This window comes from Amblyomma americanum, chromosome 1 (genome assembly GCF_052857255.1).
Source record: "Amblyomma americanum isolate KBUSLIRL-KWMA chromosome 1, ASM5285725v1, whole genome shotgun sequence".
NCBI lineage: Eukaryota > Metazoa > Arthropoda > Arachnida > Ixodida > Ixodidae > Amblyomma > Amblyomma americanum.
The window spans coordinates 3020577-3092665 of NC_135497.1; the positions used below are offsets into that span (position 1 = coordinate 3020577).

A 72089-nucleotide genomic window follows, 5' to 3' on the forward strand; every position below is an offset into this window, starting at 1 on the left:
GTTCATTTCATAACGCGCCCCACAGGTCATTATTCTGAAGGTGCTTCTGTTCCACTGCATCCGTTGTGGTGTCTCGTTCATGCCCGGTACCCTGTGGCCCAATACAGCCCCCTACGATTCAGAGCTCAAGGCTGCACGCACGAGTCCACCACAGCGAGTCCACATGAGTGGCATGAGAAAGGGCTGCATCGCAAAAGGATAAAGCTCCATCGCTAGTGTAGCTCAGTGTCCAGTCATAATTGCACCGGTCCGCTGCACTGGCTGGACTGTGCAAGACCAAAGCACGCAAAGCCCATTACTTTGAATGTTGGCCCTGGAAATAATATCTGCAACATGACCCGCATTCCTTAGAGACACTAGCCATGGAGACAGCACCAGGCGACACGAAGGGGTAAAAAAATCACGTTTTTTAATTGTCCTCTTAATACAGACTCGCTCGTGTACACACGGGGATAAACAGGTGGAATGTTCGCCACTGCAGAGCGAATCGTTTGGCCTTTCGCATCTCCTTTTTGTACAGTGGTGTTCGCCAAAGAGACCGAGAAAACTGCCACAAGTCCCTCACTTCGGGATCTCAAAAATACACTGGTATACTTATGTAGATATCCTCGAGAGCAAAAAAATGGAAAATCTCTGACAAATCAACAAAACAGTAAACATAAAACATGATAAAAAAGCGACAACAAACGCGACCCAGCCACCGCCGTGTAGGTTCGGCGGGGCCAACTCAACAGGCTTTGCACTAAGTCTGGGCGCGCGGTATGGCAGTGCGGTTAAGTCCACTGGCCGCCCAGCCCAAATTATGCGAAAAATACTCTGCGTGGAAAAATAGTCTCTCTCTCTCTCTTTCTAAGTACACACCGGGCAGGCACTTGGCAGGGCCGGGCCCTGAGGCACGAGATCCGGAAAGCGCCGTCATCACAGTCGGCCCGAAGAAGAAAATACTCTCTCGTCGTCATCACAGAGTAGACTAGCTTAGCATGAGGGACGCTTTCCGGCGGCCGGGCGCCGGTCACTTGTCCAGCGTGGATTTGATGAGCGCCTCGAGCAGGCCATCCGGCTGGCGCGGCCTTTTCTTGGGCCGCAGCAGGTGGCGCTCCTTGACCTTGTACTCAAGCGTTGAATGCGGCACGCCGAAGTAGGTGCCTGCGCGGTGCACGCTCATCTCGCCGCGCTGCACGGCGCGCACTGCTTGGATCAGGTGGTCGCGGTCATAGTTGCGGTACCGGCCGCGCTTGGGCCGCGTGCGCTTCTCTTCGGGTGCCGCCGTGCCGCCCCCCGCAGAGCCCGCCGCCGCCTCCGATGATGAGGAGGAGGAAGAGGACGACGACGACGATGAGGAAGAGGCCGCCGCAGGCCCTGCCCTCTGGGCCGCCGGCCGGTACGAGGGCACCTTGAGGATGACATCGGCGGCCGGGCGTCGCAAGGCGGCGGCGTCCAGCCGCTCCTGTGCCAGCATCCGGATCAGGTCGGACACAACGGGCAGCGTGGTGGGCGCCTTGGGCTCCTCCGCCCCGGAAGCTGGCTGCAGTGCCAGCTGCTGGATGCTCGACAGGAACTGCACCACACAACGTCAGTGGCTGCTTATAGGCGTTACACACATTTGGCACAGGCCATCTGAAAATTACCATCACGTCTCCTAGAACACGCAGTCGCAATCCTTGTATTACTCAGGACACATTAGGTTCACAGCGTAAGCTTGAAAGGTTGAAAAACAGGTAAAAAAATTCCCATTCCCTCAATTTGAAGCCCCTCATAGAAAACTGCACATGACAGAGACAAATATTAAAACACAGTACTTCCTTCCCTCATTCGAATGTCTTCTGACAATGTATTTTTTCAGTTCATGGTGGTTCAGCATTCAATGGTCATTTCAAAACTGCTTTTACAAAAGGCAATGGCTGTCTTCCACAGTTTCACATATCTTTGCCTTCCTGATTTAGTGATTCCTGAGGCTGGTGTTTGCAGCTAGTTACTAGACCTGGATGTAAAAAAATCGTTTGGACTGGATGGCATTCCAAATGCTTTTGTGAAATGTTACGTGGAATGGTGCATGAAATATCTGTTCTAATAATAAGTCTCCGATTGAATCTTCACTACAGGATGATTGGAAAACCGCAAAAATCAAACTGTTACATAAAGCAGATGATAAAACACGTGTTCACAAACTATCGACCCATTTCGCTAACTTAAACTTCGTTCAAAATTCTCCAACACATAATTCATAGACTTCTGATTAACTCTCTCGCTACCGCGCCATAAGCAACCGGGCATACATAACCGACGTTTTAAAAAAGCCGCCGAAAATTCATTTCGATGCTTGCGGACACGTTGCGCCATCTAGGTTGTTTCTATGGAACCAAGTTCATAATTGCACGGCAGGGCTCGAGTAGCAGCGCCAGTGTGCGCTTTGTACAGCCTGCGCACTGTGGGTGTTTCCTGTCTGCCTCCGCTGCGCGATCGTGGCGCTGCGACCCTACTGCTCCTCAGCCGGCAGACTGGCCACTCACATGTGAAATGCTGTGGAGCACTGCCGCTTTCGCTCGCTGATCGCGTTTTTGATGCGCTGCAAACTATTTGGAATCTGTTCAGGCTAGTATATACTCAACCTGCAGACCTGCACATGCCTTGCGCATTGATGTATTCGAGTTGCATATTGTTTACGACCAAAGGTGATGTAAATTTGTACCATATAGTAATATTCTGCCACATATCTCAACTATACTCCTTTTTATGGTCACAACAGATCGCGGTCACTATTCACAAGGGGTGTGCACTGTCCGGTTGACTACTAATTGAAGCTAGCTAGCAGAGTGAGATGCAACTTGAACACGACTCAAACAAGGAAAAAATTAGCTCTGTTATCATACAGGTATACTGGCTAAGAGATATTGAGTTGAAACAAAGATGCGTTCCCAAGTGTTGTAACCTCGCCTGCATTTGAGCAACCTTTGTTTAAAACCAACCGTTTATATTTCTCTCCACTTAAACTTAGCTCCTAGGAATGCACTCATATTTAATTCCAATTTAAATTACTATTTAAACTACTGCTATCTGTTTTGGGAACATCAAAAACAAACCTAAATAAATTATTTGTGTTGCAGAAAAGGGAATAACGCACGTAGCTGGAATCAGTTTCACAGCCTATGCATGAATATCCATGTCCAACATTCTCGAACAAAAATTTTGAGCATTGGAAAACGGTAAGGTACTAATTTATGGAAGTATTGAAGGTAAGAAAATATTGAAGGCGACGTTTAAAAAATTTCGAGAAAGTACCGAAGTATAGACTGGTGTCGTACAGTCTCACCAGGATTTAGAAAAAAAACTATAAACAATCAGTATCGCGTTTAGGTAATCGCGGATTTAAAACGAATAGGCTTAAAATGGACTGTGAACTGAATATACACAATCAGTATCGCGTTTAGGTAATCGCGGATTTAAGCGAATAGGCTTAAAATGGACTAAAAACTGAATATACGAGGAGGAGAAAGAAAATCCAAGTTCGGTTAAATCCTTGGTGGTTTATAGCATACACCTACATACATTTTACGTGCCAGTCTCACCTACGCCACATATGCAACTTGAATTCATTGCTTTCTACCGCATTCATTGTTGATAGCTTCCGATGCTGCATACATTTTGAGAAAGGTCGTACATGTGATTCAGCTGGAGAGGAACCTAAAATTTCGCCATGAGTGTTCATCCACAAATTATCGCGTGCTTACATCCACTCCGCCATGAACCACCATCTAAAGTACGCTTTCATTGAGAATGCGCGACAAGTGATAACCGTGCAAAATAAATTTACCATAGTGCGAATCATGAGTTTAACCAACTTATGCCTGCAATAACTACACTGTACTCTTTTCTTTTTTGAAACTTGAATGTGATATCAATGACCTGACATCATCAGCCTATGGAACTCGCCCACTTAAAGAAATTATTTACGTCCCGATCTGCTGCGCCAAATACGTTAAGTAGCGAAATTAGTGTTTTGCTTAGGCATCCGTCGGTAATATTTGAAGACATCGACGCTATATACCGTTTTGGAAAGATGATATACGTATATGATTCACTAAAAACCCAAGATTTATACTGATTTCAGTGAACAACCGGCTATATTCTTGTGTGTACTTCCAGAGCTTGTTTACTTTGGCTGGAAGCATCACCTGTGGCTAGCCACTACTGAGTATGCGCGACAATTGATTACCACGAGGGCAAAATTGATCACAGTATAAATCGTGCATTGATCCCCGCAATACCTGCCCTATAGTCGTTTTGATTCCTGAAATGGGAGGGCGATTTGTCGGCACTTTTTAACAGCCTGCGCTATATGAACAATTATGCTCTGTAGTTCTATCTACATACCATACATGCCTGTGTTGTTCCTCTCCTTGTTTTTTTTTTTTTTTTTCTGAGGCGCCAATTGTTGTTAATCAGCGCTCGGATGCGCGAAACCGGACGCGCACCACCAGCCGCCAAAGATGCGAGTGGCCCGCGAACAGTAGGGTCACGGCGCCCCTAGCGGCGGCGGAGAGCGTGACTCGCATAGACGAGCCCCCATTGTCCGCGCGCTCAGTGCGGAGGCCGTACGAAAGAGCGCACTCCCTTAGAGAGCGGCCGTGATAATTGCAGCTTTTGTTTTCAGTTTAGATTGTGAGGGGGCGCCGTGAGAAATGAAACTTTGAACGGCTGCAGCAGCGTCAGCCAGCGAACATGGCGTCCGCGTCGCCTACCGCTCCTCGAAATCGAAATCGGACGCCGAGCGCTTCGGCTGGTGTCGGTTTCGGTTTTGCGACGAAAGCAGCGGTGATAAGTCAGACAACGACCTACACACGTCAGATTTGAGTTCTGACAGCGAGACTTCGTCTCAGGGGCATGGAACGTCAGCATGTATTCGCACATAAGCTTTGTTTTCGTTCGCTCTGTGCTTTCTGCACTGCATGCGGTTTGTAAGTGATGAGAGTGGTTTATTTTTGTACTTCAGGGCCTTCACAACATATGGCCAAGACAGTTTGCCAAATGTTCAAGGGCGCGTCGCGTTTTTTCAACAGAGACGATGGCCAGGTGTCAATGTCGGCGCATCGCTGCGGAGCGGCGTTCGGAGATTCGCTCGACCTCTCGGCTTATTCTTAATGTTCTTCACGGCGGAGGTGATGAAGACTGTACGAAAACAGTAATAAGTATGCTTGGATGAAGTTTTTGGACAGGCAAATGTACGCTCGGCGTGACAGCTCATGGGAAGAGATGAATCTGTTGGACAAGTTCATTGGAATCGTCATACACATGGGAACTGTTGACCTGCTACGACTGTATCTCTATTGGAATATAGGAATCATCTATTCTGGCCTTCATCCATCAAATAACATTTGCCGAAATCAGTTTTTCGCTTTGCTTAATTTTCTGCATGTAGCTGACATGGAGGATTCAGTGACGGCTGAATCTATAGGCAAGACTTGGAAAGTGTCCTGACTTTTGAACCACATCAATGAAAGTTCATCGATCCTGATGTTCCAGAGCTTGCTCAATACGCCAAATTTGGTCAGCTGGTTTTCAGGAAGCAGCTCATTCAACAAATCTTAGAGCATGGATGAAGTAAAGTAGTCCACGCCCCCAATCCTCCCATAGAATCCATTCAGCACCAACTGCAAAGGAAGGAACTGCAAGCACTGCTACCAGAGAACAAAACATGAACAAAGGTCAAACGTCATGTGCAGCACCCGTCAAGCCTACCTCTGATTCACATCTTCACGTGATTGCTTTTCACAGTGGCAACACAGTGATGACCACTGACTTGACCGGCTATGGAAAGTGCGATAATTTTTCCTCAGAGCTGAACTTGGAGGAATAACAGCTATAAACATGTGAACCAGTTTGTATATTCCAGTTTTCCTTTAATCAAGTTCGTGCTTAGTGCAACCGGTAATTTTTGTTTTTTCTTTATACTTTTTCCGTGTTTTTGCTACATTTGACTAATAAACGTTCAAGTACTTTTGCACACAAGACTCTGCTGTTTGTTTCATTCAAAAGTGTAAGTAATAAGCTACAATTTCATTGCAATATGCGCTGGGTTTGTTACTTCTTGTGAAAAAAATTTTTCTTTCAGTACACTCCAAATCGTCCACATTTCCACGGTAGTGAAAGAGTTAACTTTCTTGAAGAACACGATGTCCTCTCTAAACTAGAGCATGAGTTCAGGCGTGGCTCCTCCACAACCACTCAGTTAGTTGAAACTGTACATGGTTTTGTAACGGCATAAATCAAGGACAACGGAGAGGTGCAATATTTACGAATTTTTCGAAGGCCTTTAATAATGTCTCGCACCATAAGCTACTTCACAAATTGCGATATATAATAAATAATCATAAACTACTGGCTTGGATTGCACCTTCTTTTAGAGACTGACATCAGTTCGTTGCATTAAGCAATATGCCTTCTGACTCTGGCTTTCCGCAGGGGTCCGTGATGGGTCCCCTTCTCTTCTGCTCTTTATAAATGACATTGTTGATAATCTTTCTGCCACATTAAATTGTATGCCAGTGACTGTTACACTACAACACAATACTGTTCAGGACCAAATTAAATTAGTGAGTTGTCAAAAGTAACAGCTAACAAAAGTAACGGTGGCGAATGGCCGTTAACTTTGAAAACACTGTTCTTTTACGAGAATCACCCACAAGAAAAGTCCCCTTTTGTTCCCGTACAGTACTAACACTATCACTCGTGTAAAAGCAATTCAGTAAAAGTACCTTGGCTGCTGGATCACTAATAATTTATCGTGGACAAAACACATTGATACTGTGTTCGATTCTGTGACAAAACACATCGATCACAGCAAACTGAAGCATATTCAACAAAAAGGAGTAAGATTTATCTTCAACAAATATGGCAGTACTTTCGCTAGTGAGTTACTTCAACAACATGACTACCTGTCGGCAAGCGAAAGAAATCGCATATGTAGATTAAAGTTCTTTTTTCAGCTAATAACAGGGAATTGCAGTATTTAACACATCTGGTATTTCCACTTTCTCTTCTGCTAAAAAACAAGACGACACGGCAAAGCAATAATGCTCCTAACTTCAAGAAATACTTGCTTTAAGTACCCATATTTCGCACGAACTATAGTTGACTGGAATAACATAACTAACGACGCAATTACACAAAACTCATTAGCACCGTTTGAAGAGTGCCTAAAATAATTCTCATTTGCTTTTTCATACATGTACCCAAACCTGCAACGGTCTTTAGCAAGACTGCTGTATGTAAAAATAAAGTAAATCTCAAGTGCCCTAGCTTGACAAGTGATGAAGAGGGAGACGAAACAACGGAATTCACCCATAGCAGGATGGAAGGACTGAAAGGCTGGAGGGCCCGGTCAATACAGCAGGGACACCCTAAAGATCGCCAGCGTGCAAAAGACCAAACTCGCAGAAATGAGGATGCCAGAGTCCATAATGACCACATACGAGGGACAGTCAAAGTCAGACAAAATTCAACAACAAAGGCTTGGATGGCTTGGTTTTATGCGTTTTAAAGGGGCTTGAGACACCAAATTTTGAGGCTGTAAAAAACTTGTTATGGGATTCACCAAACACTTCAGCTCCAAAGATGCTCATTCTCATGATCGAGATTATTAGTGATAGCACAGTAATGTGACATGCTATGAATGACGGCGCGCGACATCGGCCAAGTGCTGAGTCAGCCATAGAGTTTCTAAATATTGCAGAGGGAAAGCTGGCGCCATCGTCTATGCGAATTTCTTAAAGGGCACTTCATCCACTGCAGGAATGCCTGGAAGACGAGGTTTCGTGTTTGGCTTTGCTAGTGCTAAACCGAAAACGTGGACTGCATCTCAAAACTGGTAGTTGCTCTCCTCTGTGGAGAGATTAAGTTATTTCAATACTGCATTTTTCGCTTCAATAGCTTTAACGCAAGTGAAAAGTTGATGTTAGGCCCGTATGGAAACTTTCACAAAATTTCTTCCAGGCTTGCCTCGCGAAGTCTTTAAAACCACTTTAGAAACAGCCTTTAAAACACCAGATCCATCAAGAGTGTCTTGCAGTAGTGTCTCTCGCAGACACTCGAGGGATTTAGTATTTGCAAGTTTTTAGATTTGAACACAACTTTTTACTGGTTTCAGACGTCAGCTCTGGGTTTTACGAGCATAATATTTTTAATACACTAACCATTTTTCATGAGTGCCTTAATCCATTAACCTAAAGCTTCTGGAAGATCGACCAATTCGTCTTTTAGACTTAAACCACGTGTGCTGGGAGTAATATGAAGCCCGCTGCAATAAGCCACTACGGCGCATTCCAAACTGGTTAAGAGAGCTACAGTCAAATCATGTGTTAAGAATGCCCTCAAGAAATCCTGCAAGCACCTGCTTGACCCATCCACCCGCAGCTCCCTCGTCAAGTCAGTCAGCTCAACCTCCTCACTCGCAGACTGTGCTGGCCTTTGTTTCACAGCTGGGTCAACCCAAAGGTTGACTTTCGCAGTCTTTGCGAGTTGCCCCATGACAGCGGCTGCATCCTTATTGTCATTCTCTTCTGCATGTAGAATAACTTTATGCTTAAAGCTACTCTCATGGCGGACACGATGCATCTATTCCAGCCAGCCTACGGACCGAACAATGACAGCACAATTGCCAATGGCTCCTGCGACACAGAAAGCGACCAGCAAACCAGCTACTATGGTTGCCAGCAACAAGTGAGCTGCCACATCACATAATGGTGATGATGATGAGCACCTACGGGGAACAAGGGAGTAGTTCCTCACTGGCATCCACCCAAGTGCAGCCATATGGCTACAAACGAACGCTATACAGCTTCCACAGAAACTTCTGGAGACACTGGAGGGCATTTGGGAGGCATCTGTCTGATGTGATGCCTTCCTGAAAACACTCTGCAGTGTCGTAGACAAGGAGAACTACATATGCGTTGGCAGGAAGTAGCGTAGTTGTTAGCACGCTCGGCGGCAGAACGGAAGGTTGGTGGTTCGAATCCTATCGTGCACAAAGATTTTTTTTCTCATCGAGTTGAAGAGCATAACGAATGGACAGACAGACAGACAGACGTGAGCTTGAGCCATTAAAGGCTTTCGCCTTAATATAAGCAGTATCACAATAAACTGACTTCTCACTTGAGAGGTGAGAAGAGAAGATATCTACACAATAAGTTCATGACCAACCGCTGTGAAGGAGGCGCTCAAGTTTGGGTAAAAATTAACAAACTACTTCATCGTACATCAAATAACACAGATATTACTAAGCTTACTCTTGAAGGCTGCAGTACTGAGGGTACATAACTTGCAGAAAAATTCAGCAAATTTTTTCAAGATGCTATAGTGCAAAATGATCCAATGAAAGGCATAAAACATAATATTCAAAGCAAATGATCATACAACATTCAAATTAGACCTATAAAATACATCACTGACTGCAGAGTTCCCATCCTCACCCATATTAATAACCTGGCTTTAGCCCCTGGTCTTATTCTGAAACTGATGCAAGTATCAAAAGTTATTGTTATTCATAAAAAAAGGAGACAAGAACAAAGTCGAACTATCGTCCAATCTCAGTCTTACCGGACTTCTCTAAAGGAATACAAAAAATAATCGACAAAAGAATGATGAACTTCTGCTTGAAATTCAGACTTATTTCTCCCTCAAAGCATGGTTTTCTTTATGGCAAATCCACCGAAACTGCATTACTAACGCAAAAAGAAGTAATATTAGATACAACTGAGAATCAAGATGTCTGTATTGAAGTCTTTCTGGTCTATTCAAAGGCTTTTGATAGCCTCAGTCACTCTGTTTTATTACGGAAGCTGGAACTATATGGTATATGTGGCATGCCAATGAGCTTAATAAAGTTTTATCTTCAGTACCGGTTCCAAACAGTCAAAATAGGGTCCCACCTGTTGTCACTTGATCTGCTATTGTTGGCGTACCACAAGGCTGCATATTAGGGCCTCTCCTCTTCATACTCTCCAGGCTGGCTACTGACGTACTGGTCAAGCCGAGGCGCAAGAGCACTCTGCGTCATCTCTACACGCGTCTACCGTTTCTGTGAGACTGCTCTAGAGAGTGTGGCACCTCAGAGTGGTCCATGCAGCTGCGTGCCTCATGCATGCAGGTAGGCAAGCAGCAAAATTTTATTCTTACTCGCTCCTCATTTGTCGCGGCTGCTGGATTGCTCTGAGTTCCCACTTGCATGCTTTTGCTCTCACGGATTTTCAAGTGCTGCATATTCTGTGACCTTATTGTACTTGTGATCAACTCGCTGAAATGGATGTTGATGGCCCAGGCCCTCCGGGGGAGTCATTTGAGCTAGTTGGTTGTAGCAGTGAAACATATTGACTAGTGCAAACACAGACAGGGACCAAAGTAAGAGTAAGAGACAGGACACATGCTAGCGCTTGATGCCATTTGGGTAGAAGTCCCCAAATAGCATCAAGGAAGTAGTCAAGACCTTGAATGAACTCACAGCAAGGTTTGTGGAATCAACTGCCGAAATTAAGGCTCAAGTACGAAACCTTTCCTCTTCCAGCAATGCTGTGAATGCTCAACTTATATCTATCAGATCTTCTATGGGATTCTTCAGCGACAGCTTTGATGAGATAAAGAATGAAATCAAGTCTCCGTGTCAATAGCTCACAGTGGCCCAAAGTCACGAGTTCTGGAATGCCAGAAAGAAAACCAAAGATTGAACAAAGAACTCAAAGATATCAGGAAAAAGATTGTTAACGTGAAACAGTACGGCAGGCGTAACAATATTGAAATGAAAGGGGTTCTCTTGACTGATGATGAAGATCTGCATCAGATCCTACAACATACTGCTGAGCAGTTGAATGTAACCATTTCGAGCAACGACATAGACGTCGTACATCGCGTGCCGACAAAGGCTGACGGCCCTCCCAATATAATTATCAGGTTTGCTTCACAAAGCACACGTGACAGGGTCTTGCATGCCGTCAAGAAAACCAGACTGAATGCTTCTATGCTCGGCTTTAAGGATAAAAATCCTGTCTTCATAAACGAGCACTTGTGCCCTGAGAATAAAATCTTACTTGGAAAAGCGATCCAAGCTAAGCAATATAGGCAATGGAAGTTTGCTTGGGTGGCTGAAGGCAAGATCTTGATGCACAAATCTAAGAAATCAACAGTAGTATACTTGACTTGTCAGGAAGACCTTGAGATGATAATGCAGAAACAACAGTTTTTGGGTTCGCCTTTTCTTGCCTTGAACTAACTTTGAAATGGCTAAGCTCAATCCGCCTTGTAATGGTGGAAACATATCAAGCTTTTACACTAATACACATAGTTTAATGAAGAACTTAAATCAACTCTGTTCTTTTATTTCGCAACAGGATCAGCAGTTTGATGACCTGGCTATTACATAAATGTGGCTAAAGAAACATGAAAACGTATCAATTGCTGATTACACAACGATATCCCATCCGCGTGACTCCCATTCCCGTGGTGGTGGCGCACCACTATTACTCAAAAACACCCTTACCTTTTCAATATTGCCAAAAATGACTTATTCAGTACCTGAAATCGAGGTGCTTTTTATCATGGTAGATTGTGTCATCATAATAGGCGTAGTTATCAGCCTCGGAAATCAAATCTTTAGGCATTCCTTGATAAACTCGAAATGATTCTTCTCTCGGCCACCAGCACTTATAGCAAACCTGTTATCATCGATGGTGACAAAAACATTGAATCTTTGAACTCTTGCAACAATGATTATGCTTATCTGCTTGAATCTTATAATTTCAGGAATTTGATTACAACGCCTACGCGCATTACCTGTTTACCGGAAACCTTAATAGACCGCATCCTAACAAACATAGGTGCAGAGGCAAGCGCTAGTGTCTACAAAGATCTAATTTCAGATCATTTTCCAATTTCTGGGAATCGCAAAGCACAACAAGAGGGAACTAGTTTCGAAAATAGATTATGAATTAGTGAGCAAACATCCTGAGAAACTTAATTCAGAACTGATTTTCCATGACAGCGTATATGAAGAGTTCAAAAACCTTATACAGGCTCTTATCAGCATACAGTGAAAGCTCGTTAATTCACAACTCGTTAATTCGAAATTTTAGATAATTCGAAATAGTCATTGTGGTCCGCTCCGCAGTGCATAGAAGTCTATGTGCGTAACAGCTCGTTAATTCACTCAAAAATTGGCGCCGCCACCCATAATTCGAACTGCGCGCCGCCAAGCGCCGCTGTTGAAAACCATCGTTGGAAGCTTTCACGGCAGAACGATAGATGGCACAACCATCGGGGCGCCGCTAGGGTGCTGGAACAAGTACTAACCAGTCTTTCCTGCCGCGACTGCTTCGAGGAACGACGTTTTAGTGTTTTAGCCCTCGTTTTGCACGCCGCTTGCTGTGAGCTTGTGCCCGCGAGATGTGTTCGCGTGGGAAATACTGCGCCAAGACGGTGAAGGAGAAAGTGGCGATTTTATGCGAGGTGGACGAACGGAAGGCCAGCAAAGTGAAAATCGAGAAAAAGCACGGGATTCCACCAAGCACGTTGTCGACCTACGTCCGAAATAGGAAGGCCATCGAGGATGCCTACGAAGCCGAAGATTTCACCAGCAACAGAAAAAGGCTCCGATTAGCCAAGTATCCAGAAATTGAGACCGCTGTGATCACGTGGGTGAAGGAAATGAGAAGCGCAGACATTCCACTGAGCGGCCCAATTATCATGGCGAAGGCGGCCGATTTCGCCCTGCGCATGAATGTGGAAGATTTTGTCGCCTCCGAAGGATGGTTTCACCGCTTTCAAGACAGACATAATCTTGTCTTCGGGGTGTTGTCCGGAGAAGCCAAAGAAGTGGACGCAGAAACTTGTGCCACGTGGCGAAGCGGTGCTCTGCAGCAGTACTTAGAAAGCTACTCGGCACAAGATATATTCAATGCTGATGAGACGGCTTTGTTTTATAAGCTCCAGCCCAACAGAACAGTAACATTTAAAGGGGACAGCTGCGTGGCGGCAAGCGAAGCAAAGAGCGGATTACTGTTCTGGTCGCCGCTAATATGACCGGGACGGAAAAGGACCCTCTTTTTGTTGTCGGAAAGGCACAGAAGACTCGGTGTTTCAAGAACATTAGGACACTGCCGACAGATTACGCCGCCAACAGCAAGGCGTGGATGACGGGCGAATTGTTTAAAAAATGGCTCCTGAAATTCGATCGGAGGATGGAGCTAGGAAAGCGTCAAGTTCTCCTCATTGTGGATAACTACTCGGCACACAAAGTCGACGCTGAGCTGAAAGCCACAAGGCTAGTATTTTTGCCTGCCAACACGACTGCGGCCTTGCAGCCAATGGATCGGGGGGTGATCAGAAACATTAAATGTTTCTATAGGCGCCACATGATCGAGTGCAAGATTTTGTGCACTGGAAACCAGAAGACCAGCACCATCACATTGCTCACAGCAATGCACATGCTGGTCACGCCGTCCACAATTGCAAACTGCTTCCACCACTGTGGCTTTGCTGCCGGAAGCATGGAAGTGGCGACGATGGGAGTCCAGAGCCTCTGCCTGCGGCTGTGCGTGCTGTTCTGCAGGACGTTAGTTTTGATGATTACGTTGAAGTAGACAGCGATGCAGCAGTGTGCGGTGCCCGAAGTGATGAGGACATTGTCGCTGAAATTGTTGGGGAGTAATCTGTCCCAGAAGAGGCAGAAGACGAGGACGACGACGAGGAGCAAGAGCCCGTGCGTTCGTCCGCGGCAGAAGTTATGTGAGCGCTGAATGTCGCGCGCCTTTTCTTCAGCTTTGAAGAGGGGGAAGACTCCCTGCGTCGCATTCGCGCGCTAGAAGACCGAGTGACTACGGTAGCCCTCAGAGAGAAGCAGAAGATGATAACAGATTGTTTTGCTAAATAAATAAAGAAAGCAGTTCGTTTCATAGCCAATGTTGATTCAGGGACCTAAAACAAACTATTCCTGCTTATGCTCTCCAACATACAGAAAAATCGTTTAGCCCTTTTTGCCACACTAATTATGGAAAACAGATGCTCCATTTCAGAATACCAAAAACTGTTAAATCACCTGTTATCAATAAACATCGATACAGAAAAAGTGGGCTGCGAGAAATTTGTGGCGCTTTAACACTGAAATTGTTCCTGCATTGTGAGTGTATTTTATGTGCATGTATGCAAGCTTTAGTATGAATATGCTTTATATTGTGTAAGAAGTGTTACCCATTGAAAATTCTTCTGAATGCTCCATAATGCATGCTGTATGCCTTGTAAAAGGAGTGTCCAGGAGTGATCAAAGATCGCTTTTTACCCAGAAATCTAAGATGTAAAGAAATGTGAATCTGAACCACCTCTTCACCGAAGCAGTCGTTCCATTAACTGAACTAACCAGGACGGCTAGCACTGGTAGGGCGAGAGCGAATGGATCAGTAACTCCAAGTGCCAACAGTGCTGGTCAGATGTTTAGGAGAAACCCCCAACGATTTGTAATAAAGGAGTAATTACTCATTGGCATCCACCCAAGCACAGCCATACATCTACAAAGGAAAGATATACGCCATTTTACAGGGGCGCTGCCATCTTGCATACGCAGCGCCGTCTATGATCTGGGCAATATCGTCGCCATGTTGGAATGTGCGATCGCACATTTGTGCGTTGGCATGTGGGTCAATGGCTGCTGTTTTCTTTCTAATGTGCTTTACTTTCGGTGCTGCAATGCTGCACTTTCTGGCAGCATTTGCGGTTTCTGCAAGTTTCGCTAAATCTTTGGCTTCGCAGGTTTGCTGGTATCAAATGACTTGCTTCGCTGTTGGCCCTGAAGATTCAACATCCATTATCAAGCTGTTTTCTGAAATTGCTTGTCCAGCATCTACGCCTGCACAACCATATCATCAAGTGCTGCATCGCATCGATGATTACACCCCCTGCTCCAATGGAAAGCCCAGCTATACAAGGACCCGTCTCCGGCTGTTCATCACTTTCTGGCAGCATTTGCAGTTTCTGCAAGCTTCACTAAATCTTTGTACTTGCTTCGCAAGTTAGTTGAATTTAATTTTGTTTTTCGCCTCTTTATTACTGCCGCAAGTGCTGTCAGTTGCCGTTGTACTTTTTGTCGCTCGTCAAACCCGTTTGCAATGCTGACGAATGTCGAACTCGCAAAAGAGTTGAAGAATTAGAATTGATACTTAAAGGAAAACTTGAGGAAGTGGTGACCAAGATCACTGCAAAAGTTCTTTCAAAACTGAAAGGTCCTGATGGAGGCGACAATGCTTCTTTGCTCACTAGTGTTGAATTTATTTATAATCAGGAATTTGACACAAGGAAAGCAAAGCAGTCTGAGCTTATTGCTGCCAACAAGCTGTGGGCATATTAAAATGAAAAGCTCCACAAAAGGGTTGCAGAACTCGAACAGTACTCAAGGATCAACAATGTGGAAATATAGGGAGTTCCTGTGACTAAAGGCAAGGATTTGAAAAAAGTGTTGAAGCATTGGTAACGCCATTGAGTGTCCTATCGACTCTGCCGACTTTGACACGATCCATCGTGTAGCCACCAAAAACAAAAGTGAAAAAAAACAATCATTGCTCACTTTGTGTGTCAGGAAAAGAAAAACGAATTCGTGCGCAAGGCACGTAAAGCTCACCCCACAACAGACCAAATTGGCTTCCCTGCAACTTCATCTGCCTGAATATTTGCGAATGAGCACCTCACATTTGACAAGAAACTGCTTGCCAGGGCTAAGCTGCACAAGAAAGAAATGAAATGGAAGCATCTCTGGACTGTCGCATTCTTGCATATAAGACTGACGAAAGCACGGTCTTCCGCATAAGCTCGGAAACAGACCAAGTTTTCTGCAGCAGCTCGGAAACAAGCAATTAGGTCTCTGCTCTCTACCTAGTTTTGCCACTGACTCAGCTGAATCCCCTTTGCGCATTCCACTATCTCCTGATAAGCTTCAATATACTTTGCAAGCAGTACTCATTCTCAGGAAAAACCATGAATCTATCAATAATTTCATCACTTCACTTCAGCGCTCGTTTTCTTTAATTTGCATTTCTGAAACTTGGCTCTCCAATTCTGACGGCAACCAATTTGGTTTTACATCTTATATACCAGAATACTGCAACGCCCATCCAGCAACTATGAGGGTGCTGCAATTTTTATTTCCCCAGAAATTTCATACCAGTGTAGTTCACATCTCGCTCTGAATGCAATGCAATGTGAGTCACTTTGGATTGAAGCCAATCATTTACTCTTTTCTGCTGACTGTCGTAAGTTGGTACAAGGCTGCATCTATCGTTCCCCTTCATCATCAATCCCAGAGTTTCTGTTAGCGCTAGATGCCACATTAAATAAACTATCTTTCGAAAACAAGAATGTTATAACTCTTGGAGACATTAATATTAACCTTTTAGATACGGGAAAACTCTTATGTTGTTTCCTATATTGACTGTTTAAGTGGTTTCAGGTATGAATGTATCAAAAATGCTGCAACTAGATGTTCCCCCAGTGGATCTTCCTTGTTAATCGACCAAGTTCTTACCAATATTTCGCCCTCATCCTACTCAGGTGTCATCGAACTTGACATACAGTCAAACCCGAATATAAAAAACTCAGATAGAGCGAATTATTCCTTATATCGAACACTCGAAGTTGTGATACCATTATCCATCTAAAATATATTTTTTACAACGAACTACACAATGAGAAAGACAGCAGTGCACAGCAATGCGTCATCCCGCCAGTAACGAAAGATGAAGTAAAGAAAGCCTTAGAAGCAATGAAAAGGGGAAAAGCAGCTGGGGAGGATCAGGTAACAGCAGATCTGTTGAAGGATGGAGGGGACATCGTGCTAGAAAAACTAGCCACCCTGTATACGCAATGCCTTATGACCTCGACTGTACCAGAAGCTTGAAACAATGCAAACATTATCTTAATTCATAAGAAGAGAGACGCCATGGACTTGAAAAATTACAGGCCGATCAGCTTACTATCCGTTGCCTACAAAGTATTTACTAAGGTAATCGCTAATAGAGTCAGGGCAACGTTAGACTTTAATCAACCAAATGATCAGGCAGGCTTTCGTAAAGGATATTCCACAATAGATCATATCCACACTATCAATCAGGTGACAGAGAAATGCGCAGAATATAACCAACCTCTTATATAGCTTTCATTGATTACGAGAAAGCATTCGACTCAGTGAAAACCTCAGCAGTCATACAGGCATTGCGTAATCAGGGGGTAGAAGAGCCTTATGTCAAAATACTGGAAGATATATATAGCAACTGCACAGCTACTACAGTCCTCCATAAAGTCAGCAATAAAATTCCAATGAGGAAGGGCGTCAGGCAAGGAGACACGATCTCGCCAATGCTGTTCACCGCATGTTTACAGGAGATATTTCGAGGCCTGAATTGGGAACAGTTGGGAATAAGAATAAATGGAGAATACCTAAATAATCTGCGATTTGCTGATGACATTGCCTTGCTGAGTCACTCAGGAGGTGAACTGCAAATCATGATCAATGAGTTAGACAGGCAGAGCAGATCGATGGGTCTAAAAATTAACATGCAGAAAACCAAGGTAATGTTCAACAGCCTAGCAAGGGAACAACAGTTCACAATTGGCAGCGAGAGCCTAGAAATTGTGACGGAATACGTCTACTTAGGGCAGGTAGTGACAGCTGATCCGGATCATGAGAGGGAGATAACTAGAAGGATAAGAATGGGGTGGAGCGCATATGGCAAACTCTCGCAGATCATGAGTGGCAGTTTACCAATTTCCCTCAAGAGGAAAGTGTACAACAGCATAATCTTACCGGTACTCACCTACGGGGCAGAAACGTGGAGGCTAACGAAAAGAGTTCAGCTTAAGTTAAGGACAACGCAGCGAGCCATGGAAAGAAAAATGATAGATGTAACGTTAAGAGATCGGAAGTGGGCAGAGTGGGTGAGGGAACAAATACGGGTTAATGACATCCTGGTAGAAATCAAGAGAAAGAAATGGGCTTGGGCAGGGCATGTAATGCGAAGGCAAGATAACCGCTGGTCCTTAAGGGTAACGGAGTGGATTCCAAGAGAAAGTAAGCGGAGCAGGGGGCGGCAGAAGGTTAGGTGGGCGGATGAGATTAAGAAGTTTGCAGGCAAAGGGTGGATGCAGCTGGCAAAGGATAGGGTTAATTGGAGAGACATGGGAGAGGCTTTGCCCTGCAGTGGGTGTAGCAAGGCTGATGATGATGATGATGACACATTGGATATAGCGAACCCTCAGCGCGCGCGATCGCTCGCCAAACGGCTGCCAACGCGACTTTGTGCCCGCACACAGTATCTCTGGGCAGCCATTACCAGGCCGCAATACTCATAGCGCGCGCAATCGGTCGTCAAACGACCGCGAACACCCTACTGCGCCGTTTCCAGGTTGTCTTCAGGCGCTACGCTGTCTGTCCTCGCGCCGCGCTTCCGTGAGATGCAGGGGCAACGGGAAGGCTCATTCTGCAGTAGCTTGCAGGGGGGGCTCCCTCCACTGCGCATGCACGGCCCCGCGACGCATCCCCACGTCTTCTCTGCTTTCTTTGTTCGCATTTGCAAGTCGTGCTGCTCGATTCCGGACGTCCCTATGTTGCTGCTGGCTTACATTCCGGCGCTACATCCTGCAAGATGACGACGAAGCAGTGGCGTGCCTTGCCGCTTTCCAACAAACTTGAGATAATTCACCGCGTTGTGAGCAGTGAAAAAAAGGCTGACGTTGCCGCGCATTTCAAGATTCTGAGGAGCACATTAAGCATCACCTTGAAAAACAAGTCGGCCATCAGAGGCAACGCGCAGGAGCACCCAAACGCTGACGGCTGTCGCCTCCGCAAGCCGGCTTACTACCAAGTAAAGGCACTGTACCAGTGGTTCTTGGATGTTCGCGCGCGAAATCTGCCTGTCGCTGGCCCCATGTTGCAAATGAAGGCAAAAGATTTCGCCTGCATCCTGGATGTCGAGGGGCTTATGGCGGACAGTGGTTGGCTTCAGCGCTTTAAGGACCGCTACTCCACCACCATAAAGGTGGTTGCAGGTGAGAGCCAAGCAGTGGACGCAAAAAGTGCCGAGAAGTGGGTGCAAGACGTGTGGCATGCTGTGACAGAGAAATACGAGCTGCGCAACATTTTTAACACTGACAAGACTGCTTTGTTTTGGCAGCTGCTGCCAAGCAGAACCTTGGTGCGCTAAAAAATCAGATGTGTCATGGCGGTACACTGAACAAGGCCTGTGTCACTGTTGTTCTCACGACAAACATGGACGGATCATCGAAGCTCGGACCGCTTGTCATTGGCAAGTTCAAATCTCCTATGTGCCTGCGAGGGTGTGCCTTGCTCCCGGTCACGTACAACTCCAACTCCAAGGCCTGGATGACTAGGACGTTGTTCGAGGCCTGGCTACAGACTGCATGACTGGGACAAGGAACTTGCAACAAGCGGGCACAAAATTTGCCTCCTCCTTGATAACTGTTCCGCACACCACTGTGGTGTCTCGCTCAAGAACATCGAGCTTTGTTTCCTGCCACCCAACGCAACAGCGGTTTTGCAGCCGCTCGATCAAGGGATCATCCGCGCTGAAAGCTGGGCTATAGGAAACGCGTCGTTGAGCGGCTGTTGGTGAAACTGCAGGCTAACGAAGAGCTCAAGATTAATTTGCTGGCCGCAATAGAAATGATCAGTCATGCCTGGCAAGACGTGGCACAATCCACAATTGCTTCCACCATGCTGGCCTGTGTCGAGAGGATGCAGAAGTTGCCAGTGCAGTGCACACTGTGCAAGATGACAGTGACAATGCCACGCTGTGGGGAGAACCTGCTGATGTTCCGGACGTGGTGCCTGAAAATGTTGACCTCGAGGATTTTTTGGCTGTTGACAACGTAGCAGTGACAGTGAGGCCGTTGGTCTCCGAAACTGTTGCCGACTTGCTGGCGCCTGGCCCCAACGAGGAGCCACCACCGGAAGACGATCACCCCCGCCCGACGTTGCACAACGCCCTCGCTGCTACCAATGTACTGCGCCGATACTGCTCCGGAATACAGGGAAGCAGACTGGAGTTCATGGAAATGATGTCGCGTGTCGAAAGTTGGATTCTCACTGATGGCGCTAAACGCAGTATTCAGGCAAAAATCACTGCCTACTGCAAATAAGTGTGCATTCCTTTGCAATAAATTTCTTTGAGTACCTCAATCACGGGTAATGGCGCATTTTTCCTTTCGTTAGTGCATTTACGCTCTGCCGTTCAGGACATCGTGTATAACGAATTTGGTACTAAGGTTCGTTAAAAGCAGGTTTGGTTATAGAGATATACTTCACATAACGAACAAATCTCGTTGAATTACGCTGTTCGTTATAACCAGGTTTGACTGTAACAGATTATTTTCCTATTTTCATTACGCACGATGAAGTTTCCCATCCCTCGCATTCAGTTTTCTACACTTCCAGGTTTAATAGCGAAGAATTTGTTAGTGCTATCAGTAATACAGACTGGTCTCCGTGCTTTGCACTGAGCGATTTGGAGCGAGCAATGGAATGTTTTTGCTGCCTTTTTTTCTATCTGTATATCTGAGAGTACAACATGAGTAAAGTGCAGAAAAAATTGTAAATTTCCCCACAATTCATGGCTTACAGACAGTTTGTTAAGCTGCATGCGATGCAAAGAAAATCTTTACAAAAAAAAACAAACAAGCAGCAGCCTTTAATGTTTCTTTAGCTGCACGCTACAATAACTACGTTACTGTCCTAAATAACCTACTGAAACATGTGAGAAAATCTTACTATGAGCAAGAAATACATAAAAATGATAATAACACTAAAAAGCAGTGGAAACTTTTGTGTGACTTTACCCAGTGCAATTTACCCAGTGCAAACAGCCCCCTTACTGAAATTAATTTCAATGGTACAGTCTACACTGCGCGATACGACACTGCGAACGCCTTTAGTGGCTTCCTTCCTGCGCCTCATAATAGTCGTCCACTTAGTTCAGAAATAAACATAAAGCGCTCTAAACAATTTTTTTTTTCCTGTTTCCCCTCGTGAAATCGAACTGCTGATTATTGGCCTCAAGGTCACTGGCCCTGGATTAGATAAGATATCCTCCAGCCACCTTAAACTTGTAGCCAATCTGGTTTCTGAACCATTTTGTCGTGTTAATCTCATCCTAAAGACAGGTGTTTTCCCTGCTTGCCTCAAAACAGCTAAGGTAATCCCAGTGTCCAAGAAAGGTGACAGATGATTAATTTCTAACTATGGGCCCATATCTATGAAAAATGAAATGAACGGCTGCACAAATCAGGACACAGACAGACAAGAAAGAGACACCACCTGCGCACTGGTGTCTTTCTTGTCTGTGTCCTGATTTGCGCAGCCGTTCATTTCATCAAGCACCAACTCGCCCCTCAGGCCGTTATTCTGACCCATATCTATTTTATCTTCCCTCAGTAAGATTATCAAGAAATTGATAGTTCAACAGTTAAACAATTAACTAGATAAATTTAAGATAATTTCCCACCACCAGTTTCGTTTTCGGTCTGGCAGCTTGACTAACTTAACTCTGATCTCTTTGACTGATTTTATCAAGCAAGGTGTTGTTAACGGCAAATTTGCTGGCTCTGTCTTTTTAGATTTCACAAAAGCTTTTGATATGATTAATCACTCTATATTGCTTAAAAAAATCGAATTTTATGGAATTACAGGTCCCGTGTCGCGACTGCTAAAAAGCTATTTGCAAGATCGTCAACATATAATCAATATTGGTGGAAGAGTCTCACAGGCTAAAACTGTTAACCAGTGTTCCTCAGGGCTTTATTTTAGGACCCTTACTATTCATGCTATATATATTAACGACCTTCCTAATTCTATTAGTCAAACTCACTGTGTGTTATATGCTGATGACACTACCGTGTCATTATCCAATATGTCCATAGATGATCTGACTCTTGAATTGAATGCCATTCCAAGTAATGCGAAATGGTGTACTGATGATCAGTTAGTGATTAATCCCGCTGAAACGAAATTCATAGTCTTCAAAAGTAGCCAGAAAATTCTTTCCTGTCCTCCTACTTAACGTTAACGCTTTGTTATTGTAATGTTCTGGCTTCTGATAACACCAACTTTCTCGGCGTTATTCTTGATTCAGGTCATAAATATTCCATCCATATCGCTCATCAAAAAAAAAAATCTATGTTTGGCATCAGAGCGCTAATTAAGGCGCGTCCAATTTTCCACGCAACCTACTCCTATCTTTGTATTATGCCTTCATACACAGTCACATTACTTATGGCATTATTGCATCGGGAAATAAATATAATTGACATTTATAGTCTCTGCAACACTTACAAAACCAGGCCATCCACATTATTACTCGTAGCCCTTTCTCTACTAATGCTCGTTCTTTATTGCATGAGCCCAATGTTTTACCAGTTCACCAGCTTTTCCAGTACCACTTTGGAATCATGTTCTTTAGGTTACTACATGGCATCCTACATTTTCAGTTTGTAGACTGCATCCTGCTGATCAATCACAACCCTACCAGATTTGCAACAAGAAACAATTTTCTGCTCCCCAAAGTTCATACCAATTATACTATGGTAAAAATTATGGTAAATCTGCCGGGAAGCCCGACATGCGCAGTCGCTCTGTTTGCAGTTTAATGCTTTCTTGCTTTGATGAGGACAAGTTTTATCCAAAGCGGCACTGAGACAATTCATTGTAATCCCTCTCTTGATTAACTTCCGAGTGCACACTGCTATATGGGACAAGTGCCTTTTTCGATCTGGGATGTACAAAAAAGAAATTTTCAGGTCGAGAAACTGTATGCTGTTATTGCATGGGAGTTCGAAAGTAAAATTCAGGCCTATTGAAGCATCTTTGAAAGATGCAAGAATATCAGCAACTGCTTCGTCAATGGATAAAACTTTCCGCTTGTCCATTATCACCAAATTGTCATCTACATACCGTATAAACGCGTGTAAGGGCCGCACTTTTTTTCCCAGATTCGGGGGGCAAATTTCGGGGTGCGGCCCATACATACGATTTTCGAAAAAAAAAATTTTTTTTTAAGTGAAAGCAAACCAATCTGGAATGTGCGGCATTTATTTACCGTTCAGGCATCACTCACGGAGTCTTCAGACTCCGAGCTGGTGCTGTGTTCAGGTAAATGTTCAGCCCACAGAAAGTCATCTTCGGTCCCGTCTAAACTGTTTGAAATTCCGGTCACTTTGAAACTCCGGGTTACAATGTCGGTCGACACAGAATTCCACGTGGACAAAATCCATCCAAGCACAGTCGCGAGCGGTGCCCTCTTAAGCCGCCCTGTCGGCGTCTCGTTGTGATTGCCATTGGCCATCCATTCCGAATACTGCCTTCGAAATTCAACCTTAAAAGGCCGACTGACGCTTACATTCAGGGGTTGCAGCATGCAGGTGAGGCCGCCCGGTATCACGGCCATGTCTGTGCGGATACCGTGCAGGCGTTCCTTAACCCTACCCATCAAGTGACCGCGGAAACTGTCCAAGACGAGGAGCGATTGTCGGGCCAGCATGGCGCCTGGGCGCTTCTCCCAAACGCTTTTTACCCAGTCGAGCACAAGCTCATCGTCCATCCAGCCCTTTTCTTGGGCGCGAACTACAATTCCCTTGGGGAAAACGCCTTTAGGAATCGTTTTTCTTTTCAGGATGACATAGGGGGGCAGCTTCCGCCCGTCCGCAGTGACGCACAGCATAACGGTACACCGTTGGCACTCCGCGCCGGTCGTCCGCACGAAAACACTCTTCTTTCCTTTCAGTTCAACTGTGCAGCTCTCGGGACAGTCGAACCACACGGGGGTCTGGTCGGTGTTCGCTATCTGGGAAAATATATAGTTGTGCTCACGACACAGACCGATGACATACTTCTGAACGCTGAGCACCTTGTCGGTGTAGTCGGGGGGCAGCCGCTGGCACAGCGTGGTCCTTCGCCGAAATGATAGGCCCTTCCTCTTCAAAAATCTTCGTACCCAGCCGGCACTAGCCTTGAAGTCCTCGTGCGGTATGCTTTTAGCATGCGCCAAGGCTTGTGCCCTCACGCGCAGCATGTCCGTTGTCAACGCGTAGCCGTTGTTCCGCACTTCCATTGAATAGCATAGCAGCTCTTCTTCTAGCTCAGGAAATTTGCATGGCTTGCCTCAGAAAGCGCGCTTTTTTGAGCTGGTATTCTTCAACGCATCCCTTTGTCCGCACCACCGTCGGACACACTTCTCGTCCACATCAAATTTTCTGCCCGCGGCACGCTTGTCGTGTTCGAGAGCGAACTCCCGCCGTGTAGCTGTTGAGGTGCTTGCCCATCGTGCAACAGTGACAATGCTTGGAGGCAGTTCATGAAAAAGTGAAGAACGACAGCGCACGAGAGCAACAACTATGCCGAGCGACCACGCTAACACAACCACCAAAAAGCGCATGCTTTGACAGCCAGAACAGAACAAAGTTAGAGCTGGCGATACCAATGCCGATACGGATAGCGGAAGTACAGTAGCAGAAGCTCGCGGCAGAAGAAAAGATGATGATGATGACCCGCGGCCTCGGGCGCCATCCATGGGCGGCACCTCGAAGCTCCTGTGCGCATGTATTTCGAAGGCTATTCTTGTGTGTTTCCTGGAAAGTTTGGGTGCGGCCCTTACACGGATTTTTTTTTCTTTTTCAAATATTTCCTTTGGGAATACGGGGTGTGGCCCTTACACACGTTTATACGGTATCTAAAAATGTGGAGGTGAAGGAGTGAGCTTAGCGAACCTTTGTCAACATTAGAAAGAAAAATGTCACTAAGAACAGGCGCGACACAAGAACCGATGCATATTCCAGCCTTTTGTGAGTAGAGATGGTAGTTGAAATGAAAGGCAGTTGAATGAAAATAAAATTCTAAAAGTGCTAAAAAATTGTCACTGCTTACACCTGACCTGTTTTGAAAAGGCACTTCTCCAGTCTCTTCAATTACATTTCTAACAGCTCTAAACAATTCCTTGTGCGCAATAGAGTAATAAAGGTCTTCTATGTCGATTGAGAACCTGATGGAAGCTGTAGTGGTCAACCCGATACCTTTCTTGAGTTCGACAACCTGAAGCAAGCTCCATACAAGGAAAGGGTCTTGGGTCTTCAAGGTCTTCAGATGTATTTGGAGAGTTTCCTATTGCAGACTGCCAGCTACCCTTTTCTGAATATATGACTCTGAATAGAAAATTCGGCTTGTGCGTGTTACACGAGAAGAATGCTTCAAGTGTGCAATTCTCAGACTTCTTGACTCTGCTTGCTTCATCCTGCTTCGTTCCACTGCTTCGTCCATTGACGAAGCAGTTGCTGATATTCTTGCATCTTTCAAAGATGCTTCAAAAGGCCTGAATTTTACTTTCAAACTCCCATGCAATAACAGCATACAGTTTCTCGACCTGAAAAATTCTTTTTTCGACGGGCGTATCTGCTGAATGTTCAATCCCAGATCGAAAAAGGTACTTCTCCCATATAGCAGTGCGTACTCAAAGTTAATCACGAGAGGGACTACAATAAATTGTTTCAATGCAGCTTTAGATAAAACTTGTCCACATCAAATGCAAGAAAGCATTAAACTGCAAACAGAGTGACTACACATGTCGGGCTTCCCGGCAGATGCTATATCAGCAGAAAACTTGCTGCAAAAGAAGAGCAGTAAAAAACAAGTACAGCAAGAACAAAGGAAGCCCACTCAAGTGATACCGGATGTTCATAAGGTATCCCACAAAGAAGATAGCAAGAAAATACAATGTAGATGTGCTTTACTCAGCTTCCAGCAAGCTTTTAAAATTTTGTCCAATAATGGTAAAATAGAAAAAGCCGGTATGATCTATCAAGCACCTACTCTGTTTCACAAAGTGTACAGCTAATGTAGTTTACAGCACTCCTCTTACCTGTAATAGAGTACAGTAAAAGCTTGTTAATTCGAACTGACGCCCGGGTCACGGCACTGCCCTGGGTATTTCAATAGGGGAAAAAACCCGGCATATTCGAACGAGTCGGCATCCGCTATGGTTAATTTGAACTAGAAGCCGCTGGCTGACACCGCTCCTCGTAGATAGAAGTTGACCCATAGCGAGTAAAACACTCTCCAAATTTACCAGAGATGTAAAACAACGGAAAAGAAAAAAAAGGCGACTGCATGAGGCTCACAGAGCCCGCGTTCCAGCGCGTGCCATAGCAGGTTTTCATTACCGGAGTGCTTTCCATGCACTCGCTCCAGGTTGTCGTTGTGCTGTGTTTGCTGGGTCATGATACGTGGCGTAAACAACGTAGTATGGTGGTTCGGGCGATGACAACTTTTGTTGGTGCCGCGAGCGCGAGCTACGTGGACAGCAGCGTGGAGACGTTAAAAGCCCTTGAGTGACGCCAATATAATTGAGGCTGCATGCTCCCAGCAGACGTCACAGGTCTCACGTGTGGTGAGAACAGACGACAGTGATAAGCCTGATGGCGGCAACGAGACTACGCCACCGCCAAGTGCACATGAAATAGCGTCAGCGCTCGATGTTGCAGCACGCCACTTCTCTGTCAATGAGAACCCTGACGTTGCACAGGAGCTTTGGGCAAGCTGCAGATGATGCTAATGGAGTCTCGGCAGAACAAACGCAAAGCAAATGCACTTCGTTGATAATTTTGACAACCCTTCCCCATAAATAAACATGTTTTGGAGCATAAACAGCGTCATATATTCCAGCACTAAAGCTTGCTGCTCACGCAAATGCATTCCAGTACTTGTTTCTGGCACATAACTGGCCGTTCAATTTATTTCATTTGCCACTAGGACCGGACTAATTTAATTCTCAGAATATGCCCGCCACAAACGTGTAGTAGTGCCTAGCTCGCGATAATGAGTCTAGATGGGACTGCTTCGGGTTCTGCCCATGCGGCGGGGCACTATAACCGTTCATTCCAGCGCCATTCAGTAATTCAAACTTCGCTTAATGCAAACAATTTTCCGGTCCCCTTCGAGTTAATGTGCTTTTACTGTATATTGGGCAAACAGGACGTTGCTTTAATGAAAGAGCACTACAATCTGGTCAAAGAAGGGAAGAGAGGGCATCTTGCAGTGCATTGTCGGGACTGCAAATGCAAACCCATATTTCGAAAAACCAGATTTCTTGGGCGTGGAGGCATATCATATCAGATTAGCTGGTAGCCAATGTGTCAGCGCACCATCATTAGTTCTGCATGGTAATGAAATAGCATTTCTGGGAAACTGAGTGGTTTGCACAAGATGACCTGTAGGATGTACTTAAGCCTCAGTTTTTTTCAATAAACTAACAGTTGGAAGTGTAGCGCCCGTCCCGTCGTGTTCGTTCTCTCTCATTGTGCCCGTCTTGTTCGCGCTGCGACAAATTATCATATTATGTATCAACACGAACTGGCCCAGACTTCCACAGAAACTTCGTAGTTAAAGAAAAATTCGTCCTGAGCCGCCTCCATTGAATCGCGTGTATTTGAGACCTCCATGTAACTAAGGTGTTGTGGTGGTTGACACTGATATAACCAAATGGCTACGCCATCTATATGTTAGCTAGTGCTAAGTTACTCGAAGTCTGGCAGAACCACGCGAAAGTTTCGAGATGATAAAGCGTAAACTGACATGAGAGGAACGCCGATCGCAACAAGCAACAGAGTTGACACAATACGCCGTATTCCAGCACTGTCGGCGCATCTCCAGCGCTTTCTCTTTAGGAACGCCATACCACATGGCATAACAACAGTTCATGCCGTGAAGCTACTGGCAATTTGCAATTTGAAGCAATTTTTGGAGCACAAAAACATCGATTTAGAAGCACTCTGGAGCACTAAAATTATCAATATTGAGCAGCAAAGTATTGATTTAGAAACACTGTGGAGTATTTAGCTTTTAGTTTCCATATCTCTTGGTTTGGAACGAAATGCTTGAAAAGTGTGATATAAAGGTAGGCTACTCCATTAAGCTTGTCGTTAAAGAGAAACTAAGGAAAACGCTATCAAATTTTTTTTTTGTAAAATCCTATAGTTCGCGATTGTGTGGCTTTGTTGCTGCTTATCCAGCAGCGAAAGGTGTATTTATTGCTAACAGTTTTTGGATTTGAAGTTGAAATACTTTTTCCCACCGCTCCGATTCAAACTCGGGACTTTGGTGATGAAATAGGACAACAGTGATGTAAAGCAGCGGAAAAAGAAACGAGGACTCTATGATTGCTGACGGCGAGCGTTGCACTCCCGCCTAGCAGCAACTGAAATGAAAACTACTGCCGGCCAGACACTGAAGGCTTCTATCAGCTGTCATCGCTTCGTTTACTTTGTACCAACGTTACGATGGATCCAGATTCCGACAACAAAGTTCTTGCAAAGAACTGCGGCCTGCATTCAGCGACCTCAACCCCACACAGCGTGCGATGCTTTTAAGGAGTCGGCAGCGTCACTTCATCACCAAGCCACCGTCACGACTGGTACATGTGGACGTATTTAAATTCTGTAATAATAGTTCTCGTAGGGCTGGTCATGCAGCCCAGCGTCTTGGTACGTTGAAAAAGCGAACACGCCGAGCGGTGCATTTGCTTAAGTGGAGGTGCATCGAACACTGGCTATACAGTAAAACCTTGTTGATATGTTTTTTTTTAATTGCGGGGAAAAAACACATTATCCTGGAAAACATGATCCAAAATGCCTGATTTTGAGAAATTAACTGTTGATTGAGGTAAGAAGACATTTATTGACAATTTCACTTTATAAAAATGTCCATTGACATTTCTTCGCACAAGAGCTGAAGAGATCCTATTCCAGTGCTCGCTGAACTCAGTTCACGTTCACACTGTCTTTAGAGCAGAAGGAAATTTGTAACGCATCTGATCCGTCGACGGCAGTTACGAAAGTCACTAAAATGTCATTTTCGGATGTTTCACCCCTTTGCTCCCAAGTACTGTGGGAAAGCCACCACGGCGGCTGATTGTCGCAGTGTTTCTGCTTTTATGCTGTTTCCCAGACCCGGCCTGTTCGTATATAAGCGCATCGCTGTAGTTTGTCGAGCTTCGCCTCTTTTTCCCTTATAAACCGCGAAAGAAACCTCAGCGTTTCTCCTCTTCATATCGCGTCCCCGAAGAAACGGCCGTCGCGAATGCTTGCGCGCCGTTTTTATGCTTTTATTTTTGGTGATGGTGGTGGTGGCGATAGTAGTGCTTCGCCTCGTCGCATCGAGGCACTGCAGAGAAGCCACCACGGCAAATGACTGCCGCAAAAAACGTCCCGTGCCCTCTCGTTCGGCCCACTTGTATGTTTGCACATGTGCAGTTGATCAATAAAACATATTATACGACCACAATTTGTCGAAATTTTAAACATAGTAGCCAGGAAATCGTGCTTTCCGGGAACGCATTAACCGGGAAAAATATAGCGTAACTCTATGGGACATTTTTAATGTCTGCGATTTTGAGCGTACGAACCGGGAAATTGTATGAACTGGGACCATATCAACGAGGTTTTTGCTGTACACAGCATTTTTTCCTTGCCACAAATCGCCTCTGGGCTGGCCATCTCCCGAAGCATCAGGCTCGGCATCAGACACTGTGTCGACGAAGCCGGCCTTGCGGAAGCAGTTCCGCTCGCCAGAGGCCGTCACCTCCGCCCACCCAGGCCGCTTTCATCATCTCTACCGCTGAACACAATGGAAACGGGCACGGTGTTCCCGTCCGCCATCCCGAATTACAACCAGGGCCAGAGATTTGAACGAAGCCAACGAAACGTCCGCACCGCAACAAGAGTGCCAAAGCGCGCGATGGTGTAGACATGCAACGTGCACAGGCGGCAATCACCAATCAAATTAAAGATACAGACACACAGCGCCAGTGGAGAGACCAATGAGGGGCATCTGTGAGCATCAGTGCAGCCACCTCCTGGCTCGTGCCCACGGAAGGCCTGCTTCACGGAGCGTGGCCTCCGCGATCGGCACCAGCGGCAGCGCGGATTTGCAAGAGAGTGAGGAGAGGGGAGCGGAGTTGCAAGAAGGGGCGGGAAGGCGATCTTGGAGGGCACGTCGGCGGGGAAGTGTAGCTCGCTTGAGAGCAGCGCGAAACGGGGCGGGCGGTTGGCCTGCGATGAGTCTCGGGAAAACGGGCGCACAAAGGGGTCGGAGGCAGGTTATCTCGTACCGCGGCACCAGGTTTACGCCGTCCGTTCGCTGTAACCGATCAGCAGGGCTTAATGATGTTCGTTATATGTGTGATTTTGTGCCATTGAAACAATGTATATTTTGACAGTGGGGCCGTTATAAATGGGCTCGACTGTACCTGTATTTTAGTTCTTGCTCTTTTCTACCTTACAACAGCTTTCAGAAAGAGAGAGAGAAAGAGAACAACAAAAAACAGAGAGATTAACCAGGCGATGCTCAGTAGACTACCCTACACGTGGAGTGGGGAACACAGGAAAAAATAGGAAAGAAAGAGTGGCAACGAAACGAATTTTTCTCTGTCCACTGAGTACTATTGTGAAAAGCCGACACCACTGTGAAAACCTTCAAGCAGACTGGAATATTGAAACAAATGGATGGCACCGAAGACGACTACCCCTGTGAAGGCGCCTATGAGACGAGCTCTTCAAGTAGCTGCCAGAGCGAAAGCGATGAGGAATTTCCTTGTATAAAGTATGTGTGGTCATTTCGCATTGTTTACGTTATTATTTAGAACAGTCACAGCAACAGTGCAACGTTTCTGCGGATAGATATAGGCTTGACTCGTGTAAGAGCTGCACCCCGTAAAAACTGCGGAAAAAAAATGCGGCCCTTACATGAGTATATAGCAATTTGCGATTCGCTGATGACAATGGTCTGTTAAGTCACTGAGGGTATGGTTTGGTTTTTCTTTTGGTTTTATGGGGGTTTAACGTCCCAAAGTGACTCAGGCTATGAGAGATGTCGTAGTAAAGGGCTGCGGAAATTTCGAACACCTGGGGTTCTTTAACGTGCACTGTCATCGCTCATTCAGGGTATGATCTGCAAAGCATGATAGACGAGTTAGATAGGCAGAGCAGAACGGCAGGTCTTAAAATTAACATGCAGAAAACCAAAGTAATGTTCAACAGTCTTGCAAGGGAACAGCAGTTCACAATTGGTAGCGAGGTGCTGGAATTGGTAAGGGATTACGTCTAATTAGGGCAGGTAGTGGCCGCTGGTACGGATTATGAGAAGGAAATAACTAGAAGGATAAGAATGGGGTGAAGCGCATATGGCAGGCTCTCTCAGATCATGAGTGGCAGTTTACCAATACTTCCTCAAGAGAAAAGTACATAACAGCTGCATTTTACCAGTACCCACCTATGCGGCAGAAACGTGGAGGATAGCGAAAAGGGTTCAGCTTAAGTTAAAGGGGGACACTGGTCTTTGGGACCAAAAAATGACCCAAAAATCAATTTTTTAAAAATGACACTTTTGGAGCCTATAGCCATTATTCTTAAACTCTACCAGTTTTCTCCTCCAGGAAATCGGTATTTTGACCATAATATTAAATTTAGATCACTGTGTGGGCTCAATTTGTGCAGGAGCAGGCGATTTAACACCATGAAAATTTTGGACACCTGGCTGTCCTAGTACGTCAATATCTCAATGTCTAGGACAGATAGACATGTCATATTGTTTGCTAAGGGAAGCTGAAGGCAAAATGTATGCAATAATCGAAGCACAATTCTTCAATCGCGCTTCAAGAATTTATAATTTTGCAAAGTTTATCGATGCATGATATCACACTTTGACTGTTGTTATTCTACGTGGTGTAAAATTATTAATGAGGGTAAAATGGAAAAACTGCTTTGATTATTGCACTCTTTACTCACAATACTATGTAGCCAACGGTTAAAAATTACTTTTTATTGAGTCATTTTTTTTGTACCGAGGTACTAATAAATGACGAATTAAAATTAATTATCTTAGGAAGTAATGAATTAATTAAGAAAGAAATTTCATAACTGAAATCAGTATAAAAAACTGAGCAAGGCGATACCGTTTCATTACGATTGGACTAAATATAAGGAAAATATGTCTAAGACCAGTGTCCCCCCTTAAGGTCAATGCAGCGGGCGATGGAAAAAAAAATTACCGGTGTAATGTTACGATACCGGAAGCGGGCAGAGTGGGTGAGGGAACAAATGCGTGTTAATGACACCCTACTCGAAATCAAGAGGAAGAAATTGGCTTGGGCAAGGCATGTAATGCGAAGGAAAGATAACCGCTGGTCCTTAAGGGTAACAGAGTGGATTCCAAGAGAAGGCAAGCGCAACAGGGGGCGGCAGAAAGTTAGGTGGCCAGATGAGATAAAGAAATTTGAAGGGATACATTGGCCGCAGCTGGCAAAGGATAGGGTTAATTGGAGAGGCCTTTGCCCAGCAGTGGGCGTAGTCGGCTGATGATGGTGATGGGCAGCGGCGGTGGAAGGAAGCTCCCGTTATCTTTCTTTTTTTTTCCGCCTATCCAGACCTGGCCTGAAATCGCTGCCGGGACTGTACCTTCGGGCCTGTGCATCCTACCTGATGTCATGGACTTCACGAAACTGTTGTCACACTCCTGGTGGCAGCAGCGAAATTAGTCACACGGGCGACTGTGGAAGGACGCTCCCTTGATTTTTTTTTTCACCTATCCAGACCTGGCCCGAGATCGCTGATGGGCTGCCCCAGCTCAAGTGCTTCAGTATTGATGGCAGATGCCGGGGCTAGCAAAAAAAATTTTTTTCCTTCCTTTTTTATTATTATTTAATAAAACCACTACTACTACTACTACCTTCGGGCCTGTGCATCCTGCCTGCCGTCACGGACTTCGCGAAATTGTTGTCACGCTCCTGGTGGCAGCAGCGAAATTACCGTAAAAACCGGAATATAGGTCGAATTTTTTTCAAAAAACTATGGCAAAAAGTCGACCCCTGTCTTATATACCGGTCATTGGCGGAAAAACTACGGAAGTCTTGCAACAATGGGCAGCTGTAGTCAACAGCCTCCATCAACACTGCCATCAGCAGCAGCGCGGCGTTGTCGCACTGCCATTTTGTGTTTCTGTCGTTGCAAAGCTCTTTTGTTAAAAGGCTGCTTTTTCACATTTTGTTTCAAAATGAGCAGAAGCCGATGGCAATTCACCGTCGCCTTCAAGAAAAACGCGATTGAGTACGCGGAAGCTCACAGCGACCTGGCGGCAAGGCGTGAATTTGGAGTATCCGAAAAGGGCATTCAGTACTGGCGGAGGCAGAAGCTGCGTATTACAACTTGCAGCAACCAGAAGAAAACATTGCGTGGGCGGACAACAGTGTATCCAGAATTAGAAGGAAAGGTTGCGCTGCGTGCAAGATCGCTCCCTGTGACTGCCAAATGCATCCGCATGAATGCAGTAGAGATCGTACGTGCCTCTAGACTCACGAGGGCGCAATTCAAGGGCTCGCCATCCTGGGTGTGGCAATTCAAGGGCTTCGCTCTACGGTGCAGTACTCATGTGTGCCAGAAACAAACACGGGGGTCGATGGCCGCGCGATACTGTTAAAATATTGGCCAGGTGTAGATACGAGCATCATTTAAATGAAAATAAATACTGTCACCATTGTGCAACCTGTTGAGTCGCATTTGTTTCAAGGTAAGGGTGTCTTTCGGTACTTTTTAAATTGAAAAAGATTTTTTTCGTTTTGAGAATTGGTTATTTAGGGGGTCGACCTATATTCCGTTTTGACCTATATTCCGGTTTTTATGGTAGTCACACAGGCGGCAGTGGAAGGACACTCCCTTTATCTATTTTTTTTTTTGCCTATCCAGACCTGGCCTGAAATCGTGGCCGGGACTGTACCTTCTGGCCTGTGCAACCTGCCTAACGTCACGGGCTTTGCGAAACTGTTGTCTCGCTCCTGGTGGCAGCAGTGAAATTTGTCACAGATTTTTTCAATTTTGTAATATCCATGTTTAAGTGTATCATGCAAACGGAAGTGAGGGAAGCATGCAATGGCACCGGAGCGCATGATGCCTCCGGAAAACAAAGAGAGAGAAAAAAAAGTCAACGACAAGGCAATTATCATTATAAATGATATGCATGGTTGATGCCGTTAAATCTCCGAAAACGAAACTACGCAGCCGGACGCTTATCAGTCAGGGGGGTTTGTCGATCATCACACACGTCAAGCATCATAATATGCAGTTCAAGCCTGAGGACGAATATCTAGACCATCGCTTGACGAGCAGGTAATACCTCTAGATGGTGCCAGTTTGGGATTGGGAGCCTGTCCAAGCCAACAGATGCCAGGACGAGCTTCTGACGCATAGACTTACATGGGTGTTTGACAAGAGTATGCAGACTAATCCGAATTAACGGGGATTGAATTAACGAAGTTTTACTGTAGTATTTTACAGAGATGTGGTCACATGGGGGGGGGGGAACGATAATGGCAAGGTCTGTCTTCATGACATCGCTTGCATGTTTTATATGATTTCCAATGCCAAATTAAAATTATAAATTCTCGTTCTTTGATAATGCAGCGCTCGACTTTTACACCATGATGAAAGATGTTCTAATTTCCACCATAATCTTGTGGCACATTTTCGTCAGTAGTTTTATGCTATTTTCAATGCCAAATTAAAATTATAAATCATTTCATTGATATTGCAGTCCCCAACTTTTACACCATCATGAAAAATGTTTTCATTTCCACCATAATCTCGTGGCACGTTTTGGTCGGTCGTTTTATGCGATTTTCAATGCCAAATACCGTATGAATATGTGTAAGGTCCGCACCGGTTTCCCGAACAAAATATTAAAAAAAAAAGATGTGTAAGGGCCGCACCCAAACTTTTCACAACCCAGGCGGGAAAAGTCATCGAAATGCACATGCCGTGGCCTCCGCAATAAGGTCTAGCTGCGAGCAACTGTGTGCTTGATTGCAGAGGCCATGCACGCACACTGCCGAGAAGTATGTCCGACGATGGTGCAACCAAAAGGATGCATTAGGTACACAAGCTGTGAAAAGCACACATTCCGACGCAAGCCGTGCAAGTTTCTCAAACTGGAAGAGCTGCTCTGCTATGTGATGGAAGTGCGGAACAATGGCTACGCGTTGACAGCAGACATGCTGTGCGACTTCTTGTGTGACGAGCTCCAGAGCAGAGCACCAGCTCGTAGTCGGAAGACTCCGCGAGTGACAATTGAACGTATCATAAATGCCACTAACATCGATTGGCGAGTTTTTACTTAAAAAAAAAAAATTTGTGCACATCTTGTGCATCGACCGCACCCCGAAAATTAGCCCTTGAATCTGGAAAAAAAAGGGTGGCACGGCCCTTACATACATTTATACAGCAAACGCTCTTTTCCTTGATATTGCAGTGCCTGATTTTTACACCATGATGAAAGATGTTCTAATTTCCACCATAATCTCATGGCCCGTTTTGGTCAGTTGTTTATACGATTTTCAATGGCAAATAAACTTATAAATCTTCATTTCTTTGATATTGGAGCGCCTGACTTTTACACCATGATCAAAGAGGTTTTAATTTCCACCATAATCTCGTGGCACATTTTGGTCAGTCGTTTTATGCGATTTTCAATGCAAAATCAAAAATTATAAATCCTTGTTTCTGTGATATTTCAGCGCCTGACTTTTACACCATAATGAAAGATGTTTCAATTTCCACCATAACCACGCGGCACGCTTTGGTCAGCATTGGCCCCTTCAATGAGCTTAACTTAATTTCTGGGAGATGGAACAAAAAGCTTCGACTTGTACCCCTGTCAAGCGCACAAGTTAAGTGCACTTACGGGCAGTGTGCTTCAGAATCCCGAGAGACACTTTAGGCTATGCGGTGCTAAACGGGAAGGCAAAGTGCACTCGTAGTAAAAAAAGAAAGTGATACGAAATGAGCGGAATTTTTGAAGAGGTCGACGAAAAAGTAAAAAAGAACTTAAAAGTTGACTGTTTAACGTGACAGTGCAAATGAAACGATCTTAAACAGTTTCTAACAATTAAAAAAAAAATGCAAATAGAAGAAAAGCCAAGACTAACCAGAATTTTGACAACAAACAAGATGGTGGCGTGCAGCGGAGTTGCATTTGATTGCATTCCTTTGTTGTGTTACTTAGCTTTTAGCTATAATGAAGAAATATTTTTTTAAAAACAGTGTTACAGCAAGGAAAATAAACTTGAGTACTTTTTATACGCCGTACATATTGTGCCTTCAAAGTTGCTGCTGTCGAGGTTACGTACTCAGCCCTCAAAGTGTGTTCCGTGAACACACTCCAACCGGAGTGCACTCTTCTGGTTTGGTTTTATGGGGATTTAATGGCCCAAAGCGACTCGGGCTATGAGGGACGCCGTAGTGAAGGGCTCCAGAAATTTCGACCAGCAGGGGTTCTTTAACGTGCACTGACATCGCCCAGCACATGGGCCTCTAGCATTTCGCCTCCATCGAAATTTGGCCACCGTGGCTGGGATCAAACCCGTGTCCTTCGGGCCAGCAGCCACTCAGCCACCGCGGCGGATATGGAGTACACTCTTGTGCGAGTGACACTCCACCTACAAGGTATAGATTTGACAAAGTGCACTTATAGCGAGTGACACTCTCCGTAAGTGCACTTAACTTGCCCGATTAACAGGGATATTGCTTGGCAAGATTTTGCTTTTACTGAACATGGGCCAATCCAGCTGTACAGTCAAGAAGCTTAAATACACCATAATGTGGTCTCTAAATTTCCAGCTTTAGTGTAGCATGTCAAGTACAAACCCTTGCATGCTACACATTTTTGCAACATCTAGATTCACCATAACCTGGAATCGGTTGGTGATGATAATGATGGTGGATTTTTTATTTATGCGAGAGCATCTGCAGCCAAATACTGCCAGAAACAAGGTAACTGGTCCCTTCAGGCCATCAGTTGATCCCTGTTTATGAAAGCAAAAACTGCCACAAATGTACCCAAGCATAGTGGAACCTTACTGGCATAGAAATTGGCTCATAATTCATACAACATTCAAAATAAGCAGAAATAAAAATGTCCCACAGTTTTTCTTCTGGTAGATACATCTGCCAAATCCGAACGTGCGTGAATCCATCCACAGCGGCAGCTTCAATGCGGCAAAGCAACCAAACAAGGCGGCAGCGCTGTGCTAACTTGTTTTTCTTTCATAGAATTGGCTGCCACTCCAGCATAAGCAGCCTGGCATAAAAGAGATGCTTGAGAGAACGATTGAAATAGGATGTCTAGCAGAGTGTTCCATTGCATCAAGCCATGGCTGGCTATGAATGTGAGCAAAGCAAATTTACAGCAGTGCTGATACTGTTTTTGACCACTGCAGTAAGATTTGATTTCATTTATGGCATTTAACGTCCCAAAGTGACTCAGGCCATGAGGGACGCCATAGTGGAGGGCTCCAGATAATTTCGCTGCAGACATTGCACCAATGACAGTGCCCGGCACATGGGCCTCTAGTTTGCCTCCATCAAAATGCGACCGCTGTGGCTGGGATCAAACCCGTGTCCTTCGGGTCAGTAGCCAAGCACCATAACCACTAAGCCGCCGCAGCAGCTATCTGGCACACATGGAAACGGAGCTTGCAAAGAATGGCTACTTGAGGCAAGCAATACGAGCATACTATTCAAGAAGCATGTTTTCTATCCAAGAGGAAATGCTGAGGGAACTCTGGTGCCATGTGGTTTGAAGACCAACCTGGGCGAAGAGGGGTCTCAGGTCCGGGCTGTGCTCGAGTGGCTTGGCCGGGGCTGCGCGCAGGAGCTGCCGCAGCGAGTCGCTGGCAGGGGCTGCCGCAGAGGAGGCAGAGTTTCGGCGCTCCAGGGCCAGTTTGTAGACCTTGTTGCGCAGTGTAGAGCGAGGAATGCCGTAAATGACGGCTGCCCGCCGTGTGCCCAGCTTGCCACTCTGGATGTCCCGCAGGGCCGCCTGCAGCTCCGCCTCAGTGTACGACCGCTTGCCGCCGACACCCTCCCCACCACTGCGCACCGCAGGACGCCTGCAACCGCACAACACACCAGGTCTCTTCTGGTGAAACCCTACATAGTGCAGTCTGTTCTTGCACACTCCCACAGCACCACTCACACGGTGTGAAGCCACACCTGGCCCATCTTTCAGAGAACGGAAAGAGGTGCTCGTCATGACACACATGACGGTATCCAACAGCCATCGAAACGAAGTAGCAGAGGGGTTGTCTCTTTTTAAGTTGCGGACGCGACATTCGAAAGTTGTGGGTTCTTATCCCACCAGCGGCACGTGGTTGCTTTTTCTTCTGCTTTTATTAATCTCCCACTGATGAGGGCCACAAATTTAAAAAAAATCCCCCACGTTCCCTGGTTTCGGTGGCAGTAGGCTACAGTCTTGCTTGAGCTGAATGGTAATTATTGCAAGACAACTGATACAGGCGCAAGGTTTCAGGAAACAAGGTGACAAAGCCTACCAGATACAGAAAAAAGGGTTCACAACTGCTTCATTCTCTGCTGCCCTGCACGCCTTTCAAAACATGGAAAAAACGTGAAAAAAGGATGCATTCACATGAAGGCTTTGTTCTTGTTTGTTTTTCCATGCATGAGTGTCTGCATCAGCCTTTCATGCCAGAAAAGACAAGTGGTGCAAACCCAGGACAGCGGCTATGATATGCGCAATCCCAGCAAATTTCCACTGGTGAAGGACAACACTACACAGGTGAAAACAGACAAGCACAAGCATTAGCCCTGGTACATCTCAGATCAGTGTTTGCTTGGCGGATAAGTAAATACCTGGTGCACAACTGCAGTACACAAGACTGCTGACCACAGCAAGCTCCACAACCCGAACACATTCTTGTGGGTAAAAGACCATCTGTTTCACACTTGTTCTGGTGAGCTCGTTGACAGTGCTGCCATCTGACACAAAGACAACCTTCGCATAAGAGTGGTGTCATGCAGTCACAGGCTCCACACGTGTTCCACAATAACCCCCCGGGCAACTGAGCCTACCAAGCTGGTAGTGCACTTGTCCCACATCTGCTGTGAACAATGCAACACTACTACATGGAAGGATGCACCAGTCTACCTCAAAATCCTTTTTTAAAGTAAAGTGGTGGTATGCCTGGGATATTAAAGGATGCCACTTCTCAAATATCCTCCAACAAGAATTTTTTTTTAATGCACTTTGTAAGAGCAGAGTTAACTGCAGTCAAAATTTGAAATTCTCATCGCCTCTTGTGCACGCTGAAAGGTATGCAAACCTCCGTCGCCAACACACACGGAAATTCTCTAGGGCCTGAAAGAACCTAACCACTAGCCATCTACAGTCGTGCCCCGTTAATACGACCCCCATTAATCTGGACGGCTTGAATTATGGACCAAACGTTTTCAGTGTATTTACACCTCGTTAATATGGAAACTCGTCCGGATAAAGGACCAAGTGAAAATGTTTGGAGCCCATTGAGGCCCATGTATTTTGGTCCCGTTAAAATGGACAGCAATGAGAATAAAATCCCGAGTGCCTCGTGCCAGATTTTCTGCCCCTAGTATTTCGGGTGTACAACGTTAGCGAAAGGAAGTGCGAAAGTGCAAATGCCGTAGTAAGAGGCCCTTCTGCGTGTGTATGGTTTCATGATTTACAGTAGCAACGTGCCCGGTTGACATGCCTTACCATTTGCCGCATTTCATCAATTCCTGCAAAAAAATACCTTCCGTGTGCTAGGCTGAAAACCACATTCAACAGCTGCTAGCCAAGTGAGTAGAGAGCTCTTCGGATGTAAACAGTCACAGTAGGAGACACTCCATCAGACTCCATCACACATCTCATGGACCACTAGGCAACGTGCTAAAATTTGCACCGCATGATTCTAAAGATCATGGCGACACGCATAATGCACCTGGACCTTCCAAGATTGTTCAATGTCCACTTCACTGTCGGCTGCTACACACAGAAGCAGTCTGTAATTATAAAGCACTTTTTTTCATACTTTTTTTGTTTTTCTTCATGATTCGTTATTACGGACGACTCGCTATATGGACACTTTTGCCCAGGAACCAAAGTGTCCATACTAACGAGGCACGACTGTATACGCAGGAGCATGCGATGGAGAGGGTTGCAAGCATGAAAAATTTTCCGGAAAGCACTCGCCAACTTTTGAGCAGAACTGTGGGTTCTCTGCTGCCTGTATTATTTGACTCAGGTGGTCATAACAACACAATGTAGTGACTGAGCGTGTTGATGTGCTCTCAGGTGTTACAGTGCCCCTTTAATTCAATAATTATTTAGCGTCAGCTGCTACAGCGAGCCAATGACATGTGCATCCAAGAAAGGGTGAATCCAATGGGGATCACCCTGTAACCGAAGCCATGGGAACCCCATTCATGATTAAATAAATGGGGGCAGCGGTGGCCCAGTGGTTTGAGCATCCGCCTCAGATCTGGGAAGTGTGAAGTTCGATCCCCTTGGTTTCCAATAGGTACAGCCGAGCCCATTTATACAGGCTGCATAGGTAAAGAATGCTCACTTATTACGAACGAGTGCAGTGTTGCAATGGCAACTCATCCCAGACACAACGGACAACTGTGGGCCCACCACTCGGCTGGAGCGAATGAAGGTGCCTCGTGCCCTGGTAACTCTAGCTTAGCGCTAAGATTGAAAAGCGCTTCTCTCAGCCACCATGACACTGTCCGGAAAAAACAGGTCACCCCAGGAAAGTAAGAGAAGACTGCACTGAAACTGCAGGCAACTGACAGCCAAGCGCCTGCCAAGGGCCTGTAAGGTCCTGCATGTGCGCCTGCTGGGAGAAGCATCCCAAATGGAAACGCGCTTAGCACAAGACAGTAGCAGCATCAAAAGTCAGAGGTAATAATAAATAAATATACAAAAATAAACATGGTCATGGATCAACTAATGGCAGCAATTTGAAAAGTTTGAATGCCTCGCTGGCCACGTGGCATGCGTCGCCTGACCAAGTTGCTTCATCTTTTATGCTGTTACCACATGCAGGCAGAGCCAGATATCAGACAGTGCAGCTGATGCATTCTTTGCGCACATATGCTACGTTACTTTCGTTGCTGCATGAGCACAGGAACACTAAATGACGACATGTAGATTTGTGGCAATACGTTCATGATGCCTAGTTGGCTGGACATTGCCTTGGATGACGTGCGGACGACATCGCTGCTCTGACGAAGACATAGTGCACAGGACGAGCACTACCCTCACGTTACCAGCCGCCTTCAACCACGATTACTCTCATCCCGTCCCTGTTTTCTGGCAGCAAGGATCTTGGCGAGGAGCCTTTTGTGCCATGGCACTCCCTTGCGACAAATGGAAATTCATCAAATAAATCAGTGTATCAACACGGCCCAAGGAATCAAGTTTAAAAGTGGCAGCTAGTCTGTTTGTCAAGCATTCTTTGTAAAAGCACCAATTCAGGATGTTTCATTCAGTTCTTCGAACCTCAAGGGATACCAACAGTGCACACCACCGCTGTTCCAGTCCAGTGCACTTAACGCAGGTTATATCTGCAGCCATTTCTCTGACAATTCACACTGCTTACATGCATGCATTTTCCTCCAGCTGTCTCCATCATGCAGATCATCCAATGTGCATTCAGCATTCCAAGGTAAAATTCATCCCCGTATGTGCACAGACATTTTATGCCCACATGCAATAAATCATTCAATGGCACCTCTACACTTGACAGTTATTCCCACTAAGACATACTTTCCTGCTTGCTGCACTGGCCCAAACACAGTCTGTATAACACCAATGAATCAATACCAACTCGCCCAATTCGCAGCTTTAATTAATGTATAACACTATTTGCTCCACAATTTTGTTGCATTTACCAGGGCACCAGCTAGTGATCCCTAGCTATTTCATTATGAACTTGACCAACTTTTTGCATGTTTCCCACAACAGTCAAGACAGAATCCCAAATTATTGCAATTGCAAGCCCAATTTTCCAACACACCACAAAATTTAGGTTCATGCTAATCGGTGGCCGTTTTAGGAAAGCGACTAGCATGTTTCAACTTATCAACTGCTGGGAACACAGACACACACAATAGCATAGTTTACCACACAGCATGAACTGCACCCACCTGCAGCAGTCTGCACAACCACACTATAACCGCCCAAGTCATGCAATATCACATTTATGGTCAACAGAGTGGTGACGAGAAGGGACGCACGTGGACGGGAACTGTCCAGTCCATGTGTGTCGATTCACGGCACTCATGAACCACAAAAAACCCCTCAAAATGTGGCCTGACACAAAGGAACACTCTACGGCCAGATTTCAAGCAAGGCCCCTCAGTGCTGCAATGCTTCAATCAGCCGTCGAGCCGGGCACATGCCCTAGGGCCCGATTATTCAAGCACAAGCGAGGCACATTTCTGCCCACACTGACCCGAGCTGCTGGGTCGGCGGCTCTTGCGCGGGCCGGCCGTGGAGGCTCAGGTCCAGCGGCTGCTCCTCGACGGCGGCCGGCGACCCGGGAGACCCTGCGGGTAGCCGCGGCGGTCACTCGCGCGGCCTGCCTCGGGCGCAGCACAGTTAGTAGTACGGGTGCAGCCCCCTCCCATGCGCCGATTAGTCCAGACGGGTTAGGCCGCATGCCTCCACGGTGCTCCATGCAGGCAGGCCTCCTGCCTGGCACTCACCTCAGCGGGGGAGGCTGCCCCTCAACGGCCGAACACTGGGATGGCTGCTGCGAGACAATTACCTGAAGCCTGATCAGAACCTGTCGACTGTTCGTCAAGGTCCATTTGGAAACTCTTAAAGCTAGAATAGTCGCTCGGCGGTCCGGGAGGCTCCTGCGTGCGGAATCCCAGAGTCAGCGTGCGCGCACTGGGCGGGCGACGACACTCACGTTCGCCGGTTGCGCGTCGCAGAAGTAGCACACTTGGTCCGGCACCCAGTCGACCAGCTGCAGCTGCTCCTCCAAGGCTGCCGGGGGAAGACGGCGGTTAGGCGACCATCGAGAACCCCCCTCCCCTCCCGCCTACCGTTTTCGAGTTGTGTCATCCGGTTCCACCGCTTGGAGCCCATCATTTCTTCGGCCACGCGCTCCAAACCTGCGAGACACCACGCCGATGCAAAGCGCCCGCGGCGACTTGTTGCGCCCGCTCGATCGGGTGGTCCAAAGTTGGGCCCCGATCGCGCGCCGGCCAATGCGAGCAGTCCGCCGCTACGCCTCGGGAGGGCCGCGCAGCGCACGCTACCCTGCCCGAGGCATCCGGCAACTAACCCTAGCAACATCGCAGCCGCGCTACGTAAGGTCCCGAAGGCAATACCCGAAATTTCGGTGACCTACTAAAGCAGGGACTCGCTTCTGTCCTCGGCAGCGAGAGCGGCGTGCCCGCTTTGGCAACACGCAGAGGCGGCCCCATCACCTGAGGAAACTCACCGATGACAAAAAGCATATCCCGGCTCCATCGCTGAAATTCCTTTCGAAAGGCGCGTCGCTCTTGCGCACAGCGGGCTAGAGAGCACTCCGCCATGTTTCGTGTTCACCCTTGCCTTGCCCTGACGTCATTAAGGAGAAAAAGAAAATGACGGAACTGCCCGCGCGTCACGTCCGCTGCCTTCCAAGAGGCAACCGGTCGCGCGGGCGCTTTTGACGGGGCTTTTTCTGCCCGCGTCTGCTAGTCTGGCCCGCCAGCGCATTTTCCCCTGGCGGCCGCTGGCTGGTTTGAGGCGTGTTGCTGTAGTGTTGCAACCGCAACGCTAGCGTGTCGCCATGCTGTACATCGGCGCGTGAAATTTGGGGACGGCAGCTGTCGGTGCTGCTTGACCAAAGCGTTCTTTCTTTCTTCGAGCTAGCGTTAAAACAATACGTTCTTGGCCTTATCTTCCTAACATTTCTAATACGTTGCACATGAAAGCGCAAGTAACTTTTGCTAATCTTGTTTTATTGTTATTTTCGTTTATTTTCATATTATGAGGACACCTAGCGCGCGCACTATTCTTCCGCAGTGGCGTCGTCCCTCCCCCTTTGTCGCCGCGTGCTCGGCATGAGTATTTTCATGTAACTGCTGAACGGCGCTGCGGTATTTTTAGACCACATGAAAACAGTTGGTATACGTTCCAAAATAATCAATTGGGTTATATCGTACTTGAACAGAAAACAGTATGTAGACATAGACGGCTCTTGTTCTGAAAATTTAGATGTCTACTCGGGAGTGTCCCAAGGATCTGTAATAGGACCAGTTTTATTTAATATTTATATCAATGATTTGGTCGACTCTGTCCGGCCAACTGTATCTGTTAAACTGTTTGCAGACCACTGCGTCATTTTTAAAACCATAAATTCTGTTACGGATCAACTCGAGCTAACCGCAAATCGAAAGTTACTAGCAGAATGGTGTGATAAATTGGATATGATGATTAACATTGAAAAGACTGTGCATATGTGTGCTACTAATATAAGAAAAAAAACTGGAATTTTCATGTAACATGAGAGGTAATATGATTAAACAAGTAGTGGAATATAAGTATTTAGGCGTCACAATTACAAACAGGCTTAAATGGACGGCGCACATCGATAACATATGCTCTTCAGCTCGTAAAAAATTAGGCTTCTTAAAACACAAATTAGGAAGATCGTCAAGTGAACTGAGACGCAAGGCGTACAAAGCGCTAGTAAGACCTTCATTGGAGTACGCTAGAATTGTGTGGGACCCTCACACAACGGTAGATATAGAAAAAATTGAAAAAATTCAGAGGCTAGCCGCGCGTCTTATATACAACCGCTACAAACGCCGGGACTCTCCATCTGCTATGTTGCAAGAAGCAAAGCTTGAATGCTTAAGAGAACGAAGAAAAACGACTCGAATTAAATTTCTTGGTCGCTTGTATTTTACAAAACTAGGCATAGGCCCCCAGGATTTCATATAACTAAACGGTCATCTAAGAAATCTCGTCATAAGCATAAACACTACATTGAACCCATTTTTGCCCGCACGAATGCCTATAAGTATTGATTTTTTCCTCATACGATTACTGATTGGAACGCACTGCCTCATGATTCTCTTTTGCTTGCCTGCCCTGAGTAATTTCAACCGTCGGTTGGCGCTGCCTGTGACGCGCTATGTTGTTGACACTGCGTATTGCTTCTTTCATCCTGTGCCTATTTAGTGTTGTGTAAGTGTTGGTGGTCCTTTTTTAGTACTTGTTTCGTCGTCGTGTTTCCTTTTTTTTTTCTTTCACGGTCGAAGTTTTGTACTCTCTTGTTTTGTACTGTGCCTCTCCTGCTTGGACCGTATTTGGTGCGCAGTATGTGATAAATAAAATAAATTAATAGATTTGGTCTATGAACAAAGGACTAAAGAGATAAATGCAGCATGCTTCTGTGGCATGCATGGATGCATATCGCGATTGACATGAAGATTAGCGAAGTCACGTAAAGAAAAACCATGGTCAGTGTTGGGCCAGAGGCGAATTAGGCGCGCTAGCAGTCCGGTGTTCTGATCCAGTGCTCACGGGTAGCGATATTCTCTACACGCACAGATCTGCTGGCGCAGTGGTGAAGCGCTATGGCAGGCTGGTCTTGGGCTGCGATCACGGTTGCTCTTCCCGCGCAGCCTGTCACGGTGGGAGCAGCCTGCCACAAAACCGGCTTGAGACAGACAGACAGACACACAACTGCTAAATGCAGGGAACAGCCACTAAGTGCTCGCACACTAAAGTAAGTTGTCAATATCTTCAAATTTTGTTTGCCCATTAAGCTGGAAAGTTAGGAAGAGCTAAAACGGCTGGCTGTTTTAACATGCACTGAAACAGTCAAGTGATATCCGGAGAAATGACTACAAACGAAGCAACAATCAACAGATGCAAGCTGTCCGAGCATATGTGAAAACAAGTGCACTGATTCCGCAGTAGTGATCAAGGACAATTAAAGTGGCGAATGGCCCCCCTCTGGCATACAGAAAACGGCACAACTTTTATGCGTAGGAATGACCAAGGACCAATAAGCAACCATAACGCAGTTTACGCAGATACCTGAATGTAGCTAAAATAGTTTGAAAGGGTCATCATCGTCACTGAAGGTGAGAGGCCTCTACGTCTCTCCAGGTAACCCTGCCCTGTGCCACCTTAGCCCGCAAACTTCCTAATTTCATCGAGAATAAAATTTGTAAGAATAAAAAAATTTAATAAGGAAAAACAAGCACTTGCAGGACGTCACTTGATACCTATACGCGGGGAAGTTGCCTACTTTGGCGGCAGCGAAAGGACGTGGCCCAACACTTTTTCGCCTCTTTGCAGGTAGTCACTGTTTTTCTTTCTTCCTCTATCCCTGCCGTGCCGCTGCGAGTGTTCGTTTTCCTGCACACTGGATTCCTTCGCTTGCATCTATACATGCAAACTATGTCCGACGATAATGATGACCCATGTCTCGTTTGTAACCAAGCGCTCCCTTCGTCTGGCTTTTCGGAATGCGTAGACTGCGAAAACGGATACCACACTGGAAAATGCTCAGGTGTTTCAAAAGCGAATTTTAAGTCACTCAAGCAGTCATGCAAATGCAAACTTGCTGCACAGCCGAACGGCGAACCGGAAGGAGTTCGACATGCAGGCTGTCGTGGCGAACATCAGCTTGAAATGGCAAGTTTTAGCACCCCTGTCCAAAAAAGTAGATGGAATTGAATGCTCTGTTGTCCTCTGTCATTTAAATATGATGAAATTCTCGATACCTTGAAACGACAAGATTATCATTTGAAGCAACTGGACAAGCGTGTCGAACAGATCGAGAGAGATGACAGTAAGGACACGGCGACACTTAAGAGCCGCGGTAAATGAACTTGAACGACGAGGAAGACGTCAAAGCATAGAAATCCATGGCCTCTCTTTAAACCGAAAATGAGGAGGCTCATGAGCAAAATCAATCAACTTGCAAAAGCAATTCAGGTACCTGTGCTGGCCATGAGCTATTTAGGGCATTGCACAGGCTTCCCTCTAAACAAGGCAAAGTGCCAGCTGCCATCCCAGCAAGCAACGAACCACCCCATGTGTGCCCAGAAAGGATGGAATGTCCCAGTACAACATTCATATCAAATGTTGCTAGACCGTAGAGGCCGGAGATAGTAACACAAGCAAAAAGGCAGTTCTCCCACTAAGGGTCTAGAAATGTTTTTTTCGGGGGTGTTCAGCAGCAACAAAAATTTATATACTAGCTGTGCTCTTTACATTGAAATGAATACAAACAGCAGACAAATATGGGAGGAGGCTATGACACATTGTACTTACACAGGACTACGGCATCAGCATATACAGTGATGGCCACTTTTTCTCTAGCTCTGAGAAATCTGAAAAATGAAGAAAGAAAAACATGATACAGGCTGAAAGTTGATGCACCTTTACCAAACATTCTAAGGGCTACAAAGGCATATGTGCACACGCAAAAGAAAACGCATGTAAAGAGCAAATTGGGTGCCAAAAGAAAAGACGAGGTGGGCTTACGCAACAGATACGCGGTTTCAGGTCACTGATTTTCTGCAAGTTGAAACCTCTTTCTCGCTTAGAGACTCGCAAGAGCCTCGGAGCAAGCTTAAGCGACGAGTTATCAAAACAGAAAAAAAAAATATTTTTAGCTCTACTAGGCGGAAGTAAAAAAAAAAATGTCTAAACCAACATGCCTTGATGACGTTGCCTACGGAAACCCAAGGATGAAAAGGCTGCAACAGGTGCAACCATGAATTCAACGCAGCCTTCTGCCCTGCGCTTTCTCACAGCACAGCGAACGCTCAAACATACGCGTTACACCCTCGTAACGATCCTGCGAGTTTTATTTTCTCGTGAAAGGATAAGACTGCGCACCCATGGTGCAGCATAACGCGCGTGCGGCAAGGTCCGGCGTGGGAGGCGAGATCAAGGCACAAGTAATCTGGTGGACGGGGGAGTCGCTAGTGACGCGAACACAACGCAAACTAAACCGCTGCGACAGGACGGTTGGGCAATGGCGAAGTAGGTAGAGCAGCTGGCTAATCCATGGGCACTCGCAGCAAGGGGGTGGTGGGTCTCCGAATTTCCCTCCCGTACATACGACCGCAGTGGACGGCCCCCAACAACACTCTGCAGTTGTCGGAGGCGCTGCAGAGTGCGCGCTAGGAGTCGCCCATTGCCATGAACTCCGCCGCCGCGAACGACGCCTGGAAGAGCGCCATTATGCAGTAGGGCCGTGAAGCTGCGCAAAGGACTTGCGATGCGCCGCCGCTGCATCAGCTCCAAAAGGAATTATATGGGCACGCCGAGGTGCGCGGGATAGCTGCCGTGAATCCGTAGCTACGAAGTCCACGACAGCCCAGCGACGAGAGCACGAGCTGCCGCGTCCTGGGGTTTGCGCGCGAACGGCTAGGGGCTGCGCGAATGACGGCGCGCAAGACGGCTTCCGTCCAGCGAGGAAGCCGGGCGAGCGACGGGAGGCCATCACTGCACCTCTGCTAGACAGCGGTTTAACGAGGACTGCTGGTAGTTGGAGATGCCTGCAGGGACCTCCGCACCATGTTGAATAACTCCATAATGTTAAATCAGCTATTATTATTATTATTATTATTAAGCAACAAGGACGAAGAAAGAAGGGAACTCACACAAAGGCGCTTTTGTATGTGTTCCCTTCTTTCTTCGTCCTTGTTGCTTAACGCCGTTTTAACATTATGGAGCATTTCGAACTCGCCCAATCTGCCGTTCTTCTACACCATGTTGAAGCTTGGCGGCAGGAGGGGAACCGCTAGAAGACGGGCACGCTGGTGAGCGCCGCTTCCGGCCGCGATGGAATGGCAGGCCGCCGTAGCCTGCAGCCTACAGCATGGAACCGACGGCCCACGTGCAAGAGAAATGCATGCGCCGAGGGAGATGCGGGGTAACCGCTTCCTTCGGCTCTTCGAACGAAACTGTTGTTTGACCTTTCAAAACGACAAGTGCAAGAGCAAAACGTTCTCTCCCCGCAGCTTGTGAAGAGCAAGCGGTAGATTTTTATTTCTTGTTGAAAAGCATTGGTCCCGAAACATCATATCCAGTTACCTTTCTGAGACCAAAATGCTATGATTTTTTCGGAAAATCTTTTCATTATGTTGATGACTATTTGGTGTTTCTTAAAGGTAAAACCGGTGCGACGCACACTATAACTGTGGAAGCAGTTGTATCGGTTTTCAGACCTCACGAATGGGCCTTTTTCATGGCGGCACTCTGCGCATGCGCGCGCCATGCATTGCGGGAAGCGCGCGACCTCCATGTTTTTTGGTGGTTCGTCGGCCAGTTGAGCGGTTGGACCTGTGCGGCCGGTTGCGTCGATCGATCGGCGCTTCGCTGCTGAGTAGTTACCGCTAACTCTGCGCTTTGCATGCCTGCTGAAATCGCTGGCGAGATGCCTCAGCGATGCGCCGCTGTGGCATGCTTTAATTCTAGCAAAAAGCCAGGAAGTGTAAGATTTTTTTAGATTCCCTGCGGCAGAATAGCCTTGCCTTGTGTTGGTGCCATCCATCGGCGTGGCATATCAGTACACGAAGGCGTATGAATGCTGCGAAAAGAAAATGGGCTGGCACCTTCGGCTCAGTCTGCAAAAGAGCGCATTTAAGAGTTGCAAAAACATCCTTTGTTGGAATGCATATAAACGGCTTCTATGCGCGCACTTCTCCATGTTGCTTCGGCAGGCATCCATTACCATACTTTTTGCATGTTTGCAATCCAGCAGTTGCGCAGTTAAAAATCTGCACTGCTTATTAACAGGACAGTGAACACGATCATACTGGATTCTGGAACATGCCCGTGACTCATTTCTGGCGCCGTGTATTTAAAACTCCAGCATTAAATACGTCTGTGCCACAGGCCTGTGTCTCCGTTCTTTGCGGTTATTTTCTTTCTGCAATCATGCACCGACTAGCCCAGCTCTCCACTCTACTGAACAGGACTTACCTATGCTTAATGTATTTATGACTTAAGAAGTCGTCATAAATAAACGCGCGAAGAGTTACGTGCGAGAACAGTATACATCACACCACTCATTATATCGCCGTTTCGAAAGATTGATTTAAGACTAAGCGAAAGGCAGGACAGTACATATGAGCGTACCTTTCAATATTCAAAGGAATGTGTACTAACCCAGCAACGCAGTCACAGTATGCTTATGCTATTTTTGTTTGTAATCACGTATTGCTGCGACCTGTCATTGTGCAAAGACAGACAGACAGACAGACACAGACAGACAGACAGACAGACAGACAGACAGACAGACAGACAGACAGACAGACAGACAGACAGACAGACAGACAGACAGACAGACAGACAGACAGACAGACAGACAGACAGACAGACAGACAGGCAGGCAGGCAGGCAGGCAGGCAGGCATTCCAGTGACCTGTCTGTAATGGCCGGGTTTCATTGAGCAGAGACAGACGGACGGACGGGTGGATGGATGAATGGATATTCTTTGTTCAGACAACAAGGTCTCGGGCGCAGATGCTTCTCAGCATCAGCAGCTCGCCCTCGGACGAGTGCTGATAAACGTAACATTAAATGCGGCGAATGTGTTTCTCCCCTTTGAAAGCCCATCATTTCCGCAGTAGCCGGTTCGATGCGCCAAAGTGCATGTCAATCACACTGTCACCATGGCCGGCTGCAGAGATGTCAGATCGTTGGTCCAGCGCTTGCTCGCGCCCAAAAATTGCGCGAAATCCGTCGGCAAAAACATTGCGATCTCAACAGAAATAAAGTATTCACAGGCAAAAGCAAACTGAAACACCATAACCGACGTTCGGAAGGGCATGAAAACTTCAACAACCGATCACGCACGGACGGAACACCGAAACGACCAAACTGGCCGCAGCTGACCGCGCGAACCGACCAACCGAACGACCAGTTGCGACTCGGCTGCCGCCACTAGGGGCGCTCTGCCAAAGCACCGATAGTACATGCTGTGGGGCGGTGGGTTTAAACTGTGTTAGTGGTAAGAAGGCTAGCGGAGGTGTGTGTGTGTGCCGTATGTCTTTGTGTAGGAATTTTGGCGGGCTTTTACGTTACGTAGTCGGCCGGACGATGGGTCGGCAAGCTAGGAAAGCCGAGGTGGACGGGAAGCTAGCGCAGTGCCAGGAGTACGACCGTTGGTGTTATTTAGACCAGACCGAAGTCGGGAGCTTAGCCGAGGCAGAGGGGGCTAGCGTCGCGTGCAGGCTAAGTAAGCGTCTTATAAGGAGGCCGTTCGGACGTTGGAAGGGGAATGGGCAGCTAGGATTAAGTAACTCAAAGGGGACCCGAAGGTGGAACGAGAGAAACGGATTAAGCTAGAAACTCAGGCCGCAGAGTCGCTTAACAGGGAGGGGGCTAATGCCGACCTGTTGGAGCGTATTGTGGGCGAGCTGAAAGAGGAGCGGGAAAAGCGGGCCCAGCTAGACGAGCAGGTAGAAGCGCTCAGGTCGCGGCCGGCAGGGCACCCCGGTTCGGAGCAGTGTAAGGTGGGGGACGAGGCTTGTCGATCCTACAGTGCTGTAGCGCAGCAGGCTTTGAGTGGGGAAGAGAGGGAGGTAAAAACTCGCGACAGTAGCGTATGGCGGCGGCAGAGACAGGTAGTGCTATCCGGAGGGCAACAGTCGCAGTCAGGAAGCGAACGGTTAGAGCGCAGAAGGGTTCCGGTAGTCGGTCACTCGAACGTAGCGAGGGTTGAGGAAAGCGTTTTGACGACATACAGGCGGGTGCAGGTGGAGGCCCAGTCAGGGAAGTGCATGGTTGATGCAATGGCCAAAGCCCAGGAGGTGGTAGGGGACAATATAGATGGCGAACACCTTGCCGTTATCTATGTTGGTCTGAACGATGTGCCGAAGCGGAGGAGCCAGACAACATGGATGGCGAACACCTTGTCGTTGTCCATGCTGGTCTCAACGACGTGCTGAAGGGGAGGAGCCAGAACATCCAGAAACAGAAGTGGGGATGTGTAGGCTTAGAGAGGACATACCGTATATTTAAGCAGGAAACTGCCAAAGAAAATATCTATGATAACTGGGCTGTCCAGAAGTCCCGCGAGGCGACGGCGAGGCAACACCTTGACGTCCCCACATGGGAGACCTAAGGCCCCTTCGGCGAAAGCTCTGCAGGACCGTAAGTAAAGTTGCTACCAACCAAAAATTGTAGACGAAGCTCTTTGTTGTTTGAGGCCAGGACGGGAGTTTTGCGGACTAAGACTTATAGAGTCAGGTACCGCGAGATAGACACGTGCGATGCTTGTGGGGAGGAGGAGAAAACGGCTGAACACTTGTTACTGTTCTCTAAAGGGCTTCACCCTGCACTGGAAAGCAGAGGGGCTGATTTATTCAAAGCATTGGGATTTAAGGACAGGGAAGAAAAAGTAGATTTTAAGCGGGTAGAAGTAATCAAGCGAAGGTTATCTGAATGGTGGCTAAAATCAAGACAAGAGTAAAAGTCATGGCTAGGTCTCTTGAACCACCGCCCGATTTAAAGGGTTCAGCCTTATCCATCCATCCATCCATCCATCCATCCATCCATCCATCCATCCATCCATCCATCCATCCATCCATCCATCCATCCATCCATCCATCCATCCATCCATCCATCCATCCATCCATCCATCCATCCATCCATCCATCCATCCATCCATCCATCCATCCATCCATCCATCCATCCATCCATCCAAAGGCCCATTACCGGACCATGATAAGCAACAGTTTTTAGATATTAGCCTGACTATAACACCAAATCATGTGTGCTGGATGTACATACTCGCCACTGGCACAGAAAGACTTGTTGCCTTTCGAGTCGGCACATGCCAATACTGTAAAACGAGCCATCGGAACGTATTGCTTGCAGGGCGCCTTGTCCAAGTCTTGCGCACACCTGCATGGTGCATGAGAGCCTCAGTAATCAGATCATTGGGATGACGAAGGCTGGGTTTCCGGTTTCGATCATTGTTGAGGTGGCAGAGAAGCTTCTGCGCAAACTGAAAGATAGGACGTGCTGGGATGGTGGCCGTTCTAAGGAGATGAGGCCAGCGGTTCTACCAAATATGCACAGGATTTCCCACAACCTGAAGATGTGGCAAAACGCTACAATGTGCCGGTTGTTTGTTCCTCTCCGTGGAAGTTGGCCTCATTGTGCGCTCAGGTCATGTCCGAAGGGAAGACTAAGGCGGACTGCGTGAAGCGTCATGCCACTCGTTTTGTCACGGGCCAGACGGGTGTTGTGTACGAGATCCCTCTCACCTGTGGCAGGGTATACACCTGTAAGACGGGCCGATGTTTGAATGATCGCTTAAGAGAACACCAGCTTCCGTTTAAATCAGGAACTGGGTCGAATTTTACCCTGCATTGTGGCGCATGCCCGGATGCTACACGCGATGAGCCATGCCTGCCTCCGCTGGCAGATACCAAAGTTCTGAGGAGGAGCCGTAACCAGGGGGCACGTGAATTGGCTGAGGCGTTCTGGATAAGAAATGAGGGTAAAGATTGTGTAAGTGAGCCATCAATCAAACTGCATCAGAATGAAGGTAGGTTTTTGGACTGCGCATAGTGTGTGATATGAGAGTTTGAAGCTGTAAAAAGTGCGTCGTTTTTACAAATAAAATCAGTCTCAAGTCTGCGCATGTACCCTTCTTGTCCGTGTCTTTTTGTGCGCAGTAAACCCCTTTTATTTACCATGTACTACGTACTGATTCCAATTGGAATTCAAATTGGTATTAAGTGGAACCAATTGGAGTTCCTGGGTTCTAATTGGCAGCAGCTTGTCCTGCAGGTTTTGCCAACTGATGTTAACTGGAATCAGTTGGAGTCAGCTGGGTTCCTTTTGGCTGCAGCTTGTCCAACTGGATTAATCCAATTGGTTCCTGATATTCCAAATATACATTCCAAAGGGTTTCATATGTTTCCGGTGGTCGGCGCCCTAGTAAACAAATTGGCTGCAAATTAGGCTTTGCAATTATAAAATTCAGAGCTCTGTTATTTCAAGCAATTCGAAGCTCCAACTCGAAATGAACTGCCTTGAGCATTGCAAACAAAAAATGTGAGCCATTTGGAAGGTTCAGTAGGATGTTCCAATCGGGTCCAAATTTACAGCTACATATTGCTCGTTGTTAACATAGAAAAGTTAACTAAATAGGTTTCTGTTGAAAAGATATTAGCAGCTTTATCTGATGAATTGTTGATGAATTGGCGCCGAATCGGACAGCACAAAGCAAGAAAGACTGAACAGGCGCAACTTGCAACTGTTTACACACAGCGTGAGCGAGTTAATATTAGAAGGTACATCAAGAGGGTAAGGAGAACCCACTCATGCGCACACGGGAATGCGTTTCAGGAAAAAAAAAACAGCAGCACACGCATGCCTCACCTCATTCTTTCTAGAAAAACACTTTCATTCTTATACATGTTGATTGAAGGGGTACTTATGCAGTCCCTACCCTTTTCAGTGATCAGGAAAGCCTCGACCAGTTCAGGGGCTATCTTATCCTTACTCATTTTTAAGATGCTGGTGTCCTTCAGCCTCGCCACGCAAATGCTCTTCTCTTCTTTACAGAGATGAGGTGAATCTGACACCGTGTCATTCCTTAAATCTCGGTTATGTTCGGCTAGACGATCATTGATACAGCGGCCAGTTTGGCCTATGTATACTTTTCCGCAGCTTAGAAGTGTCTGATACCCGACGCCCACGGCAAACTTCACAAACGGAGCTGCGTGCTTCTTACGGCATCCTTTCTTTTTCGCCTTGTGGGGGTCTGTATTTCTGCACAAGGAAGCCAGTTTTCTGGGGGCGGGAAAAACCACCGGCAATTTGTATTTTGCTGCCGAATGTTTCACATAGTGTGCCACTATGTGGGTATAAGGGATCACAACAGGCCTACTTTTACGTTGGTTAACTTCTCGAGGGTTTCTGACCGTTTCCCTCTTTAACTTTTTCGACAAGGCTTCTGCCACAGAACTTATGATTGAAGTCGGGTAGCCAGCTTGTTCCACCTTCTGGACCTGGGCCTGAAAACTTTCTTCAGCTTTATGGCAACAACATTTTCTCAAAGACACTTCCAGGCACATTAAAACTACAGCGCGCTTCACAGTCTTAGAATGCGCAGAATCGTAGGGCAACAATTATTTTTCGCGCTAGGACCGTACATTAAGCAAAAGATTTCGTCACGCAGGGTTATGTTAATGTCTAAAAACTGCAACCTATTGCCTTCGGCAAGTTCATGGGTAAAATCCATCGTATTAAACACCAGCGCTAAAAAACACAGACAAGGGACGAGACTAAACACACAGCAGGCGCTGAACTTACAACTGAATTTTATTCTATAGTAAGAAGTCAATTTAAACAATACACACACGCGTATGAGGACGTCTTGTCAAACACAGATGTACTGCAATCACCCACATGCGATACAACAAAAAAGAACATGAAACATATTTCCAAGCCACGTGCGCTATCGTCACCCCCCCCCCCCCCCACACACACACAATGAAGCAAGCTCATTTCCCTGCTTGACAAGTTAATCGAGGTTTTGCTCACGCATCCATCGCCCTTTCTGAGAATGTGGAATGCCTCAGCGATCTCTCTTGTGCATTGGTCATCATGTACAAACAGCACTGTCGTGTCAACAAAAAACGGAGAACAATTACACGCAAGGCAGTGTTGTGCTACATTTCTCTTTTTTTTTTGCTGCTGACGGAATTGGCATCCTCTGCGAGGCGAACATTGATACACAGCCCGGTCTGGAATATGTATATACGCCCGCAAGACAAAGGGATTAGATACACCACGCCTTTCTTACATGCAACATATTTGTTCCCATGCTTAATATTGCATTGTTTGTTACTAATCTTCCCCTCACGTTTCCTCTGTACTGCAGCCCCTACTTTTCCCAGTTTATTAGGAGCAGAAAAAACCAAGCTCACTCCGTATCGGACCCATACTCTTTTAAGCCGGTGGGACAGGGCGTGAATGTACGGCATAACCGCCAACTTCCTTTGTTTTCGACCAGAGCTGGGTTCTGAGGGGAGCCCGGATGTCTTCAGCGCTTTAGACACTTTTTCCGCACTGGACACGATAAGAGCCTGCGGATAACCAGCATCCCTGCACCTGCTGACCTGTGCGATGAGGCTGGATCCCATTCTATGGAGACAAGGTTTCTTCAAGGCCATACCAATGCGGTTCTTAACAATACCAGTTTCCACAAGTTTAGGATGGAAAGAACCGTAGTTAAGCAAAGGTTTCTCGATCCGAGGGGAGTACTCCCAACAGACATGCTCAGGATCAAAGGTTAGTTTCAAATCCAGAAACTGCAAGGATCTTTGATGAGGAACTTTATGTGTAACTCCAGTCCTGACCCACTGCGGAAAAAAAAAACATCCAGAACGTGAGAAATAATCCCCGGGAATGGAGGCCTGCCTAGTACCAAAAAATAGTCGACATAGCGGAAAAGGCGAGTGTTACTTCCGGCCAGCTCTTCCCCAACTAATCTGTCAACCCTGCTTAGAAAAATATTCCTAAGAATGGGGGCCACTCTGAAACCTATTTAGACCCCAGATTTTTGGAAACAAACCTAACCACCCCACTCTACTTAAGTATTGCTAACGTAAAAACCAACAGTTTCAGGAAGGACGCAGTAATAATGCCACAACTGTTTTGTAAACTGCATTCACGATTGCCATCTGTGATGCACTCCTGAACATACTGCATAAGTTGAACATGTGGAAGCGAATAGAACAAATCAACAACACCAATACTAAAACCCAGACAAGTGGCACGATTGCCATCTGTGATGCACTCCTGAACATACTGCATAAGTTGAACATGTGGAAGCGAATAGAACAAATCAACAACACCAATACTAAAACCCAGACAAGTGGCAGGATTCTCCTTCGGGGGAAGCTTTGCAAGGGCTTCCGAGTTGGGATTAAGGAACGGGTTTAACCTTAAGGGCCGAAAGGTGCTTGGAAAGAAAGGTGGGAGCAATCATCAGCCATGAGATATGCTCAGACACGGTAGTCCTGAACGGTACGTTTGGTGGTTGGGTCTTGGCTGTGAAGAAAATTTGTAGTACAGAAGATTCAGCCGCCTTCAGCTTTTTTTCCAAACCCTCGAGACTAAAACTCTGAAGTAAAGCTAATGCCTTCTGCTTGCACCGAGATGGATTGGCTTTAACAGCTCTGAAATTCTTTAGCACCGCATCACGTGCTTTCTTACAAAACGCATTATCAGAAAGCACTACAGAAAGTCGCTCTTTATCTGCTTTCATGGCACGCAACCGATTTTCACAGAAACAGTTAACTAAGGAAAGGAATTTGTTACGTTTCCCATTCGTACTGCCGCCACCGGCAACAGCATCAATGCAAGAAGAAGATATCCACCACCCAACGCAAGACTAATGGGGTATGGAGCATGGGGTATGGAGTAGAATAAGTCTTCTATGTCGACTGAGAACGCAGAGGTGGCACCAGGAATACCCTCCTTCAGTTCCTCAACTACACTAGCGGAGTTTCGAACGACATATGGATCATCCACCGGCAGCGTGTTCAACTGGCGCTGCAGAAATTTTCCCACCAGCTTCTGCCAGGAACCTTCCTCAGTTACGATAGCCCTGAACGGATAATCTGGCTTGTGAGTTTTGACTGAAAAGAACACCTCAAGCCTATCTCGCTCCGCTTTGTTGACCGCCTTCTCCAACCATGAGAGGTTGAAATCCTTGAGCAGTTCTGAGGCTTTCCGTCTCAGGCGTGGAAGTCTTTCCTTTGTTGGGACGAAGTTCTTTGACATCGCATCAGCCGCTTTTTGAGCAAAAGCACCTCTAGGCAGTACGACAAACCTACCCTCTTTGTCAGATAACAGTAGGCTAAGGTCATTGTCAACAAAGTGTTTGACCACCTTGTCCATTTGTCGCTTCCCGCCCCTCCCAGACGCCGGCTCATATTTTAGAAGGCAGTCAACCGCTTCCGAGAGGCATCTCGACTTTTCTTCGGTGGGAGCCTTATCCGCAATTCTTCGAGCACACGCCAACAACTCTTGACTAGAAACCCGAGGGGGTAAGCCAAATTTTGGGCCGTTCTGCAGAAAAGCATCCATGTCCTGCGGAACTTTGACGCCGTCAAGGTACGTCACGGAGTCATTCCGCCAGGAGGTACCCGTCATTTTCCTCTCCTTTCTTGGAAAGGAGAGGAAAATGAGGAAAATAGGTTTTTTGTCTTTTAGGGGTTTTTGTGAGCCTGATACGCATGCGTCGTTTGGTGACCCAGGACGTTTCTCGATTAAACTTCAGTTGTCAGTCCAGCGTTGTCCTGTCTTCTTCTTCTCCTGGTGTCCCGTTCTTTCGCTGGTGAAGTTATGTCTAGACGTATTCCGTCACAATTTTCAGGCTCTCGCTGCCAATTGTGAACGGTTGTTCCCTTGCTAGTCTGTTGAACATTACCTTGGTTTTCTGCATGTTAATTTTTAGACCCATCGATCTGCTCTGCCTGTCTAACTCATTGATCATGATTTGCAGTTCACCTCCTGAGTGACTCAGCAAGACAATGTCATCAGCAAATCGCAGATTATTTAGGTATTCTCCATTTATCCTTATTCCCAACTGCTCCCAGTTGGGAGCAGTTGGGAGCAAGGTCACGTGGGAATCAACAAATGCAAAGAAAGGGCACGGCACCTGGTCTTCTGGCCGGGTATGAACCGATATCGAGACGTTTGTACAGGCATGTCCTGTATGTAGAAAGTATGCATACAAGTTGCCACAGGAGCCTTTGATTATGCGCCCGGTTCCAGGCCAACCATGGTACTGCGTCGGCATGGACATTTTCAGCCATGCTGATAGGTCATATTTATGCATTTACGATGCCGAATCAAATTTTCCCGAAGTCAAACAGCTCGCAGACACTTCAGCAAAAACTATTGTGGATGCAGCGAATCCCATATTTTCAATATATGGCATACCTGTAGCTGTAAGCACTGACAACGGACCTCAGTTTTCCAGTAGACAATTTGCAATCGTTTCCGAGGTCAACGATTTCAAGCACGTAACTTCCAGACCGTATTTTCCCCGCTCCAACGGGCTCGCCGAGAAAGGGGTACAAGTAGTCAAGAGAATCTCGAAGAAAACGAGTGAAGCTAAACAAGACTTTTGGCTTGGTCTTCTCTCCTAGAAGTCAACTCCACTGGAATGCGGCCGGGCACCAGCCGAAATATTACAAGGACGTCCGCTGCGAACAACTCCCAGCCGTTCAGGTCGGACAAAGCCAGCTGGTTGACAAACGCCAGCAAAAAGCCGACTCAAGAGGGCCACTCGCACCACTCAACGACGGCGACACAGTCAGAATAAAAGACGGTGCATGGACAAAAAAAGGCTCAGGTTCCCCGGTCGTCTGGTCCACCAAGGTCATATGTAGTCATGACTGAAGACGGCCAACTCTTGCGACGCAATCGCGAGCATCTATTGCCAACTAGAGAATCTTTCCGCCTACGCGGTCCCCAGCAGGACGACGAAGACTCTTTTCAACAATGCGCACGTGCACTCAACACGACCCGGATGCGTCGCAAAATCAAGACGGCACAGCGAGCACTATGCCGATACGTCCGCAGCAGGCAGTAGCTCCAAGAATGGCTACAAGACAACGTCGACCACCTCGACGCCTAATGTATGACGAGAACTTTGAACAAGTGCCGTGACTTTATTCAGTGCTCTGATCTTTAATGTTGTTTTGATGCCCGTATGTGTTTTGATTTAACTATTTTGTGTTTTCCAAAGCTAAAAAGCTGTCCTTGTCATGCAATTTTTTTTGTTTACAAAGAGGGATGTATCATAATCTGTACCACTATCAGCGCTGCGTGTTATGCGCGCTATGTTGGTGGAAAGATACGCCCCATGTGGAAAGGGCGTAACCCTCCTCTTCATATCTTGTATAAAACCAGTGCTGAATAAACGCTGGGCCCACTCTGGCCTGCAAGTGACGCATGATGTGTCGTTGACTGATCCGCGTGATATAAAAACAATGGAAATGCAAAATACCCCCTCTACTTACGTATAATTAGCATTCGGGTTTGACGGATCTCAGCTATGTGGGCAAAAAATTAAAGCAGCCTATAGCGCAAAGCTACTCTCGCCGGCAATTATTGCGCTATATATGTAGCGACTTTTTGCTTGGTTAAAGTCTAAGGTTGCCCTTACTCTATTAGCGATTACCTTAGTAAATACCTTTTATGCAACGGAGAGTAAACTGATCGGTCTGCAATTTTTCTGCAAGGTATTGGAGTACAATCTAATGCATGGTTCTTCTTAAAGGGGCTCTGAAACACCTTCCGAGGAGAGCACATCAACTCTCTCAATCACTGCATTCTGTTGTCGTAAACACCGGAGCCCAATAATACTCTTCTACAAGCTGCAGAGAACCCACAATCACGCACCAAAGTTGGTGAGCCTAAAGCCCCTCCATGACACCCATAGAGGGGCTTTAGGCGAGCCCTTTCCGGTGACTTTTTCATGTTCGCACCCTTCTACGTCGCTCGCACGTGCGCATACAAGTTGAGAGATGGCTTTTGGTGAGATTCTTTCAGACGTGAGGCAGCTACCATGGCCAGTGAGCCCCGTAGCTCCGGCGGAGGAGTGCCGACATTCCAGCGTGCAAAATGTGACTAGAGGAGAGGGAAACGCACGAAGACGCTGAAATTCAAATTTTGACTGCAGAGAGCTCAGCTTCTACAAAGGGCATTGAAAAAATTCTCTCTAGACAATATCGTGAATCGGCGTGCTTTAATATCCCAGGCATAACGCAACTTTATTATAGCCCCTTTAAGTTGCAGGCAAGACAAGGTATTGAAGGGGCACTTAAGACAAATTGCAGTTAGCACGTATCAATACACTTAACATGACAAAAAATAAGTTGCTGTATTACCCCTCATAGCTTTGCATACGAGGTCAAATTTTAATAATGGGAATATGGCATGCCACGTAATACATGTGAATTTTCAGCTTTTTTTCTGAGAGCTATAAGCAAGCGGGATAAATTACTGAAGCATATTGCCAAATGTTTGTGTTGAAGCACTTATTGGAAATTATAAGGAAATGCATCTGTAAAGCTGTTCTGGCATTTTTTCAAACTGTCTTGATTTGATGTATTTTGTTACTGCTGCTGCTTGTGTTATCTGGATGTCTGTACTTTTTTTATTGTACTCACTCCTGCTTGGAGTCAACCTGCTCTGCAATGTATGTTAATAAATAAAACAGACAGTCGCACTAGTCGGAGGGTATTTGGATTGCAAATGCCTTTGACGGCCATTTGCAGCTTTGTTCTTGAGCTGTATGTCACTACAGACCTTTGTAAGCTTCTTTGCGTCATGTTGAACTTCAAATTTAAGTTTGTGGAAACTATTAAATGATGAGAAAAACAAGATGTGTGCTGTATTATTTGCATGCTGGTTCTGACTGAGGTTTTTGCCCATGTGTTAGCAACAGTTTTTTTAAGTTGTGTATGCCATGCCCTACTACTTCAGTTCAGTACGATAGTACCTCCTTAATATGGAAGCTGTGTTTCCTAAGCAAAACTGTCCATAAAGCGGTTGTGCATAATAATGATTCATGTAGAAAACTATTCAGAAAGAGAAACTTCCTGATGTAGATTTTTTGTACATGGTGGGGCACGGTAAAGTGAAAATTGGACAAAATCTTCAAGACCATTAGCAGAACTACATCACCCTGGTTTCAGTTACCTGTAAAACAATCCGGTGCAGTTCGAAGCACGTAATGGCCTATAAGAGTTGACTGCGTCTCGTGGTGTGATGTACCACTTACTATATGCCTGTTGATATCCCATGAGCTGCTAGTGCCTATCTTGAGGATGCGTTGTTGGGCAAGTTGGTTCAGAACTATGGATAGATAGGTTGCGCAAAAGGGGCGTTAACAGGTGATGGCAAGATGGGATGAGCAGAAATTTGACAACTTTATTCGAGGAGCAAGCACATTCAAATATTTTTGCCAGTAGAAGATCAAAGGGATATGAAAAGCAGATAGGAAAAAGTGGCGTGGAGGGGACTGTCATCACTGTATCTGAGAAAATGTTTTTCACTGTTATAGTCTGATGTCTCACTGATACATTCTGTTGCCTTCTTTTTTGATAAAATATGCTTTCTCATGGTTTTTTTATTTCACTTGCGCAGAATCTTGCTTCTGCCAGTGGAGGCTTCCATTTGTGTGCCAGACAATGCGTCGGTAGGTGACGCTGCTCCTGGTCTCTAATTGACCTCTCATGCTCACCAATGCAAACATTGATACAGCACCCTGCCTGTCTTGACAGGACCCCTTCGCCCGTGTGAAGACAAGTATTTGTCGAAACGTTGGCTAACACCTGAATCTTCCCCTCAACACTTGTTCATTTTCTTTGTGCTCTTCGAGAATTCCACCTTCCAGCCCTTTCTCTACTATGTAGACTTTGGCACATGACAGGGGGATGTGATGTACTACGTCAACAGGGCAGTATACATGGGGTTCTTGCTCGCCGCAGCCTTTTTGTGCTTTTTACCTTCTTGCGCTAGCCATCCATCCATAATACCTCTCTGTACTCTGTCGGTAGATAGCTACTGACTGCAGCTTTCAACAAAGCACAAGCTACAGAGAGGGCTTTCCACTTATTTATTCATGAAATACTGCAAATGGCAAAGCCTGTCGTCTGGGAAGCTTGGCACTTAAAAGCATGAAACCACAAAATAAAAGGCCATCATTAAAACGTTTACATCGCGTTCGCATTCCGCTAGTGTACAGCTCTCAAATTACAGGACAAAAACATCTAGTTGGGGCAGTGGAGGATTTGTTCTCATCGCTGTCCACATTAATGCGACGAATGTACGAGCGCTAATGGGCTTTGTGCATTTTTAGATGGTTCACTGTCCAGATTGCGAGTTTCAATATTAACGAGGTGCAAATACATTAACGAAGCTCGGCCTTCATAAGAAGTGTATATAATTTCAATCAGTGTAATTAACAGGGGTCGTATAAACCGGGCACGACTGGTTATCACGCACGCAAGGCGCCAGCAAAAAGCACAATATCGTGTGACGCCTTTCAAATGCACTTCTCTTCCTGTGCCACTTACAATACGTTGCCCCGCTAGAGTAAACTTTCCAATACATCACTACTCAAAATACATCAGTATTGTAGCGCTCAACATGCAGAGCGCAGCCGAGGATCATGCGAAACAAACACGCAGGGCTTCCTAAGATGAATCACTTCGTCGTCAGCAGCACATCGACCTAAATATGAGAATGACAGACGGGACACAATGCAGTCCGCCCTCACAAGGCTGCAGGGTAGCACGGGGCCAGTGGTTTGAGCTAGTGGCGAAATACGTTTTGCTGTCGTAGCTGAAACATATTTTTAACATCGATGTAGCCGCATCGATCCAGCTGGCAGACAACGCAAAAAAGCGCTACTCCCGTTCGGACATCGCGCACATTGTTTTCCGGAGACGCTGATCTAGCGAATACAAATCTGTGATGCAAGCACATAATTCGAGAGCGCCGGTGTTAACGAGGTGCGAACGCGTCCCACGGCATCAACAAGCAGCGGCTCCGATCCCTGTCCCTCGGCGTCGGTCAACTTCTTGGCTTGAACGCTCAGATATTTAGACGCTTTTCACACGGTGTAATCATAGTATGCGGACACAAACCACTAGCGCGATGTGCCTCTTTTTTCTACACTGTTTGAAAAAATTCATTCATTCATTCATTCATTCATTTTTTATTTGTTCTTCACAACATGACGTACACATTGTGAAAGGGGCCAAGAAGAAAAGCCGTTCCTTTACGGCTTGAAAAAAAATCTTGGTCCCCCCTGGCATTGACGGCAACGAAGCAACACAGTCCAGAAACAAATGTACAGAAAAAAAAATATACAGAAATATACAGAGACAAACAAAATTATAACTTGGCATTTTTATGAAAGGTATGGCGACAAGCTCATGGAACGGTCGGGAAATAAAGACATGCAATCATAATGAAACAGTGGCTAAATATCTGTACAAGGTGTTTTGTTTATGAAATAGCACCAAAACAGCAATACGACGATGGATGAAAACAGCGGCGATGCAACGCAGCCACAGCCTTCATGCACAACCTCGCACCGGAAGAAAACCGAGAAACAAAATGGCAGCGCTTCCGTTCTAGACCGGAAGTCGGAAGGCTATGTAAGGAGGAAGGGCCGTGGGGGAGGGGAGGTTGGCGGTACTTAACCTGGTCGGAAGAAAACGTCATGGAGGGGCTTTAGCGGCCACCTGGGCCGTGCGTGACGTCACTCGTGCTCCGACATACGCCGGCTCGCGCGAAGCGCGGTGCTGACTAGCGTAGTGAAGCTTTTCGCTTCAAAACGCCCGTGTGCAGTGCGATGTAAGTACGCGTTAAATAACCCCAGGCGGTCTCAATTCACCCAACGGCCTCCACATCGGCGCCTCTCATTGCTAACGTGTCGCTTCGGGACGTTAAAATCCATATTTTTTTTATTTGAGCCTCATTGCAAATTATCGATGAACAGCAGAGAAAAAAACCTCTTAAACCAACCTCTCCGAAAACATAGCTGTCACAAACACACACAGGCACACAGACGCGCGCACGCACACACACACGCCCGCACGCACGCAGACACACACACACGTACTCGCACGCACGCACACACTCACATAAACGCGATACTGAACGAACTCCTTCGTAAAACACGCCAGCCTGCCCCGCCGCGGCGGCTCAGTGGTTAGGGCGCTCGACTACTGATCCGGAGTTCCCGGGTTCGGTCCCGACCGCGGCGGCTGCGTTTTTATGGAGGAAAAACGCTAAGGCGCCCGTGTGCTGTGCGATGTCAGTGCACGTTAAAGATCCCCAGGTGGTCGAAATTATTCCGGAGCCCTCCACTACGGCACCTATTCTTCCTTTCTTCTTTCACTCCCTCCTTTATCCCTTCCCTTACGGCGCGGTTCAGGTGTCCAAAGATATATGAGACAGATACTGCGCCATTTCCTTTCCCCAAAAACCAATTATTATTATTATTAACCACCTCGGAAGCACTGCACCCCGTCGGCTCTGAGAACGAGTGGACCATCCGTGGTGGCGCCTAAAAATCACGTGATCGCAACTCGCCAATTGGCGGCGCGGCGGCAAAGAGAAAACAGCTGCAGTACATTAGGGGCTCCAGTGACTTTATTCGCGACTCTCTAACCGCGCTTATCGCCTTGCGCCCTCTCTGAGTGATCTCGACAACTATGCGAAAATTGATGTTGCCGCGCCAGTGGCAAAGGAAAAGAAATGCAAAGCAAACTAAATGACGTGTGACGACTTACCAGTATATGCAAGTGAGCTAAAAGTGTGATGCAATATAAAGAGCGCAGCGTAAATATTAGCGGCAAAGGCGCTTTATTAAGCTTTTATGATTGCAGATTATATATACTTAAAATTCGCCCTTTACAACTGTGAGCGTTCGATAAGAAGGCATTCACTAGTGGCTCAAGAGTTTGATCGAATCAGCATAGAACAGTCTGGCGTTGTTGGATTGAATGTCTGATTAATTGAATCTCAGACACACACATACCGAGGAAGAGCACTCACCGTATATTTGATGGGAACATCGCGTCGATTCTTTGAGCTATCAAATTGGAAAGACCCTGCGGCTGAAAAGTCGCCTGCTTTCAATACATATGTCATGAGATCCTTACATTTTCTTGAAGGTACACTTCCTGATTGTGATTTGACAGAATTGTCCGCGAGTGAAACATGCGAATATGTTGCTTTTCGCACCGTGCATGTAGACCAGCGCAGGTAAAGTGCTCAAAAGGCGGAAACAAAAGAATCTTTCCCTCTCTCCCCGCTGATGTATCCAGTTTTACTTGGCTTCGCGAATGGGAAGCGTTACCCACAGCTGACCGCCTTGCGGCGTGGGGCGTGGCGCCCTCCGCCTCATGTCCGCAATGCGGTCGAACTGAAACTCTGAACCATGCCGTTTTTGAATGCCCAGTCGCGCGCACTTTCTGGCGCTTGGTAGCGCGCATGTTCCAGGTGCGCATGCGGTGGCAACCTAGTTTTCAGCAGCTACCGCGAACCGCGGTGACCCTGAGTAACGGCACTCACGGGGCGTCCGCGTGGAACGAAGGAAAGAAAATTTATTAAAAAAATTGTGGCTCCAATCCACGCTGTGAAGGTGGTTGGACAGCGAAGCTAGGCTGTTTTCATTCAATTTTCAACCTGGCGTTTTTTGCTTACGACCATTACACGAAAACGCAACCATAATCTTTACCGGGAAACACACGCGGGGAGATGGAACTTGCTTCGCATGGTTTGCAAGAGCCGTTATCGTACATTATGCGGTCTGCACTTCACACGAAGGCTTCGAATGACGTCAACCCCTTTCGAAGCAGCTGCCAACATAATGTTTACCGGAACGCGTAGCTGTAATTGTCGGCACCGCCCGTCGGAAATATTCGTTCCCTTACGGCGCGATTTGGGTGTCCACTGAGATATGTAAGGCGTGACTTCCTTTCCTTAAAACCAATTTTCGTTTCATTTTCCTTGCCTTACGGCGCGGTTTGGGTGTCCCCCAAGATATGTGCGACAGGCGTCATTTACTTTCCTTAAATTTTCCTACGGGCCTGGCGTCGCGCCGAAGGGACGATTGCGTTCCGTGGACCCCTTGACAACGCTGCAACGCGCAGTCGCGTCCCGCTCTTAAAGACGGAGCTGTTCTTTTTAAGCTATTTTAGCTGTTCTTAGTCACTCGACTTTTTTATTTGCTTTTTATTTTATTTATTTTTACTTTTTCTTTATTTTCTATATTACGACTACTTTATTATTCCCCTTTAAGAGCGGGACGTGACAGTGCGTTGCAGCATTGCTAAGGAGTCTACGGAACGCAATCGTCTGTTGGACAATTTAAGGAAAAGAAATACGCGCTGCGGTGGCTCGTTTAAGATCCCCAGGGGGTCGAAATTATTCCGGAGTCTTCCACTACGGCACCTCTTCATTTCTTCTCTTAGTCGCTCCATTATCTCTTCCCTTTCGGCCTGGTTCGGGTGTTCGCCGAGATGTGAGACAGATAACGCGCTCTTTCCTTTCCACAAAAATCAATTTTCAAGGAAAGGAAATGACGCCTGTCGAACATATCTTGGTGGACACCCAAACCGCGCCGTAAGGGAGCAGGAGGAATAAAGTTTATTACGCTTTACTGTCGTCTTTAGCCCACTTTCGCCCCAGGTGGTCTCCATGAAGGGGCGACCTCGAAGATCCAATCTGCGATGTTGGCCTGTACTTGCTTGTCTTCACTGAGTATTTTTCCCAGCTATCAGCTGAGGGATATGGCAGGAGCTTTCTGGGGGGTGGATTTCCCTCGCATCCCTAGAGAATATGGTCACCATCTGCGGTAAAGTTTTTTGTCACAAATTCGACAAATAGGATTAACCACCGCCGCGGTGGCTCAGTGGTTAGGGCGCTCGATTACTGATCCGGAGCTCCCGGGCTCGAACCCGACCGCGGCGGCTGCGTTTTTATGGAGGAAGAACGCTAAGGCGCCCGTGCGCTGTGCGATGTCAGTGCACATTAAAGATACCCAGGTGGTCGAAATTATTCCGGAGCTCTCCACTACAGCACCTCTCTCTTCCTTTCTTCTTTCACTCCCTCCCTTATCCCTTCCCTTAAGGCGCGGTTCAGGTGTCCAACGATATATGAGACATACTGCACCATTTCCTTTCCCCAAAAACCAATTATACTTTTGTAATTAAGGCCAATCGATATGGGCTCATAAGACTTGTCTGAGCTCTTCGAAGAGCCGTAGCTTGTGCCCTGGTAAGCTTTTGGTGTGGGCACACATACTACAGTGCTCAATATGAACTGCTTTGCACAAGATGTGACAGGTGGTGGTGGTGGGAACTTTTATTGCCAACGATGTAATGGTGGGGTAAGGGAAGGTGGCACTTGGATGCTCCCTCACTGTGAGGAGGCACCCCTACCAAACGAAGGACAGCCCTTGGAAAGCAGTTCTTCTCAGAGCGCTGGAGATGATTCGGCGCCGGTCTTGAGGAGAAGTTTCGGTCATAAAAGTCTCCCAGTAAGACTACGTTACGGTGGGTGATGGGGGTTGAGGGAAGGTGGGGCAGGGTGTGTAGAAAGTCTCCTGGTTTGCCGAAAAGTTTGCATTACGAGGGGAATTGTTCTGGGTATCGGGCATGTAGTAGAGTGGGGTATGGAGCAGTCCGAGTTTGCAGTCCTCGCCAGTGTGCGGCCTGCGCTATGGTGAGGGATGAGGCTGGGGGTGCGTACTCCCTTCGTTGTTCCCGGTAGTACGAGAGAATATCATGGAAGGAGAGCAGGCGCTCCTCGGCCCGTAGAATTGGCTAGACTCCCGCCCGGAATGTGAGACCTTGGGCTAAGGAATGATCCTCCTCGTTGCCAGGGAGGCCGGCATATGCTGGCGTCCAGATGAGGGTTATAGGTCGCCGGGGCTGCCAGAAGCATAGTAAACGAGCAGCGGTGCGGGATATGTAGCCATTGGCATATTTGAGAATGGGAGATTTAGAGTCAGAGATAATTTTTGGGGCAGATGTAGAAATAGAGCAAGCTCGATGGCTGCCTCTTCTGCCTATGTGATAGAATTGGTGATGATTGAGCTGGAGGTCAGAAGTTTTGCTCGATTGTCGGCTACCGCCAGCTCCATGCGGGAGCCTGACGTGTACTCCGCTGCGTCCACGTAGACCACCTCATGGTCATCGCCATACTGTTTGTGGAGAACCCGAGCCCTTCCTACTCTGCGGTCCCTGTCCCGCTCAGGGTGCATGATCTTGGGCACGGGGGGTACGTTGAGGTTAGAGCGGAGGATAGGAGAAAGGGGGACCCCCTCGGTAGGGTGTGTAGATGGGGTGAGGTTTATTGGGATAATAAAGTTCTGTTCGCGAAACAGTGCAAGCAAAATGGGGTTAGAAATCGTTAAAGTTAACTGTCGATGCAAACAACAAAGCACACTGAATGTTCGGTTAAGTGAAGTGCTTTGACATTGAGCATTGATAACATAGAGCGGGAAGCTCATTTGGTTCAGATTGGACGCGTTGCAAGCTATATTGAGTGCAACAGCACGTCCCTCCGCCTATTTGTATGGCATTAATATGTACTATGGCTCTCTGCAAGCGATAATCTGTTGTCACATCTTATGCGTTGCAGTCCATATTGAGCGTGATCAATGGCGCCCAAACAATATCTTAGTCATTTTTCTGCTTTCATAAAGCCTAAGGGTTGTTTTTCTCAGTGTAATATCTACATAAATATACGAGCGCACACAGAACTCTGAGCATTAGATTTGTAAAGAACATTTATTTTCTCCCCCCTCCCCCCACAAAAGAAACACTCGTATGAAAAGTAGCGGCTATTTGCAATATTTTCACATAATATACAACCGAAAATCTTTACAACAGTCAGCAACTGCGAACGAATGGCATTCGTCAAAACTTGTACCCCATGCATGCGAACCCGCGCCCGGCCAGAGGCGCTTAGAAAAAAATTGCTGGTGGTTTAGCTCTGGTTAACCTTGGTCGGAAGCGAAAGGCTGCATCTCCCTGGCTTAGTTTCTTGTCGAGCGACTGGCGGTTTCCAGAGATATATCCATACTGACACACACACACAGAGTAGTAGGTATTTTTTTATTAGTTAAACACCTTGCTTTCTTCGAGGCATTAAGGGCGCTCACACAAGAGAGCTTATATTTAATAACGCTTCGGTGATATTTACAATTGCATTATTGCTCGTTGTATGCGGAGATACGGAACCAAATCCACTTCCAAACGACCTGCAAACCCTGCAGATAATATCGGAAGGTCAAATTGAAAAAAAAAAGTTTTTTGGGGAAAGGAAATGGCGCAATGTGAGACAGGCGTCATTTCCTTTTCGTAAAACCAACTTTATTTCACTTTCATTCCCTTACGGCGCGATTCGGGTGTCCACCGATATATGTGAGATAGGCGTAATTTTCTTTCTTTAAAACCAATTTTCATTTATTTTCCTTCCCTTACCCGCCGCGGTGGCTCAGTGGTTAGCGCGCTTGGCTACTGATCCGGATTACCCGGGCTCAAACCCTATACCGCGGCGGACGCGTTTTGATGGAGGCGAAACGCAAACGCGCCCGTGTGCTATGTGATTGATGCCAATGCCCGTTAAAGATCCCCAAGTGGTCGAAATTATTCCAGAGCCCTCCACTACGGCACTTCTTTCTTTCTTTATTATTTCACTCCCTCCGTATCCCTTCCCTTACGGCGCGGTTCAGGTGTCCGCCGAGATGTGAGAAAGATGTTGCACCATTTCCTTTCCCCCAAAACCAATTTTTTATTCTTCCGGAGCCCTCCACTATGGCACCACTTTCTTCATCTCTTAATCCCTGCTGTATCCATTCCCTTACGCGTGGGTCAGGTGTCCGCCGATATGTGAGACAGATACTGCGCCATTTCCTTTCACCCAAAACGAGTTTTCCCTTACGGGTGCGGTTCGGGCGTTCACCGAGATATGTGAGACATGCTTCATTTTTGGGTCATTTGACGCCAAACAACCCAGACATTGCGCTCAACCATCTGCAATTTGTTCAAAAAAATTCATGGAAACTTATCCTAATGTTCGTAATTAAAGCCTGAAATATTGTTGCCGAAAAAATTTTATTCGTGAGGTGAGCGCAGTTTGAATATTTAGAAAAGGCGAGAAACCAGGCACCGCTCAATGATAAATAAAAAATTAAAATTTTTAGATATTTCACAATTTTTTCATTGGCATTTACACAGATTCTGGTTTTCGATATAATGCAGAGTATGCGGCTTTGTACGGTATAAGCACTTTTTAAAAATCGAAGAAGCTCGCTGCCGCCGCTGTGGCGAGGCCTCTCATGCCGGAGGGGCACTGAGCCAAATGCACGTTAACAATGGTTGCCGGTTCGGTGCCTGGCGTACGAACGGATCCTAATTATAGCGAGCGACGAAGGCGAAAACAAGATGCCTTGTGCAGCTGTCTGCCTCCGTGTCGCTGTCCCTTTAGATATCAAAGAAACAGACACCGATCTCAAGACGGCTCGAAACACATGCTCGCCGGTGCCCCTGTATATCTGCAACAGGTCGCCCTTCAGCAGAGCTAACGATGGCGTCGTTTGAAAACGGTGGAACAACGCGTGCCCGGAAGCGGCACTTCGCAGTTGTCACCCAAAGCGTGGAAGCGGGGCTGCTTTTACCCTTTTGGCTAAGCGCAGCGCCGCCCCTGGCGTGCGGCGCTTTCCCTTACGTTTTCGCAATTAATTGATGCAGCCACCACTCACGGCTCGAATGAGGAAGCGCGTCCAGTAGCACTCAATGCGAGGATGACGGAGGCGATCTGCGGGGGGCGAAGGAGAAGGCTCCCGACAGGAGAGGGCTCGGATGCCTTTTCAGGAAAGAGGGATCTTGTATTTGGTCGTGGTGTGCGAACATACTACACCGTGTATTTGGTTTTACTTTGCTTTGTGTTATTGGCCGGGCGCTGGGTTTGAGGCTGTAGTGTGGCGGCCGCTTCGAAAGCAGGATCTGCTCGTTGTGGGTCCCCTCGGCTCCCTGTTAAGTCACTGACTCGCTGGTCATTAAGAGCGTCCTGGCGTTTGCCAGCGCCCGTTCTCGAAGAGTGCCGGCTATGTTTTATGGCCGTCATTTCCCCTCTTTTGCCGTTTCATATGCTTTTACTCGTTCTCTCCGAAGCCTAGCTGCGGCGTTCCTTTATACCTGTTTTCATTACGTTATGGAAAAAGTGCGCGGTCCTCCATTTTTGGTGTTTCTATCCAACACTTTTGAAGCGAAAAGCTTCACTAGGCTTGTGAACACCGGACTGTGCATGCGTGTAACCGAGTGACGTCACGCGGAGTGCAGGTGGCCGCTGCTGCCGCTGCCGTCGTAGCCACCGCGCGCTGCCTCCGCCGTCTGACCTTTCGCCATGGAAGGAGAAGAAGACCCAGATGTGGTAGCGTGGGAGTTGGAGATTTTAGTAGCCTTGTATAACGATTGTACAAGCTTTGCATACCTAAGACAACACGTTATGGAGAAGGTAAAAAGGTATACCCAAATTGTAACCCTATGTATGTATGAAACCTTAAGCTAAACCACGAGCATCGCCACGAAACTTTTCG

The 72089-nt window shown here is 46.7% G+C and overlaps 1 protein-coding gene across 2 annotated transcripts; it reads right to left on the reverse strand.

Moving 5' to 3' along the window:
* Positions 1-392: 392 nt before the first annotated feature.
* LOC144108846 (mblk-1-related factor 1-like) lies at positions 393-43543 on the reverse strand. 2 transcript variants are annotated; one of them, XM_077642066.1, is made up of 7 exons: positions 43395-43543; positions 42994-43062; positions 42858-42934; positions 42711-42801; positions 42396-42489; positions 37709-38009; positions 393-1558 (listed from the first exon to the last, which is right to left on the reverse strand). In XM_077642066.1, the coding sequence occupies exons 1-7, from the start codon at positions 43486-43488 to the stop codon at positions 1013-1015; spliced, it is 1272 nt and encodes a 423-aa protein (XP_077498192.1). In that variant the 5' UTR covers positions 43489-43543; the 3' UTR covers positions 393-1012. The 2 variants fall into 2 exon arrangements, with proteins under 2 accessions (XP_077498192.1, XP_077498199.1); XM_077642073.1 differs by lacking the exon at positions 42711-42801 and having other exon boundaries at positions 43395-43542.
* Positions 43544-72089: the final 28546 nt, after the last annotated feature.

Excerpts from the sequence above, each read along its gene's own strand:
- LOC144108846 (XM_077642066.1), bottom strand. The coding sequence starts at position 43,488 with ATGGCGGAGTGCTCTCTAGCCCGCTGTGCGCAAGAGCGACGCGCCTTT. Across the intron at positions 42,802-42,857 it reads GCGACGCGCAACCGGCGAAC|GAGCCTCCCGGACCGCCGAG; the intron begins GTGAGTGTCGTC and ends TTCCGCACGCAG. Across the intron at positions 38,010-42,395 it reads CCGCCGACCCAGCAGCTCGG|GCGTCCTGCGGTGCGCAGTG; the intron begins GTCAGTGTGGGC and ends GTGCGGTTGCAG.